General features: G+C 36.7%; 1 protein-coding gene across 1 annotated transcript; it reads left to right on the top strand.

Moving 5' to 3' along the window:
• The first annotated feature begins 30,009 nt into the window (after positions 1–30,009).
• On the top strand, positions 30,010–33,261 carry LOC149219769 (GDSL esterase/lipase At5g03610-like). The gene is made up of 6 exons (XM_089382673.1): positions 30,010–30,039; positions 30,187–30,252; positions 30,361–30,531; positions 32,207–32,478; positions 32,578–32,881; positions 32,969–33,261. The coding sequence occupies exons 2-6, from the start codon at positions 30,198–30,200 to the stop codon at positions 33,202–33,204; spliced, it is 1,038 nt and encodes a 345-aa protein (XP_089238799.1). The 5' UTR covers positions 30,010–30,039; positions 30,187–30,197; the 3' UTR covers positions 33,205–33,261.
• The last annotated feature ends 38,828 nt before the right edge of the window (positions 33,262–72,089 follow it).

Here is a 72,089-nt window from a genome sequence, read left to right as displayed (position 1 = left end):
TTGATTTTTCCTTTTCTTCCTTTCAATGTGACAATAAGTATTTATACATGCCGAAGCATCCAATACCATGGACCGAAAACCATCGCGTCCAAAACCATGTGCAAAAACCATGCACAAAACCATAGGTAGGTTTGCCCAACCTAATATAGGGTCCAAAAAAAAGTTCCTTGGGTGCTACATCAGACCCCGTAGAGTGGGGCTACCTGCCCCCCTAGAACCCCCCAGACAGTGGGTGTTGCTGCCCCCCTTCACCACCCTGCTACACAATCGGCGCAATGAAGGGGAGGAATCACCCCCTCTCTAACCCCCTCGGTTAACTACATAGGTTAGGCTTGGAAAGAATATTACACAACCCAACACTGGGATCTTATGCAACTTTTGAATGAGTGGCCACACTTCTTCGTCCTTCTTCTATTCATCCTTTGTTTCATTTATCCAATTTGGTTGGATAATAGGAATAGCATAAGACAATGCTTCCACATCCTCATCCTGTCTTGAGAGTGCATCTCCAACAACATTTTTCTTCCCTTTTTTGTAGATGATTTCAAAGTCATAACCCAACATATTTGTGACCCATTTTTTCTGTTCTTTTAAAGATAATCTTTGTTCTAAAAAGTATTTAAGGCTATCATGATCCATTTTTACCTTGAAGTGTCTTCCCATTAGGTAAGGTCGTCATTTCTTAAGTGCATGTAGTATTGCCAATATTTTCTTCTCATAAATAGATTTCTTGAGATGTAGTCGTAAAAATACCCAATCACCTACATCAAAACTTCTTTCACTACGATGTTGATCTACTGCTTGTTTCATTCGATTTTGGACCAAAGTGGTGTTATCCTTTAAAGTTGGAGAACTTGTTGTTGATGCTCAATGTGATCTTTCACTGCTTGAATCTTTTTCTTCTTGATATGTCCTTCTATCATGATAGTTTGAGGAGTGGTAATTTATTCCAATGCATTACAAGATATGGTCGGATTCATTTCTTGATGCTCGATGTGATGTTTCACTTCTTGAACATTTTTCTTCTTGATATGTCTTTCTATCTTGATAGTTTGAGGAGTGGTAATTCTTACCAATGCATTACAAGATATGGTCAGATTCATTTCTTCTTTCTCGATGTGATCTTTCACTTTTTGAACCTTTTTCTTCTTGATATGTCCTTCTATCTTAAGAGTTTGAGGATTGGTAATTCTTTCCAATGCTTTACAAGATATGGTTGGATTCATTTATTCTTTCTCTAGGGTTGGTTCTTGGTGTATATCCTCCTCTTTTGATGTTTCTTGATCCTTTCTTCCTCCTCTTCACAATCTATGTAAAATAATTTCTTCTCAGCACACATATGACCTTTAATGTATTTGTTATCACAATTGTAAAAAATCCCTTTTTCTATTTTTTCTTCGAATTGTTGTGGTGTCAACCTTGTAGGTTGTGGAAGGATAGGAGAAACGACACTTACATATTTATAGTTTTGAGGGTTAGACATCCTTGTTGCCATAATTTTTCTTTCCACTTTTCTTGCCCTCTCCAATGAATCAGGCTCTCGAAGATGAACCCCATGTTGAATGTTATCCTTTAAAGTCCCTATGGAGACATGAATCCTCTGCTTCTCTGGAATATCATTTTCCCTTATATTCAATTTTTGAAAGTCCTCAATGTGCTCTTCCATTGAACACTTTTGTTTGAGATTTATCAATTGGATAAAGAAGGTGTTGCTCTTTGTATCCTCATAATGTGCTATCATTTCCTCTGTGAAAATTGACCACGTAACAAGTGGTTTACAAGAACAAAGCCCTTTATACCATAAAAATTGATCTGGTTCTAAATATGAAGATGCAATACATACCTTTTGTAATAGTTTCACCTCATTTAGATCAAAATATTGCTCCATCTGTAATATCCAACTTACCGGATCCTTGCCATCAAACTTCTTCACATCACCTTTTCTTGATTTTAGGAGCTCGATCTTGAAATCATTGTAACTCTGTAATTTCATATCTCTAAGTTTTGAAATTGCATCCTAGAGTAGCCCTGTGTGTTCTCTTTCTAAGCCCACAACTCTAATCAAGATTGGATTCTGCAAGGAAGAGTTATATCAAATCTCCCACGATGACTTGATTATAAACTGGTTCAGCAGAACGCACTTGTAAGAAGTGCCACATGTCATTGTTTCAACCTTAGGATCTGCAAAATATACACAGAAAACTACCATCTATCCTATTTCTATAACTTGTTATGAAATTTCAATCTGATGCTCAGAGATAAAATTATGACTATTTTCCCAAGGTCCGCTATTTAGAATGTAATTCAGGAGTCTGCTAAAACCCTAACTTCGTCAGATTATATCTCTGAACATATAACAAGACAATATTTGCAATTTCGACCCGAGCTTCATCGCAATTGTAGTTCAAATGGGTTTTAATTTCAGAGTCTGAACCTTCGTAGAAAAAATATTATAGTGACAAATCCACGATGACCTGTTTGAGATGAAATTCTAGAGCTTGCAAAAACCCTAACTTCCTCAGATCATATCTCCGAAAATATAGCGAGACAAGATCTGAAATCAGACCTGAGGTTCAGACTGATTTCTTCTCAAATGGGTTTGTTTTGTACCATCTGAAACTTTGTAGCGAAAAAGTTATAACAAAAATTCCACAATGACCTGTTTGGAGTAGCGAAACCCTAGAATCCAAAGCTTTGATACCAAATGTTATGGAACCAAATCACAAAAAGATAGAAAAGATAGATCAACACCTTAGAAATAAGCCTCTTCGAGGAGGAAACCTCCTTTACATTAAAAAAATGAACAATTCTTTGATGATACAAATGACAAGACCTCCTTTCTATATATTGGAGTCTAAGGGGTCATAATATAATCAGAGCTGACATAACAATAATAATGTAAGGGCACAAGAATAACAATAGTGGGCTTCTATGGGGCACAATAATAACAATATGGGGACTGCATGGGCACAAAAATATAATAAGGGGGTTGTACTAATAACAATAAGGGGTTACACTAGTAGTATAGGGACCTAACAGAGTCTCAATTCAACTTTTATTGATTTAATTCATAAAACTACCAAATCTGCGGTTCCCCAGGGATTTAGACCCAACGCTTTATGCAATGTTATCTATAATATTATTTCTATTATTATAGTTAAGAGTCTAAAGCCTCTACTTCCAGTCGTTATATCCCTGAAACAATATGGCTTCATGGAAGGTCACCAAATCATGGATGGCGTCGTTACCTCTCAAGAGATGGTTCATTCCCTAGAGCATCTCAAATCCCCTGGTACGGTGATCAAATTGAAATTATCCAAAGCCTATGACCGCCTCGGATGGTCCTATTTGGTTAGTATCCTGGATTCATTTGGATTTGACTAGCGATGGTTTGATTCGATCTTATCCCTTGTTTTCTCCCCAATTTGCTCTATCATTCTTAATGGTTCTACCTCTCACACATTCAATCCCTCTCGAAGCCTCAACGAGGAAGATTTGATCTCCATTTTCCTCTTCATCCTGGCTACTGAAGGATTGGGTAGATTCTTAAAATTGGCAATTCATACCTCTCAAAGTAAGGGTCTTTGACCATGGGGCAATGACTTATCCATCACCCACTAGCAATTTGTAGATGACATCATGTTATTTTGTCAAGTCTCCTTGAGAGAAGCCTAGAAAATCAAAGAAATTATTCAAGAGTTTATGATGGCCTCGGATACCTTGATTAATAATGAGAAATCTAAGATCTTAATTTTTAATACCTTAAGGTCTATCAAACTTTCCTAGCTCGAACGTTGAGGTTTGGTATTGGGTCTTTACCTATGAAGTATCTGGGAATGCCTTTAGCATATAATTCTTTAAATACCTCTTGCTGGCAAGACCTCCTTCTCAAAATCCAAGTGAAGCTTAGTGGTTGGTTGTTCGTAGCTCTCAATCTAGATGGAAAATTGTCCTCTTAAAAGAAATCCTTCAGTATATCCCTATATACTAGCTCTCTGGTATGGCTGCTCCTAAAACATCTTATTCATTTATGGTCGATTTCTTTAGGAAATTCTTATGGAAAGGTGCTCAAAAAGTAAAGAAATGGGCTTTGGTATCCTAGAACACTCTCACTCTTCCTAAGATGGCTAGAGGCTTAGGGCTCAGGGACCCATTTATCCTTAACCAAGTGATGGGAGCCAAGATTTGGTGGACATAGATAAAAGGGGGACTGTAACAGCCGTGGTGAAAATTCCATGTAAAAATATATAATTACCACAGATGATGGGACACGTATTCCAAGTTGAATGTTGGGTGGGACATCCCAGTGTGGGTGTTCATTTGGTGTCATTTGGTTGTTTAAGGCTAATGAAATTGGCAAAGGCAATGGCTAAGGATTTGGAAAGGCATGTGGCATTTATTGGCATTTTATTTATGAAAATAAAGGAAATTAGGATAAAAGGAAGATGAAAGGTCATAGGTTGCATGCAAGGAGTAAAATGAAGGAATTTGGATAAAATAGAGGCCTCATTGATAAAAAGTTTTCTAAGGATCAATGGGCAAGCTTGATTAGTTCAATTATGGAGCTCTCTTATATTCTCTCTCTCTCTCTCGCTCTCTCACTCTTGGACACTTAGAGTTTTCTTGTAGAACTTTGGCTTTGGAGCAAGAAAGGCATAGAAGGAAAGCAGAAGCTAAGATCAAGCAGGGAAAAGCAGGATCAAGTAGCTACAATAGGTTTCATTGTAGGTATCAACTTGCATGTCTCTTTTCTTTGCTATGTTTGGCATGCATGGGATTGCATGTGACTCTTTTCAATCATGGCATGGGTTTTTCCAGGTGTGACAGTGTTTGTCAACTTAGTCTTGCCATTTCCGAATAGCTTTGATGAGATGGGTTCTCACACTTGGTTATTGTGGGATGTCAGGATTGGATTTGAAGTTGAGTGGGGTAGATCTATGAATTGATAGACACATGTCCTAGCCTTCCCTAAATGGAACTATGGATCATGGTAAATCCACTAGCCTAGTAAACCCTAAACTAGACTGTGGGTTGTGGTAAAGTTAGATTGTGTGCCTTGGCGGGCCTAGGAATCCTTGCTGGTGAATGATGGGATATATGGTAGAGTCAAGAGGTGGATTTTATCTCTTTTTGGTTTGGTAGTCCGGGGATGGGATATACGGTAAAGCCTAGAGAGTATGTCTTGGTGTATGGCCTAGTGATCCCTCAATCAGACATGTTGATGATATGTTTGTTGAAATGCCTCTCATGGCCAGTAGGGGTCTATTTAAGGTCTTGTTCAACTTATTGGTTTCACATCATTTTTCCCCTATACTTTTACTAATTTTAGGATATCAATCCATTATGGGCAATGAACTAGGCTCTGGGCCTAAGAAAATGGTTTAAATCCAAGGGTTCCTGGCACATAACTGGAAATTTTGGTCTCTGGTTGCTGGCAGGAAATCCTGTGAGAGCAACTTTGGGTTTCTGGTCACTCCCTTGCCTATAGCGTGAGAATGAATGAGGCCTAAAATTTCTATAACATTAGTGGGACCTAGGGACAAGTTGTCGTAGTGGCTGACATGTCTCCTGAGGATTATGAAGCTGATGTTGAATGATTGTGTGGGATGTTTTTGTTAGTTCCACTTCCTTAAGGTCACATAGGAGGTCAAATCCAAAGATAGTGGCCTCTCGTCTCATGTTTACCACAGTTGGCTAGTTACTTGGGTATATGTGGGAGGAAGGTGTTACAGTGTGGTACCAGAGCATGGTTCAACTCTCAGACTGGATGGGTAGTGTGTGTTGGTCATGCATGCATGTCAGTTGCATGTGTGTCTCTTACACTTGCATTTCATGTGCTTGTTGCATTTACTTGATGATGGTTTATGGTTGAAGTATGATTATCACGGAGAATTTTATATTCCTTTTTTGGAATGCATTTGTCATGATTATGTCACTGGTTGTATATGGTTATATGTCTCTTATATGTTGATTTTATGTTGCCTACTGACATCCTTGTATGTTAGGTTGCATTCTTGAATATTTTTATCACACGTATCATTCTTGTAGCTTGATTACAAGAATAGATCACTTATGCTCAACTACATGTGTTTATGTGTATGTTTACTAAATTATGCATTTCTTATGCATGTTTATGATTGCATGTGTAAATGCATACAATGGAGTAATGGTTGTTTTCATGCATGAGGTCATGGTTTGTGAATTTGATATGGTTATGCGTTGATGACTGGACTCTAGCTAGAATGATGTGTATATGGTTTGGTACTCGTGTTATATGTCCATATGTAGTTGTTATGCATGTATGGTATTGGTTATAGTATGCATGAATAGTAGGTCAAACATGACTTGTAAAGTCATGGTATACAAGTAAGGTCATCGTGGTCCTATTAGCTATTATGATGGTAATACGTTGGCTAAGATAGAGAAGGACATGCAAATCATTGTAATGAGGCTGTAGCATTGGACTTTGGGGTAAGAGCAGATCATCTTACAAGTATTGTATGTTTGGTATGCAAGTATGTAAGTCAAGGATTGTTATATGCATTCATTTTATATAGATTAGGTTTATGTTCATGTCTTTTGATGTTATGGTTACATTCATGATAGATGTTAGTTGATCAATGTAGTTATATGCACATGCATCAGATAGTTAAAAATGATAGTAACCTTTAGTTGTACGCATTGCTATTGTTTTCTATATTAGATAACCTGATGATTATGTTATATGTTGTTGATGAAGTCTCTTATAGGTTAACTTTTTATTGTTAAATGATAGTTAGCTTGATGATTAGGGTTATAGCATTTATATCTTGATGTTATATGTATCACACTGAGTTGGATTGGCCTATGCAGATGGTTATGGTTACGATATTCAGGTATGAGCTGACATATTTGTGATATGGTGTTGTACTAATTTGGATTGACTTTTCATATATGATTGATATGTATGAACGACCAATGTTTATGAGTTAGGATGTGAACATGTTAGTTAGTGATTGTTATGGATAACATGATCTTATTTATGTCTAAGATGATGTGTTGAGAAGTTATATCATGCTAACTAGCTTGATTGTGCAAACAAGATACCGTCCCCTGGGAACATTAATGTATGAGTCTACTTATGTCATATATTTTATGTTTGAGTGCTTGATTACGTCATCTAGTTGATTTAGCTAACATGGTATGTTTGCAAGTTGCTTGGATGTTTGATGAATTGCATAATATGAGTATGTATTCCAATGATCTTGTTTTAAGATGATTGTACTAATATATATGTCTTAGGACAATTGATATGTACTTGAGTGTAAGTAGGTGATATTTGTAGCATTATGTCTAATGACTATGAGTTGACTATGGATTATGACATGATTGTTAGTCTTTGTAAAGGTTGATTTCAAATTGATACATATCATTGTCTTTATGTTTCGAACATGTGGTTGACATGTGTGAGCAGTTGTAGGAAACACGCTTGGTATTAGTGTGACAAGGTAATAGTTGATGTGTTTATATAACTAAAATTTGGGTGATGTGACAACGTATAGTAAGACTCGATTACAACAAGGTAAGAATGGAAAGGAATTAGGCAAGAATTCCTTTGGCTATTTTTGGAAACCCTAATTCCAAACAAATGAGTGCTTTTCATACAAGGATTCTTCTTAACCATGATCTCATCTGACATTATGTGGATATGTGCTAGATTCATGAACATGTACTTGACAGGTATTTTAGCTATTATTTAGTTACAGGTGGATCTGTCAAAGGATTGGAGTCCCTTGAGAGATGATGTGGATGTGTTAAGTTGCAAGCAACGTGCTTCGCACAACAAGGTAAGGTAACTAGTATGTCGTTATGTTTATTTGTGCACTAATAGTTATGTGTTTATGGTAGTATGATGTAGGGGATTGCATGGAAGGATACTGCCATGAAATATTGAAAAAGGCTCGGGTTGAGATTTCCCTGGGAACCATGCAGATTGAGTCATAGTGTCTGCTGTTAGTCTTGTGATTTTGGTCTTTGTGATTTACTTACGCTTGATTTGCAGTTTTGTTATGTCTAGTGCATGATCATGCCATTTTTTTGTGGTGTCATATTTCATTGTTTTTTATGGTTTTCTTCTTGCTTGTTTCTTGTGCTTGCATTTTATGTCTTGAGTCTTGGGAATTGGTCAGGAAAGAGGAAAGTCGATGGAGCTCAGGGAGAACTATGTGGTACCCAACAGGTAATGTGAGATTCAGATGAAGCTCTGTACATGAGTAAGCCACGGGGGCTTCACTCGATGAACCTTTAACATATCACATGCGTTCGTGGCATATTAAATAATACCCTTAATTTGACTATATATTGGAAAATACCTCTAAAAACAAATAATTTAACCCCCTACCAATATGTACCCAATACACCTTCCCAATTGAAAAAACCCTACTTTCATTAAATATTGTAGGTATCCTTTTTTTCATTAATATATTTTACACCCCTTTATTTTTTTCATTAACTTCGGGCTCCATTTTTTTATACCTGCCAATATAAAAACCCTTTACCCCCTATATATCCCCCAATAGATTGTCATTTTTACCTCAATATATATCCCCTAATATGAACCAACGAGGTATGATATTGCTCCCCCAATGACGCCCCCATGGAGTAAGCGTAGCAGAAGGTAAGAATATGACAATCAATTAGTTTGGTTCGTTCCATTGGTGTAAATGGAAAGTGGCAGTATAGTCATGAGAAAGGTAATAGGAAAGGTGAAGTGAATGGATCTGAGACGTTCTCAATGTCATGCATGATGTGCATGGATGAAGGATTTTCTCATAACCTTAACCTTGATATATAGTAATTATGTTATGACTATGATTATTATTATGTTTATATGTGTATACATGTAGGTGTGTATTTATGTCATGTCTAATAGGGTCATCATGGATCATGATTATAAATCCTAACACTTATATGTATATATGTGTGTGTATGTATGTCCTTGTCTCATAAGACCATGATGTTTTTATCCTAACGTTTACATATATGTATGTATCTATGTATCCATGTAACTTTCTGAAAGGGTTATCAGGGATCATTCTTGTGAAGGAATGCTTTCTTACACAGGCGAATGACATGGAGAGGTTCCTGATCTCGCGAAGAATCAAGTGGAAGAATAGTCATGAAAAATGTATGAGGTCAGTATCATGTGAATATGAATTTATATGCATGTATTATGCCTATGTTTATGCTATGATAGGTAACACTGAAGGATACATCAATGGAATTAGAACATTGTGGTTCGTGGCATGCTAAGACAATCATGGATAAGACGCTAGAAGTGGGGTTTCTTGGTAGAGTGATTATTGTTTTGGATTTGTGGTACTACTGTTGTGCATATGTTGTATATGGTTACACGTTTCATTTTTTATGTGTGTGCATGTAGTATGGTTTATATTTAGTGTGCATACCTACTATTTATGCAATGTTATGTACAGGGTGTTAGTATAGAAGTTGTTGTATGAATGTTGCATATTTAGTGTTGGGTATAAATGGTACTATGTAAATTTTGGATATACGGTGTTGTTTATATATTGTACTGTGTGCATGATGGATATGTGGTGTTGTATGCATATGGTTCTCTATGCATGTGGGATATGTGGTGTTGTGTACACATGATTCTATGTATGTGTTGGGTACGCAGTGCTATGTACATGTGGCATTGCGTGCATGTTGTACATGTGGTGCTATGTACATATGGTGTGGTGTGCATGATTGTACAAGTGGTGTTGTGTGCATGTGGTGGTGTGTACATGTTGTACAAGTGGCGTTGTGTGTAGGTAGTCTTGTGTATATGTCCTACATGTGGCATTGTGTACATGTGGTCTCTTGTATGTGTAGTGCATGTGGTATTGTGTACACATTGTATAATGGTGTAGTGTACATCTGGTGTTGTGTACATACTGTTCAGGTGGTCATGTGATATACATGTGATGTTATGCACACGTTGTGCAGGTGGTGCTTGGTACATGTGGGATTGACTACATGTCGTACATGCTGTGTTGGGGTCATGCAGTAGTATGTATGTGCATTGTGTAGTCATGGCATCATGACATCTGTATTTATTATGTTGTACTCTATGTGGGCACATGTATTGTGTGGTGTTGTACATGGGGTATATACATATGAGTTGTGTGTATATCGGGTGTATTTGTATGCATTTTGTGGTGTATCACCTTGTGTGCGGATGTATTTCATGTGATGTACATTTTGTACATATACGTGTTGTGTCGTCTCGTAAACCGGATGTATGAGTATGTATTGTCTTATGTTATGCACTGGGTGTAGGTGTATGTATTGCGTTGTGCACTGGGCGTAGGTGTATGCCTTGTATTTCAGGTGTGGATCCATGTATTGCATGTTGTTTTATGTAGTGTGTGGATTGTACGGGTGTGATGTACACTACGTGTGTGTGCGCATGGTTGAGGAGAAGGCACTGAGTCATGTCGGGGGCGTCAATCGATCTGGTGTGTGTACAAAAATAATAAAGGAAAAACTAAGGATCGATTAAAGGACAAGTATCAGTATATTATTTCAATTTTACTATGGATGTGATTTATCATTCTGATATATGATGACTATATGTGATCTATGATTCTAATTTATGATAGTTACATGTGATTTATGATGTTGATCTATGATGGTTGTGTTTTGAGCTAACCAGATATGATATGTTTATACATGATGTTTTGATCAAACAGTTAGTTTGACTTGTTGTGACAGGAAGAAAACAAAATTTCAACTGTTCCTTATTGACAAGCTACCAATGAGGTATGATGTGAATTTATTTCGATTTATCTTAAATATAATGGAAGTTATGTGCTTGGAACAAGAATGCATGAACATTCCTAGTTGGGTGGTTTAAATCGATTGCAAGAATTGGTAGCAACAACAAAAGAAATTGAAACAGGTAGTAGTATGCTAGTAAAGCATTTAGGAGTAGGGCCATTGTGGGACACTGGTACCAAATTGTGTCCATTGATTTCCATGAGTATGATATGAATGGCATGATGGTTTTGAGGTAGGTATATGCCTTGATTTTTGTATCTTCCGATGTGAGGAAGTCTTCCAAAGGGATGGACTACCTGAGATAGTGGTGCCAGTAGAACTTGGAAGGTGAGTGACTACCTGGAAGGGGTGACCAGATTTCCAAAGGGACTATGTAGCAAAGAAGGGAAGGCCAAGATGGAAATTTTTTTGTCGTTAACATTACTAGATGGAATCAGATGCACGTTAGGAGTGCGCCCTAGAACAATTAGCTGGTAACTATTCATTGAGAGGAAAATTGGTGCAGGATTGTAGCGCTAGACATTGGATTTAGATTTACTCTGTAGTGGATTTTCGACTTCCTGGGAAGGATGGGAATCCTGGTAGTACTTTGAGGGTGGAGGTGTGAGCCTTTGGATTCCCTTGTTGTGGATGTAGGCATCATATTCTTTTATTTTCTGGTTGATAAAATGTGTTAATGTGTGTACTATTGTAAATATTGTATTGAGATGGATTTATAAAGTTTCGTAGACAGTATGATTATTTGTTGGTTGAAGCAAATATGAATGTATATATGTGTTTATTGTAAATATTGTAATGAGATATGTTATAAAGCTCCACTATGCGGTATGTTGTCATATGTCATGATGTTTTTCTTTTGAGCATGTATTTCATTGTAAATACTACAACGATCTATGTTATAGAACTCCATGGGCATTATGTTTTGTTTTTAGTGGTATTGTTGGATATAGGTGTTATTGAACACCGAGGACGGTGTTCACCCAAGGGGGAGGGTTCTGTAACAACCCTGGTGAAATTTCCATGTAAAAATATATAAATACCACCGATGATGGGACACATATTCCAAGCTGAATGTTGGGTGGGACATCTTGGTGTGGGTGTTCATATGGTTGTTTATGGCTAAGGAAATTGGAAAAGGTAATGGATAAGACTTTGGAAAGGCATGAGGCATTTGTTGGCATTTTTTTTTGAAAATAAAGGAAATTAGGAGAAAAGGAAGATGAAAGGTCACAGGTTGCATGTGAGGAGGAAAATGAAGGAAAATAATGGAAAATGAAGAAAATAGAGGCCTCATTGATAAAAAGGCTTTTGAGGATTAGTGGGGAAGTTTGATCAGTTCATTTTTGGAGTTGTCTTCTATTATCTCTCCCTCTCTCTCACCCTTGGACACTTAGTGTTTTCTTGGAGCACTTTGGCATTGGAGCAAGAAAGGTAGACAAGGTAAGTGGAAGAAAAGATCAAACAGGGAAAAGGAGGATGAAGTAGCTACAATAGGATTCATTGCAGGTATCAACTTGCATGTGTATCTTCCTTACTACATTTACCATGCATGGGATTTCATGCGGCTCTTTTCTATCATGGCATGGGTTCTGCCAGGTGTGATAGTGTTCTTTAACCTAGCCTTTCCATTTCCTGATAGCTTTGATGAGATGGGTTCTCACACTTGGATAAAAATTGAGAAACACACAACCTAGTGGTCCCTGAACTGAACTATCGATCGCAGTAAAGCCACTGGCCTAGTAACCCCTGAATTGTACTGTGGGTTGTGTTAAAGTAATATTGTGTGCGTCGATGGGCCCAAGAATCCTTGTCAGTGAATGGAGGGATATACAGTGAATCCAAGAGGTGGATTTTCTCTTCATTGGGCCTAGTAGTTGCAGGATATGATGTATGGTAAAGCCTGGAGAGCATGTGTCGGTGTAGGGCCTAGTGATCCCTGGATCAAAATGTGGATTGCAGTAAATCCTAAGAGACCAGGAGGCACTCAAATTACTCGCGATGTAGGTGGAGAAATCCAATTGAATCCGTGCTTGTTGTTGTTTTTGGTATGTTCTATGAGTTTAAATTTCATGCTTGGAATATGGCACAGGGGTGATTTGCTGAAGAGAGACTTGGCTCAGCCAATATATGGTCAGGTCGAATGTGGTAGTCCCATTTTCGGTTGATTTAATGCATTCATTAATGAGAAATTCATTCCCTTTATTTTCATGTGTAAATGTATTGATGTATATATGGATTTTATGACTTATATGTAGATGATATTTCTGTCCCTATGATGTCCGATATATGTATGTTTCATGACCACAACTATGTATGTCGCTTAACATGTTTTTACTTGTATATGAATGGATAATGTGTTAATGACCTAATAGATGATAATGTAGCAAATGACATGAGGGAAAAATGGTTCATAGTGATTCTCAGATAAATATGATATCCCTGCACTTAATTATGTTGTTTGCACCTGTAGGTTACCTATTAATGGTATGTTTGACGAAATGCCTGTCATGGCTAATAGTGGTTTGGTTAGGTTCTTGTTCAACTTATTATTTTTTCATCATTCCTTCCCTGTAATTTTATATATTTTAAGCTATCACTCCATTCTGGGTAGTAACCTAGGCTCTGGGCCTGAAAACGTGGCTTAAATCCCAAGGTCGCTGGCACATAACTAGAAATTTTGGTCTTTGGTCGCTAGCAGGCAAACCTATGACAACGACTTTGGGTTTCTGTTCACTCTCTTGCCTATATCATGAGAGTGACTAAGGCCGAAGATGTTTAGAACATCCGTTGGACCAAGGGACAGGCTGCCGGAGTGGCTAACATGTCTCTTAAGGATTCTGAAGCTGATGTTGGATGACGGTGTGTGATGTTTTCGTTGGTTACACTTCCTTAAGGTCATATAGGAGGTCGAATACAAACATAGTGGCCTCTCTTCTCATGCTTACCCCAGTTGGCTAGTTAGTTGGCTAGCTGTGGGAGGAGGGTGTTACAAGGACAAGATTTCTGGAAGAAAATTTGGACCCGAAAATATGGTATGCCAATTCAAATAAAAGATATCATTAGATATAGGGATACCCCCCATGGATCTTCAATCTAGAACTTGGCTGCAGGGAACAAGAACCTTATCACTCAACATTTTTTCTAGGAAATTTTAAATGGACATATGTAACTATATTCTAGTAGGACTCTTCGTAGCAGAGAGAAAAATTGTTCAGTCATTCGGATTTGGGAGACATCTTCATTTACACAACTAGTGGGAATTAATACACTGTCGAAAATATCTAGAAGGCCTCTCAACTAAGCTCTGGTTGAAGAAAGTGGAAAGAGTTAACGGATTGGCCAAACCCACCTCCCTCTCAGTAGTGGAAAAGTATGGACAAAGAACTTCAATAAAGGAAAATAACCTACCAGGAGGGCGAGGACATTTTCCAATGGGGTTACTCGATGGGAGGTTCATTTAATATTAAATAAGCATGCAAGCTCAGAGCAGAAGAACACAAAAATCATTAATGTCCCCTACAGAAGAAGATTTGGACAAGTAGATTATGGCCAAAAACAGATCACCTTATATGGTTTCCATGTCGAGGGAAAATACTTACCTAGGATCAACTCCAAAAGAGAGGATTCCAGGGTCCATAATTTTGATTCCTATGCAAACAACACAATGAGAACCTAGAACATTTGTTAAACACTTACCCTTTTGCCATCGAAAAATGGCGTCAACTAGGGGATCTGTTTGGCCACTTCAATGGTGATCCACAGAGCATCAACGAGTCCATACTCCTATGGCACAAACACATTTTTTAAAGGAAAATTTTAAATTGAGCATGGGAATTAGCTCTGGGCTTCCTAGTGTGGGCCATTTGGAAAGAAAGAAATAGTAGAATATTTAAATACAGGAAAACCCCTCAAGAAGTAATCTGGACAGGGATAAATCAGAGTATTCGAGAGACCATTATCTCAGAAAAAGGGCATCTAGATGATTGGAAGGCAGGCCCTCACGAAGCAAGAATTCTTAAAATGTTGAACTTATCTGCAAGTATGATATCCCCAATATCCTTGAAAGTCTTAACTTCCCCCACCACGTCACCCTTACATTTCATGATGCCCCCAAATGGCTTCATTTAATTAAGATTTGATGGTGCCTCAAAAGGTAACCCAGGGAATGTTGGGTATGGTGGCCTTTTTATGGATTATCAAAAGAGAACTAGACTTGTCTTCACTATAGATTGTGGTTATGCTAGTAACAATGAGGTAGTGTTTACTGCAATCAAACAGGGCCTTCAAATTACTATCAAAATTGATTATAAGTGGATAGTGATTGAAGGGGATTCACGATTAGTGGTGAAAATTATCAAGAATCTAAATTAGGGAACTCATTGGGAAAATCTCAGCTATAGTTGGTGTATTGTACATCTAGTGCACAAAGTCAAAGAGCTCATCCCATCGTTTGACTACCTCCTAACTTCCCATTTCTGAAGAGAAGGTAAAGAAGTTGATGATTTCTTAGAAAACTAGAGTTTATCACATCTAGGTAGACCTCTAGGTATGGCATGGCCTTCACATGCCTTGGAACACAAACTGATCTCCCTCCAAGATATTCTTAAGCAAGATAACAAATATTGTTGGCAACATGAGGAGAGTCGGCACCAACCTCCCCGATCGGGGTTTGAGCTGGACCCAAGGGGAACTCCCTGACCCATAGTATAATGCATATCTCCAAGATATCTACGACCACCCTCCACATGCATGCAACACTTGGAGAGGTGGCAGTGCACATGCGGACTTTTATTTCCAAACCTAAAGGTGGCAGAGCCATTACGACAGGTTTTAAGGTGATTTTTCCCTTCAGTGTGATAGGTAATTTTGTCTGCATTCTTCGTTTGTTGTGGATCTGTTTCAGTTCCTTTGTTTTGGGGAAATCATAGTCTCAGTCTACTTTTGGTCTTGGATGCGGCCACTAATATGTCCCCATTCTTAATTTTTCTCCCTCTGCATATATGGATCTTTGTATCTGACCACCAGTCTCTGGGATGCATGGTACTGTGATAGTTTGGCGAGATTGGAACCACAAGTTCCTGGAGAATGGCATAGTATGGCTTTTGTTATGTGTTGAGTCGTTAGTATTTTATGTCCCGGTGTTTGTGGTCTATTAGATTTGGTTGTCACGTATGGGCTCACGCAGGGTTTGGCTGGCGGGCTACTCTGTGTCTCGAGGTACTCCATGCTTAGATTATTGTGGAATTTTAAGGGTTATGGTTTCTGGAAAATTTTGTTTCTTTCTTGGATATTTTGAATTTGTATGGGTTCAGAAGAAAGCCAAGGTTGTTTGTAAAAACTGGCCTTACCTCAATCAGTATAGGGTTGTGGTTTGGGGAGCTCTGTTGGAAATTTTTATTGCCAATCCAACCCTACTAGATAGGGTATGTTGTAGTTGGTTCCATCATCTCGTTGTGGGTGGGTCTGGTCAAGGGGAATTTCTTGGCTCAAATCCTGTCAGTATAGGGCCAATTATGCGAAATTCAGTTTTGTTCTTGTAACCAAGGCATACTACATTTAGTTTTGGCACAAGGTTATATGTGGGTTGTAGTCAAGGGGCATCTCTTAGCTCAAATTCTCTTTATTTCCTTAGTGCACTGTTATGTTGGTCAAATCAATAAATCATGAGACACGCTTGGACAATTATGGGGTTTTTCCTGTGGATGGTGTTGTCAGTTAGTTTAGGCACTGGTGGAACAATGGTAGAAGTAGGCCTATAATGTTATTTTGGCTTTCAGTTGACAGCACGCTTGAGAACTGGTTGCTTATGTGGTTGGTTTCTTTTATACTTTATTTGACAGGTCTGCAGATCTAGAGAAACCCTTGGCAGCGTCATGCTTCTAAGCTTCAACTTTATTTGGGTCGACCTCCAGATCTCGACATAGGACATCATTTGCTTTGTTGGAGCCAAAATATGGTCTAGACCTCTGGTAAAGGAAAGAATGGTCATGGAGGTCGTGGCCATGAGAAATAGAGAAAAGTCTCCCCTTCTCAGACTAGTCAAGCATGTTCATCCAGGGGGACTGTGTGTGGGTGAAAATCAACCTCCTGTATTATTCAAGAAGCCACTGAGGCTTACCAATCAAGAAGTTTAAATCCGGTCAAGCAGCTTATCGTAGATTGGGAACAAGAGATACGACAAACCAAGGAGGGATTCAAAATTGATTTAGAAGATTGGAAAACTTTGATTCCTGACCCTGGCCACACTCATGGGAGATCTTCTGAAATATAAACAAACATTCCACATATTTCAGATGATGAAGAATATTCTATCCAAAGCCTTAGAGCAGTTTCCACCTGATATGAATTTGTCCTCCCATGGGCATTCAAATTATACCAAAGAGTTTCAAAAGATTCAGTTTCAGTTGCAGCAACAAAATGGTTAGCTCAGCTACATAGAGCAACATATCCCCTTTATTCCCCACACAGAGCGCTGAGGTTCCACTGTGAAGGACCCTACTCCAGTGGATTCAACTGATGATGACTAGTGCTAGTACATCCCTGCTTATAGTTTTGTCTGAAACAATTTCAAAATTTTAGGCATACTAGTAGTTATGTTTATAGGTATCTAGCAAATAGGAAGAATAAAGACTCTCATACATATATAGTGTGGCTCGTTAGACTTATTATTTTTTGTTTTTTGATGGCATATTTTGCGGTTAGGTGAGAAACAAACCTGATTTCCCTCAGAATAGGTTAAAACCACCTAACCTTCAGAGATATAAATGTAACGTGCTTTATGATAGAAAATTAATAAAAAATACCTCTAAATTTACAAAAAAAATTATTTAAATATATTTTGAACTTTTAATATATATATATATATATATCTATCTATATATATATATATATATATATATATATATATATATAATGAATTGGATATTCGACATTGATTTATTTTCCCTTCAAAAAAATTGAAAATGTGATCAAATCCTCTCTGAAACATATTTGCTCATTGCCACTCTTCTCCATCTGTAAAACCAATGCAACATTTCATTCTCACCATGCTCCATCCGGAAAACCAATGTAGGATGGATATTATAAATTTAAAGAGTGAACTCGTTTCACCAGTCAATCACCCATGCTAATTTTTCATAATAAGAATACATACGCATTCACTTAACATTTTGCATATTGTTGGCATTATTATACAGTTGTTGTCCTTGATGGAAACTCACTCAGATGAAAGATCACAGTACAACAGGTTAACAACAAAGAATTATAGATCAAGTTACACTTAATGAAGAAAGAAAGGTATATGCAGGTTCACCTTGACCAAGCTACGTATACATGTAGGTTCATTGACCACAAGTAGCGTATACGTACACACACACTTTCACAAAAGGAAAAGCATGTATACCTTGGAAAACTAAGTTTTTGGTTCGAGGTATTTGGTCCATGGTATTTTGATCTGTGGTATTGGTCCAAGGTATCTAGTCCGAGGTATTAGCCCTAGGTATTTGGTCCAGGGTATTGGTCCTAAGTGGTTTTGGTCCATGGTATTGAGAAAGGCCTAAAACTATAAAAGGAGGAGAAGATCATTAGGCCAAGTGTGCAAGTATCAAATATCTGATGAAATGTGAGATCTAGTATGCAAGTTATTGGCTTATGGTGTTGTGCTTGATCTGAGCCAAGCATGAACCTTAGCGGTCAATGAAGGATAATATCTAATGATGGATCGGGATCTTAAGGCTTGAAATGAATTATGATTATGTGGTTTGATCATGTATAGTCTAGATCTGAATACTGACACATGTGTTTTTCTGTAAATGTTATGATCTAGGTATAAGTGAAGTCTGGAATAGTTGCAGAATTATGAATTAATATTTGCATATGTAGACGCTGGTTGGATTTCAGAAAAGCGTGTATACACATAGGTTCGACACATGGAAGTAGTGTATACTTTATAAAGCATGTTTCAATTTTTTCTATTTGATGTTGCAGAATTTTGGATTTTGGTTTGGGTTCTGGTTATTGTATTCCAGTGACAGTATTCTGGATGATCAGATTGATTGTGGTTTAACAATGGGTTGTCAAAGTGATTGATTGATTCAGTTGTGGTTGATTTAGAAAGTGATGATTGAGTATTAGTGATTGGTTGATGTAGATGTTTTTGATGATTTAATTGCAGTTATGATGTAGTTGATGGATCCAGTCTAAAAATTTATGAAACACGGTCCTTGGAAGAAGAAATAAGGTTGTAGCCTTCTGTAGGTCACCGCCTATGTACTAGTAAACATATCGGCTAGTACAAGAGTTAAGAGGTTGTAGCTCTCTTCCAGTAGAAGCTAGAGAATGAGAGAAGGTTGTAACCTTCTGCAGGTAGAAGCTTGCATACTAGTATAATTCTGCACCAATACAAGATTGTAAATAAATTTTCTTATTATTAAAAGAAGAGAGAGATGACAGCAGCAGGTGGTTTTCATCCACATTGGGTTTCCACCTTATATCTTGGTGTTCATGTGTGTTGCTTATGTGTGATGCTTTATTCTGCTTTTACTACACTATCTAATAAATCTCTGATATACTGGTTAAAGTTCACTGCATGATAAATTGGGTAAATCAAAAGTTCTCTGCATATACGTTGGTTGCTTTAAGTACAGTTGTGTATACACGCTATTTCACTTAGCTAAAGTAGCATATACAAATTTGTTTGGGAAATTAAATTATTGATCTGATAATACTGATTCACCCCCCTCTCAGTATTATTTCCAACAATTGGTATCAGAGTAGGTCCTTAAAAAGAAGCTTGATCGCTTAAAGGGAAATCGATCATCATGAGTAATCAAGAAAGCATGGGATCCATCAGACTGCCAATCTTTGATTGGAGCAACTTTGTTTATTGGAAGATACGAACCACAACCTATCTACAATCACTTGGAACAGATGTCTGGGAAATCGTGGAAGAAGGATATACATTTCCATCAATAATTCCTACAGATATGATAGGTAAAAAGAAATATGAAACTAACGCCAGGGTTGTCAATACGTTATTGGGAAGTCTGTCACAATCAGAGTTTGTCAAAGTTATGCAGCTCAAATCAGCCAAAGAAATATGAGACAAAATTGTTCTAAGCTATGAAGGAGACTCTGAGGTAAAACGTGCTAAAATGCAAACTCTCAGAATTCAATATGAAACTCTTAAGATGCACAATGATGAAATTATAGCTAGTTACTTCTTACGTATATATGAGGTTTTTAATTGTATGAAGAATCTAGGTGAAGAGATAAAGGAAGTTACCTTAGTTGAGAAAGTTTTAAGATCCTTGTCTGCTAAATTTGAATCAAAAGTATCTGCCATAGAAGAAAAATAGGATCTACAGACTATCACTATGACACAGCTGCATGGAATCTTAACTACCTTTGAGATGAGAAAAGGAGGCCCATCAAATATGAGAGAAGTCGCATTTAAATCTTCGGCAAAAGGAAAGAAATAACTCAGTGAATTAGGACATATTTCAGAAGAAGAAGATGAAGTAAACTTTGTCAAGAAGCTTCAATAGGGTTTCGAAATATTTACAGGTAAACTACCCTTCAAATGTTTTGCCTGTGGTAGAGTCAATGATTATGCTACCAAATGTCCTCATAAAGATAAATAGGATAAAGGTAAGGAATCTGCAAAATGGAATAGAAAACAAAATGCAAGCAAAAATAGTTACTATACTCATGAAGATAGTGATGGTTTATCAAATAGTGATGAAGATGAAAATAATAATGACTATAGACTTCTAATGGCTTATGACAATGATGATTTTTGGGATGCTTTAGAAGAATATGACCTTCATGAAGAAATCTCTAAACTCAAAATCTGTTTAGAAGAAAAGAATATGATTATAGATACCTCAACATACCAACTTCCTGAAAAATAAAAACACAATGAAAAACTAGAATGTGAAATTGTGGGTCTAAGAAACGATCTTGAGAAAACAAAATCTCTCAATCTTAGACTTGCTAAGGGATCAGAAACCTTAAATGAAATTTTCAAAGTGCAGTGTTCTCCTCTGATAAAGACAGGTCTTGGATATACTGAAGAAGCATCTCAATCACAGAAGTCGTCAACCTCCACTAAAAGTTATCTTGATGCAGCAAAGAACAGTGAACAGTATGACAATCGTCAACAAAGGCATAAAGCAGATCACCAGGTAAATCAGGCTCAATTTACTTCAAGGATGAATAGAAGCCACAACCAACCTCAGGTAAATCATACTCAATTTGCTTCAAAGATGAATATCAATAGAAACTACAATCACCAAATCAATAGATTCGATAATCGCAGGAAATTCTTTAATGGTCAATGTTTCTCATGTCGTAATTTTGGATACAAAGCTACTCAATGTGTTTCTTACAAAACCATCATGACTAGAGAAGCACGAAATCAAAGGAATGTGACAGGGATCAAGAAAAGTTCCTATAATAACTTTTCTCTTCTTGAAAATGAAATAGAATGCTCAATCTGTAACAACTTTGGCCATGAAGAATCTGAATGCAGAAGAAAATTTTGGCAAACATCTCAAAAGGAGCAAACTCCATTAAATCCCAAGATATGGAGAAGGAAAGAACCTCAAACAAAAAAATGTGGTATAACCTTGTATGCAGAAGGACAAGAAAACCAGTGGTACATTGACAGTGGATGCTCAAAACACATGATAGGTGACAAAGAAAAACTTCACTCATATAATGCCTTAGAAAAGGAAAAGAATGTCTCATTTGGAAATGACACTACTACTGTCATAAAAGGTAAAGGCTCTGTTTTCTTGAAAGAAAAGGTTAAAGCTAGGAATGTTATGCATGTAGAAGGTCTAAGCCATAACTTGTTGAGTGTCAGTCAAATGTGTGATCAAGGAAATGAAGTGGTGTTTTGATCAAATGGATGTGTTGTTCGTGAGCTTGATATAGGAGAAACCATTATCAAAGGTACAAGAACTCCAAAAAACTTATACATACTAAAAGGAGGATGACAACAATGCTATCTAAGAAAAAATGGTGAAAACTGGCTATGGCATAGAAGATTGGGACATCTAAGCTTTTCTCAAATAAGAAAAGCATGCAGATTCCAAGCTGTTTGTGATCTTCCAAATATCAGCATTCCTGAAAAGACAATCTGCAAACCATGTCAATTCGGTAAGCAAACCAGAGCTCACTTCATTGAAAAGGAAGGGTCAGCTAGTAAGCCTCTTGAACTTGTTCATAATGATTTATGTGAACCATCAAGGAAAAAGTCACCTCGTGGAGAAGAATATTTTATTTTGTTCATTGATGACTTTTCCAGAATGTGTTGGATAGGTCTTCTAAAGCATAAATATGAAGCATTTGAAAAGTTCAAATCCTTCAAAGCTTTGGTTGAAAATGAATCAGATTGCAAAATCAAATGCCTCATATTTGATCAAGGAGGGGAATTTACCTCAGATGAATTCTTTGACTTTTGTGAAGAACATGGAATAAAAAGGAAGTTCTCCACTGCAAAGACTCCACAAAAATGAAGTGGTAGAAAGAATGAACAGAACTATTCAACAATTGGCTCGAGCTATGCTAGATGAATCTAGAACTCCTGCAACATTTTGGGGTGAAGCTGCATTTGCCACTGTAACTATTCTCGACCAAGAAAATGTTCGGGTAAAAAACACTCAAACTCCACATGAACTTTGGTATGGTAAGACTCCTACTGTAAAATACTTTAAAGTTTTTGGAAGCAAATGTTATATCAAAAGGACTGATGAAAAACTTGGTAAGTTTGAGCCTAGAGTAGATGAAGGTATTCTTCTTGGTTACTCTTCCCGAAGTAAAGGATATAAAAGTTATAATAAAAGACTTGGGAAAATTGTTGAAAGTATTGATATTATAGTTGATGAAGCATGCAAAAATCCAAAACAGATAAAAACCGAAGATTATCACAATGAAGAAGGTGGGGATTATTTTCCCACATCAAATAACAATGATTCTGAAGAAGAAACCAATGAAGCACTAGAAGAAGAGATAATGGTAGAAGAAAAGACTTCGTCCATGTATGTTCAGAAAAATCATCCAGAGACTCAAATTTTATGGGAAAAAGAGGCAGGTGTACAGACACGAAGAACTATTAGAGAAACCTCAAGCTATCTAGCATTACTATCCTCCACCGAACCTCAAAATGTAAATGAAGCATGCAAAGATGAATGTTGGGTCAAGGCCATGAATGAAGAACTTGAGCAAATTGAAAAGAATAATACATGGGAATTAGTTCCTAGACCTCATGATAAAAATACCACAGGAACTAAATGTATATTCAAAAACAAGCTGAATGAAAATGGAGAAGTTATTAGAAACAAGGCCAAACTTGTTTGTAAAGGGTATGCTCAACAAGAAGGTATAGATTTTGAAGAAACTTTTGCATCTGTTGCTAGACTTGAAGCCATAAGGATGTTTCTTTCTCTTTCTAGTTTTCAGAAATTCAAAGTTTACCAAATGGATGTAAAATATCCTTTCCTTAATGGAGATTTAGAAGAAGAAGTCTATATTGAACAACCAGAAGGATTCATTCTTGGAAATGATGCAAAACTTGTATGTAGAATCAGAAAGGCTCTCTATGGTCTAAAACAGGCTCCAAGGGCCTGGTATTACTGCCTTGACAAATATCTACACCAACAAAGTTTTTCAAAAGGGTCAGCAGATAGCAATCTATATACAAATATTGACACTGATAAATTGCTAATAATTGTTGTTTATGTTGATTATATCATTTTTGGTAGCAATGAAGAATCCATGAGTCAGAATTTTGCTTCAGTAATGCAGCAAGAATTTGAAATTTCCTTGCTTGGTCAACGTACCTATTTTCTTGGTCTACAAGTTCAACAAAATAATGAAGGTATTTTTCTTTCACAAACCAAATATCTCAAACAAATCTTGAAAAAGTACGGCATGGAAGATTCTAAACATGTATGTACCCCAATGGTAACAGGATGTAGTCTCAGCTCAAACGATGAATCAGCAGTAGTACATCAACCAACCTATAGTTCCATGATTGGCAGTCTGCTTTATCTAACAGGTACCCGACCTAACATCATGCATGCAGTAGGAATAATTGAAATATTCCAAGCAAATCCAAAGGAATCACACCTTTAGGCGGTCAAAAGTATTTTCAAATATCTTCAAGGAACAGAACTTTGGTTTATGGTATCCTAGAGATACAGATCTTACTCTTCATGCATATACAGATGCAGATTGGGCAGGAAGTGTTGATGATAGAAAAAGCACTAGTGGTGGTGCATTCTATATGGGTTCCAGGTTAGTGTCTTGGTTTAGCAAGAAACAAAGTTCCATTACATTGTCTACAACTCAAGCAGAATATGTGGTTGTTGCATCTTGCTGCACACATCTACTTTGGATGATGAAAAAATTGCAAGACATTCAGATCACATGCACTCCACCCATCTCCATTCTATGTGATAATACAAGTGCCATCAATATTTCAAAGAATCTAGTCATGCACTGCAAGACCAAGCACATACCCATCAAATACCATTTTCTACGTGAACAAGTGCTTGAACGAAAGGTCAAATTGGAATATCTTCCCTCCAAAGAATAGGTTGCTGATATATTCACTAAACCACTACCCAAAGAGACAATTGAATATCTCAGGCAAAAGCTGGGAATATTTGTTGCATCATCCTACTATTAAATCAAAATTTTGAGAGAAAGGTTGTTATACGCGTGTTTCCTAAAGTGAAGTCGCGTACACATGCAGGTTTCTATGGGTCAAGAAGCATATATGTTTTTTAGGCAAGAAAAACAGTGGGGCAGGCTCTGATATGGGTGCTCTGACTGATATTGATGATATGCTCTGTTCATTAATTTTATCTGACTAACAAAGATGCCTTGATCTTTGACCTATTAACAGTGCACAGGTAGCACCGGTTCAGGGGGAGCATTAGCCTTCACGCACATTCAACATTGTTGGCATTATGGTTTCTGAGTCTAGCTATGGCTCCATATATTTATACCATTGGCTGCTCCAATCATGTAAAAGTCTAGAATGTGATATGTCTTATCATACATTTGAACTGGGTCCTCTTGGACAAATGATTTAATTTATATCCCCACTTTGCATGGGATGGATGATGTAATGTTTCTTGCCTTTGTCATGTATAAACAATTGGTATATCCCCACTTGGTTGGGTGGATGCGTCAAATTTGGTATATCCCCATTTGGTTGGGATATGGATGTATGTATGAGTTATTGGTGATAGGAAGGTTATTGGTGATGTATGTATAGAGTCATGTTATTCTTTTAGAAAATCTTTTTGCAAACTTTTCTTGTGCTTAGGGGGAGCATGGACTCAATCATGGGAGCTCAATCAGTACACTTTAGCATATCGGAGAATTCAACATGTACTTAGGGGGAGCATGACCCTTTGCCCTTGATGTCAAAGGGGGAGAGTGACTTGGTGTTGTTGTTTCCATCTCGTAGATAAGGTGATTTACCACACCTATGATACGATTTTTTATGAGGTACAACGTCGGCAGCAACAACCAACTTGTCTTTATAGATACCAATGACACAAAACACTATAATTTCACATTCTTGATTGAAATCCTTTTTGGGGATCGGGCTCACCTCATCGCGGGAAAGAAAAGACACTTTTGATGAGAAATATTACCATTTCTGGAAAGTCCAACGGGGGAGAGTTTTGGCATTATGATACAGGTGTTGTCCTTGATGGCAACTCACTAAGATGAAAGATCATAGTACATCATGTTAACAATAAAGAATTACAGATCAGACTACATATAATGAAGAAAGAAAGGTATACGCAAGTTCACCTTGACCAAGCTGCATATACATGAAGGTTCACTAACCACAAGTAGCATATACGTACACACACACTTTCACAGAAGGAAAAGTGTGTATACCTTGGAAAACTAGGTTTTTGGTTTGAGGTATTTGGTCCATGGTATTTTGATCCGTGGTATTGGTCCAAGGTATCTGGTCCGAGGTATTGACCCTAGGTATTTGGTCCAAGGTATTGTTCCTAAGTGGTTTTGGTCCATGGTATTGAGAAAGGCCTAAAACTGTAAAAGGAGGAGAAGATCATTAGGCTGAGTGTGCAAGTACCGAATATTTGATGAAGTGTGAGATCTAGTATGCAGGTTATTGGCTTATGGTGTTGTGCTTGATCTAAACCAAGGATGAACCTTAGCGGTTGATGAAGGATAAGATCTAATGATGGATCGGGATCTGAAGGCTTGAAATGAATTATCATTATGTGGTTTGATCATGTATAGTCTAGATATGAATACTGACGCATGTGTTATTCTGTAAATGTTATGATCTTGGTATAACTGAAGTCTGGAATAGTTGCAGAATTATGAACTAATATTTGCATATGTATACACTGGTTGGATTTTAGAAAAGCATGTATACACTCAGGTTTGACACATGGAAGTAGTGTATACCTTATAAAGCATGTTTCAGTTGTTTCCATTTGCTGTTGTAGAATTATGGGTTCTGGTTTGGGTTCTAGTTATTGTATTTTGGTGACAGTATTCTAAATGATCAGATTGATTGTGGTTTAACAATGGGTTGTCAAAGTGATTGATTGATTCAGTTGCGGTTGATTCAGAAAGTGATGATTGAGTATCAGTGATTGGTTGATGCAGATGTATTTGATGATTGAATTGCAGTTATTATGTAGTTGATGGATCCAGTGTGAGAATTTATGAAACATGGTCCTTGGAGGAAGAAAGAAGGTCATAGCCTTCTATAGGTTGCCACCTACATACTAGTAAAGATATCGACTAGTACAAGAGTTAAGGGGTTGTAACTCCCTTCCAGTAGAAGCTAGAGAACAAGAGAAGGTTGTAACCTTCTGCAGGTAGAAGCCTGCGTACTGGTATAAGTCTGCACAAGTACAAGATTGTAAATAGATTTTATTATTATTAAAAGGAGACAGAGACGACAACAGCAAGTGGTTTTCACCCACATTGGGTTTCCGCCTTATATCTTGGTGTTCATGGGTGTTGCTTATGCGTGATGCTTTATTCTACTATTACTGCACTGTATTATAAATATTTGATATATTGGTTAAAGTTCAATGCATGATAAATTGGGTAAATCAAAAGTTCTCTGCATATGCTCTAGTTGCTTTAAGTACAGTCGCGTATACATGCTAGTTCACTTAGCTGAAGTACCGTATACAAATCTATTTGGGAAATTAAATTATTGATCTGATAATACTGATTCACCCCCCCTCTCAGGATTATTTCCAACAAATGCCTAGGCACATAAACATAAATAATTATGTGAAGATTGTTAGTATTAATTTAGGTTTATTTTAATTTTGGATTCAGTAAGTATTAAGAGATTATATTTTTTTTTATATATTTTAAAATAGATTTGCATGGTATGAAATTTGATCTCAACATTTGAGAGATCTAGAATTTACATAAATCTAAATTGGTTTAATTATTAATTAATTATAATTATAATTATTTATTTTATTTTATTTTAATATTTTGTAATTTTATGGAGTAAAAATGTTTTAATTAATAATTATAATTATTAATTTTATTTTATTTCATTTTTATTTTCGTGTAATTTGATTAAGTCAAAATATTTACATGATAAAACATGACATTACAATATCTTTTTCATACTAGGTTGGATAACACCTCTTTGTGCAATAAATTATAATTATGTCTATAAATATGTTTATTTTGGAATAGAGAATCTATAATTTTAATTTAATTATCTATAATTTCTAGGTGGATGGCATGGATTTAAATTTTATAGAATATTTTAGAATATTCTTAATCATATAGACATAAAAGATTGAGATTATCTCTAATGTAGCTATGTTTTTTTTTCCTTTTTAATTAATAAAAACAGTTATATGAACCAATGTCATCTAAAATGTGTTATGGTTTTTTAAGCATGTGGTATTGATAGTCCATGTTATTGGACCATAATATTGTAACAAAGCCTTTTTCAAATTAAAAATCTTGTAATAATAAAGTGGAGGTGAGTCTTTATAGTTAATAATTTTGTTACATGTTTTTTCTAAATGTATATATCTTTACCTTATATATTGATTATTTCCATCATTAATAATAATAATAATAATTTTAAATAAAGTTATAATTTAGTTAATTTTTATAATATTTTAAATTTTAACAATGTATGACTAAACAAGTGTTTTGAGGTTTATTATAGACCGATGCTTATGAATGTTCACCAACAATTCACTTTATGTGACTACACTCCATATCCATAAAAATATTAATAAATAGAAAAAATAATCAATTACCTATTTAATATTTTGAAAGTAAAATTTACAATAAACTTTGAATAATAATAAATGTAAATATCCATTGATATTAATAAATGTATTTATACATATAACTTAAATGAATTAGTTAAAAATAAACATGAATACCACTACTAAAATTAACTATAAATTTAATATAAAATAGTTAACATTAACAGTGAAATAATTAACCCATTAATATTAATAAATATACTTATACATATTTATAATAATAAATATAAATTTCCATTCATATTAATAAATGTATTTATACATATATTTTAAAATGAATTAATTAAAAATAAACATGAATAACACTATTAAAGTTAACTACACATTTAATATAAAGCAATTAACAGTAACATTAATTAGAAAAAATCTCTACATAAATAATTACATATTTAGGCTCATAAGATTTTGGATTGACGATGAATAAGTGCACTTAAAACATTCTTTGTGATAGATCAATGATTCAAATCCCTTGTAAGTACTTACCTAGCAAAAAACAAAAAAATAATTACATATTCACTGTACACAAAACGATAAACCATAAAACCAAATAATACATCGATAATTATTATTCACTTTACGCAAAACGTAGGCCATGTGCTGAAGATTTCCATGACATAATCAATATGTCTCAAATTCCTATTTATTATCATCTCTAAAGTCTTTGTCTCTATATCTATTCTTAATCATTTCTCATTCTCCTTCCTTCCTAGATTTCCTTAATTAAGGGTTGTCTTCTAGATATGTGATCTTCATCTATAAATTTCATAAACTTTTTGAAAATAGAGTTTTATTGAATATGTCATATATATGGTCCTCAACATTTAGCCTAATTGGAACTAACTTATCTTTATACTCTCTCTTTTTTTTCCTGATCTCTTTGTTTTTATGACATTGTTTGGATTTATAATTTATTTTTCAATTTTCCTTAACTAGTATTAGAGTGTCTTAATTTTCTTTTCTTTTCAAGTAAAATTTTAAAGTTTATAGCTCTTTTGTGACAATCATAATCTCATTTTATTCATTTTCTCTTTAATGTATTTAATATCTGATTTACCTTCAAAACTTTAAAATTTCCTATATTAATAATATTTTATTCTTGAATTAAATATATTTTTATTTATTTATTTTTATATTTCCTATAATTTAATTAATGTTTTTACAATTTAATGTCTGGAGTATTTAAATTTATTATTTATAACTCCATTAGACCTTTGATTTATCCTTTTCCTCTACATTTATCTAACAATTTTATATAAAATTATTCTATTAAAAAATTAGTGAATAAAAGGGAAAAAAAGTTATAAAGTGGGATTAAAAACCTGTACACAAACTCGTTGATTAAGGTCAGTAGGTTGTGGTGATATGAGCAGTGGAAATGTCTGAGCTAAAATATGTAAATGAAAATGCCTTACTGAAAATGATCGGATAACCGGATAAGAAGAAAGTAAAGACATAAGACACAAGGCAGAACACAACTGCAACATCGCTGGAGTGAAAACACACAACATTAATACAACATTGTAGAAATGAAGACATAAGACACTATAAACACATTAGATAGCATATGTGGGAGGTGCACATAAAACACCAGTAGCTACAAAAACCAGCATGTTATTGATCTATTAAACTGTCATGCTATTAGCTGGTCCACTGAGGCCATATGCTTTGTCTTCATTTTAAACGTGAATTTTGAAGAAATTTATATTGCCGTCCGTATCAATTTGGTCCACATTAACTGCATTTATTCGCCGGCCACAGCTATTTTGGGTTTGGTCCCCATCGAATTTCTTTTATTCAGGTGAATTCGGGTTGCTCTATAAATACAGGGGTGTTCCGATGACTCTATACGCATAGAAAGGCTGTAGTTGTGGGTTAGGTTGAGGTAATCGTTTATGGTTGACTCTGAAAGTTTATCACAATTAACAAAATGTTTGTTTGTTTAGTTGTGATTTAGTACTAGATTTTATTAGCGGCCACTCTATATTTGCTTTTGTCAAATTTTCTGAAATGCCAAGGTTTTTTATAACAGAGATTGCAAAAATGGAGACACAGCATTGGGTTGTTTTCTTTTCGACGTTCATTATCTTGTTCATCGGTCTGTTTTCTTCTGTGAACTCAGTTTATTTTCATCTGACAACAATGTTGTGGCAATCCTTAGGTTTTGAGTATGATGAACTGCAAAAATAATAAATGTTTGGTGCAGGGAATATTGAAAGTGCCAATGCAACCGTTATGTTCGTGTTTGGAGACTCTTATTCCGATACTGGAAATCATAATAAGTCTATGGCATCGTGGTTACCTCCATATGGGATAACGTATCCTGGAAAACCCTCAGGGCGTTACTCTAATGGAAGACTCCTAACTGACTTTGTAGGTATGTTTTCTATTTCTCTAATATATTGTTAGGCATTTATGGTTTGGATCCCTGGCAAACCCTCATGACGTTACATTAATGGCAGAGTCCTAACTGACTTTGTAGGTATGTTTTCTATTTCTATAAGATACTGTTCACGATTTATGGTTTGGGTGGTCGAATGAATTGTTATTTTCCCTCGTCATTTTCATTTAATTTATATCATTTCAGAATTTATAGGATTTATATTTGGGTGATCCAGTGAATTGTTATATTTGCTCATTTTTTTCATTTAATTTATATCATTTCCGAATTTATAAGACTTATATTTTGGTGAATTGTTTTTTCCCTCTTTATCATTTTTATTTAATTAATTTATAATTTAAATTTACGCAAATTATATGGTGTGATAAGATTAAAACAGTAGAGTCTGGTAAATCAGTAACCTAGAGTAAGACTAAAATAGTAGATTCTCTAATAAGCTATGTAATTTAGATTTACACAAATTATATGGTATAATAAGATTAAAACAATAGATTCTAGTAAATCAGTAACCTAGACTAAGACTAAAACAGTAGATTCTCTAATAAGCTATGTAATTTAGATTTACACAAATTATATAATGTGATAAGATTAAAACAACAGAATCTAGTAAATCATAAGACTAAAACAGTACATTCTCTAATAAACTAATAACATAGCATAAAGAATGTCTTAACATTATATTTATAATAAAAAATACTATAAATTAAATTAATTTATATTATATTAATTTGATAAATAATCAATAATAAAATCAAATAAATATATATTTTTAATTAAAATAATATTTATTTTGTTATTATTATTATATTTTTTTTCTCTATAATAAAATAAAACCTATTAATTATCATCAAAAATACTTGATATATGAATTGTTATAAATAAATACAGTTTAAGTTGTGATTTTTAAATCATACCAACTAAACCGATTTCTTGTGACTGATTTTCATTCTTTCCCAATGTCCTTTGGTTTTGGGTTACTCGCTATTTCGAAGTTTGAGGATAAAAGCTTTTAGCTAATCCAAAATGGTTTAAGCTTTACTTTAAAATGGAAAGATCATTTTAACATAGGTAATATTTGCCCAAATAACCAAAACACCCTAATTTGATCACGAGAAATGACATCCATTCAAAAAAAAACTTCAATTTTATTTGTATGGGAAACAAAACATTATACTTTGTCTGGAAAACAAAACATTATTGGTATAGTTAACCATTTTAATAATTTATAAATATTAAATTTTTTTAATTTGATTATTTAATCTTTATTAGTACTATATTGCTACACATCTATTTTATTACACATTCAGGTCATTACTCTCCTGTATAAAAATAGAGTCGTCTCCTTGAGCAGGAGGAATTGTCTTTACGATTAAAGTGGTTGGAATCTGAGCCAAAAAAAATTTAAAAAATCCTGTAGAGTCAGTGTTTGAGTCTTGTTTTTATGATGGAAATAGATCAAACACCATAAAAAATTTCTAAAACACCTAAAATTATAAAGTTTAACTGTTTTTATTTAGATTTACAAAAATCCCTGTTAATTTTTTTTAAATATAACTGAAATTTCCATAACCTTCTGAACAAAAATACATAATGGTTAGACTACTGCTATAAGAATGCCGTTTAACACAAATTCACTCACACAACTTTGCAGCGTCCTATTTCAATGTCAATTCTCCTGTACCCTACGAGCACCGGAATGATTCAGATCGCAACATAACAGCCGATGGCATTAATTTTGCGTATGGAGGGACGGGAGTGTTTAATACTTCTAATGGACTTCCCAATCTCACTGCCCAAATCAACCTGCTAGAGCAATTGGTTGTCGGAGGAGTGTACTCTGTGCAAGACCTAGAATCTTCTCTGGTTTTAGTTTCTGTTGCAGGGAATGATTACAGTTTCTATCTTCAGAATCATGGGTATGAGGTAACGGGCAGCAACCAATTATCATCACCAATTTGCATATAGAAATGTTTTAGTTTTGTCGACCCATCGAGTGAATTTCATGAATCCGGCTGGCTGCAGGGTGTCGATTCATTTGTCCCCAAATTGATCAAACAGCTTTCGGCGGATTTGGCGCTCTTGTACAAGATGGGTATCCGGAAGGTCGCAGTCACCGCTATGGAACCGTTGGGATGCTTGCCATATATTACAATCGAATATTCTTACAACTATTGCAATGAAACCGCAAACGGAGTGGCCTTGTTGCACAATGGACTGTTACAGGAAGTTGTTGACGGAATAAATAAAAATCTGGCTGGCGTTAAAATGGTCGTTCTGGACCAATATGGCGCTTTCATGTCGATTCTTTCGGATCCACAGCAACATGGTCATTCGCTATTTCTAGTATTTCCACGATTTGTTCTCTGTGATAATCTGGAAAAGTCCTTATGTTTGGGAAAACTTGTCTGTGCAGGTGGCTTCACCGAGCCAATTCTGAAACCATGTTGCACCGGCGATTTATCTAGTGATCATTGTGGAAGCGTGGACAATGAAGGGAACGCTTTGTATAGCCTCTGCACCGATCCAACCACCGCTTTCTTTTGGGATATCCTGCACCCCACGCAGGAAACATGGAATACAGTGATGACCAGCTATGCATCTTCTTTGAAGTCCCTGCTGTCATTTGTAGAAAATCGATCCTCGATCTAGAGGGTAGAATAACCAATTGGAACTCTTTTATCTGAAGTATAAGATAAAATAAACTACAATAAAGTTTATAATTACAAGTTTATCTCATTTCCTATCATGTAAAAAAAGTATTCTCAATTTTATTCTCTTTAATTTTTAATTTTAGAATTTTATATAATCCTAAAAACTGATATACAATAATTACCTGTGAATTTAATCGAGAAGCTTAAGATACCAATCCCTTTCCTTATCAGACTTAAAACGTGAGTTTCATTCCCATTCTCATGAACAATACCAAACACAAGTACCATATTTTTTTAGATAAGCTTTTATATACCATACAAGGTTCTAAATTATGTTTTGACAATCTAATAAAGATGGTATTGGTAGTTTAATCTATGTTACTCAACCTCTAAATTATATTTTAAAATAGATTATATATATAATTATTTTGTGTAGGTTAACACAAAATCATTTGTTCAGATAATTGGAATACTTATTTTTTAATTATTATTATTATTTTTATTTATAAAAATAAATATATAGATTAACACAAAATCAATGGTTGAGACGATTGAAATATTTATTTTTTAATTATTAATTTTATTTTTATTTATAAATATTTCTACTAAAATAAATATATATTATATAATAATTTTACTATTAAAATTATATACATGTATAAAATTATTTGATTTTTTTTTAAATAAGGTAATTTCAATGAAAATGTTGGAAGTCATTGCATCAAAGTTCATTGTATCACTTATAAGAATTGGACTTGGATTGTGAGAATCTCAATTATTCTTCTCAATCACTCAAAATAAATCCAATTAGCTTTTTTTAAGGTATTAAGGTACATGATGGTGGACTTTAATTCGCTTATGTGTGCACACATAAGAAATTATTTAATAGAGTCTCAACTCATCATATCACTTACAAAAATTGAACTTAGATTGTGAGAATTTGAATTATTTCTCCAAACCACCCAAAATAAATCCAATTCCTTTTTTTAGAAGATATGAGAATGAACTTTAATCCACTTATTAGTACACAAGTCACAAATTATTTAATAAAGTCTCTCATGTACCCATAACTATTAATTAAACTACCAATAACTATTATAGAAATTGAACGATGCAAATTATTTTATTTTTAAATGCAGAACTTTTAGGTTTTAATTCATATGTTATATTGAAATAATAATTAATTGGGGTAAATTCTAATATTTTTAGTTTTCATTTGAATTTTTTTTATTTGCTGGGTTTTAATTAAGGTAAAATTTCAAACTATCAAATAAAAATTAATTAGAATTATAGGTCTGATAATAAAATATACATAATATTAATTAATTCACCATTTTTTAATTAATTTTTTACTAAAGCTCATTTCAAAAATATTTAAAAAGAGTCACTCTCATTTTAGAATCCAACATGTGTGACTATTAAACTACAATTCTATTATTTGAATGAGAGAAAAACCTATTAGACAATGTCATGTTTCAAATTGAAGAATAATTTTTTTTTTTTTTTAAATTGCTAACTCTCTAACTTGAAGATATTTTATATCCTTGTTTGACAATGCCATGTTTCAAATGGAGGAATAAATATATATTTTTTTAAATCTCTAACTCTGTAACTTGAAGATATTTTATATTTTTCTAAGAAAGGTTGAGTTGGATGTGCACGAACCCCACATTCTAGAAGATCCCACGTTGATCGAAATCGACCTCATCCCAGCTGAAGCTGTACAGGTCTAATGGGCGTGGTGAAACATTTACGGAAAAGCCTAGAGGACATGCCCCCGCTTTTCGTAGGTTGTGTTGTCCAACATTCGGTTTTACAACCCGGACTGCTCAGTTGTGTTGTCCAACCTTTGGTTTTACAAACCTGACTTCAGCCTGCAACACCATCCATCTCTTTTTGGTGGAAGTACTAGAGATACATGGAAAGAGACGGGTTTTTCCAAATATTTTTGGAGGCCCAAACATAGTAAAATATTGACAAGTGGCAACTGCTCCATAATCTTCATTGCTAAGTAACATGGCCTCGTCATTTTGGTTACATTGGGGCAAAGTTATGATACCATCCTCTCGAGAACATCATGAGCACACAAAACATTATTGTTCTATGTATGTCATAAATGTTTAATTTTAATTCAACAAAGTATTTTAAAATTAGCACAATAATAAGTCTATATTAATCATATACACAATTACAATTTGTATTAATCCCGGACCAATTACAATGTGATTAATCTAGAGCAATAAATATCAATAATATGGATTTGATATTAATATGATTAATGATATTATAATAATAATTTTTATAATATAAATCATTATTATTATTATATTATAACTATCCTAACAAATATAATCATTTATAATAATTATTATCATAACAAATATAATCATTTATAATAATTATTATTATATTATAATAATATTATTGATATTATAAATAATATAATAAATTTAAAAGATTAAAAAAATTAAAGGTCTATTAATATTATAAATCAGATAAATTTTTAACTCTAGAAAATAATATTATAAATTAAAAGGATTAATATTATAAATTTAATATTATAAATTAAAAGGATTAATATTATAAATTTAAGGGATTAATAAACCCAAGAGATTACTATTATAAACTTAAGGTATTAATATTACAAACATAAAGGATTAATATTATAAACACAAGCTATTACTAATATTAAAAACTCAAGGGATTAACAATATTATAAACCCTAAAATTAATATATGAAACCTAAAATTAATATTATAAATGCTATGAATATATAAATTTAAAGGATTGATAATATTATAAAATCAAGAGATTAATAAACCGAAGTGGTTATTGTTAAAATAAGATAATTATTTCTGCATGAGGAGGAGTTCGCTAAACATAGAGAGTCACTTAATTGAGTGATTGAGTGGTTGAGTGTTTGAGTGTTGTGTCAAGTTGAGTTAAGAGATAGATGACTTTGAGTGTGTGATTGCATGTCAATATATTTTAGTCAAGTAGCTAGTTGGAAAAAGTTAAATACCTTTTATCAAGTTTATTGTAAGCTTCATGTTTTCTGTGATCAATAAAAAACAACAACTCGTATTTTATGTGTGAATTCATAACTTGTTTCCTCGGCCTTTCCAACAAATTGGTAAAAACCGGAGATTACAAAAAACGAAAAAGATCAGATTAGTAGCAATCCGTGTGAGAGGAGAAATATAATTTTTCCGGATTAACGGGCCTTGACTTAAACGCTTTTCCAACCACGCGGTTCAAGCTCGTTTCCGTGGCATTAACGAACTAACATCGGCGCTGGTCGTCGTGCAGTGCGTTAATCGCATGAGAAGTTCACGACAAACGCGTAAAAAAATTAAAAGTCAAGAGAGGTTTGGAAAATTACGTGAGTCATTTTTTGTTTGGAGCACGAAAAACTCACGTGGGAGTAATAAGGTTTACTGTTATATTTTTTTGATAAAACTTTATGGGGTTCACGTGAAGCTTTAATCTAAGGTTGTTTTTAAAAGGTTATATAAAGGTTTATTGCTTTTTATATATAAAGATGTTTTTTTTTTAAGTTATATATAAAAATTAATTGAGATTTTCAAAAAGGGTGTTTTTGCCAAAGGGTGTTTTTCGAGTTTTTTTTTCAATAAAAAAATTTAGGGCTTTTAATAAAAGGGTATTTTATTTGAAAAAGAGTTTTACAAAAGAGAAATTCATGGTTTTTCAAAAAGGGATTTTTGAAGAAAGATGGTTTTCTCAAATTTCGAGCTCAAGTTTCCACCGTTTATAGGGAAATATTATGATATGTGGGCCATTAAGATTGCGAACACGTTGCAGGCACATGATGTTGGGGATTACGTCCAGTTTGGGTTTTCAGAACCTAGGAATGAAGAAGAAGAACAAGCTCTCAGTAATATAGAGAGGGAACAATGGAAGAAAGATAAGAAGAAGAATGCACAAGCGTTGCATCTTATCTAGCATGGAGTTGACCGAGTAGTGTTCTAGAAGATTATGATCACGTCTTCAACAAAAGTAGCTTGGGATATTTCGGCAACAAACTATACAGGTATGACCAAAGTCAATATTGTTAAGTTGCAGAATACTGAGAGAAATTTTGGAAGTCTGCAGATGAAGGAAACAGAGGACATCGATTCTTTCATGAATCGGGTCATAATTGTCATAAATCAGTTAAATATTTATGGTGAAGAGAGTAAAGAGCAAACAGTGGTTGAGAAGATCCTCAGATATTTATCTACCAAATTTTATGTTGTCGTAGCATCCATTGAAGAAGCCAAGGATTTGGCATCATTGATAGTTCATGAGCTGATGGGATCACTTCTATCACATGAGGCAAGGATAGACAGAAATAAGGATTCCACTTTAGAGACTGCTTTCAAAAGTCACGTCTCTATTTCAAGAGACAGAGGTCGAGGTAGAAGTAGATCAAGAGGTAGAGGACAAAGTGGAAGATATGGTAGTGAGAGAGATGGTCGAGAAAAGCATGAACATGAAAGTGGAAGCAACTATAGAAGCTTCAACAATAATCAAAGAGTTGACAAATCAAAGGTGAGATGTTTTTATTGTGATAAATTTGGTCACTATGCTTGTGATTGCAGGAAGAAGATAGTTGATCAAGGGAACCAAAGAGCTAATGTCACTACAGAGAGTTCTAACTCCATGTTCTTAGCTTGCAATACCATGCATGAACCTTTTGCTAGTGTGTGGTTGTTAGACAATGGTTTCAGCAACCACATGATAGGCAACAAGGATTTTGTTGCAAATTTCTATCAATCTGTGAAAACAAAAGTAAACTTAGGGACTCACAAGACCGTGGAAGTAGATGGCAAAGGAGTGGTCAACATTCTGACCAAGCAGTGGGAGATGAAGACAATCTCAGACGTATATTATGTTCCTAGTCGCAAACATAATTTGTTAAGTGTTGCTCAATTGACACAGAAATAATACAAAATTATCTTTCAAGGTTGAATGTGTTATATATCACAAGCCCCTGAGCAAGCAGCTAATAGCAAAAGTGCAGATGACGAGGAACATACTCTTTCCTCTAATTTTGAATTACAGTGGTCATGTGAGTTCTTTTACAGTTTCATGTTCTGATGATTATTGGCTATGGCATTTTCGATTTGGACACTTGCACTTTTCTAATTTAAGATTGTTGCAACAGAAACAAATGGTCAAATGATTACCTCCCATCAAAGAGCCTGCTAATACTTGTGAATGTTGCATCTTGGGAAAACAACACCATGAAAGTTTTCCAAAAGGAGTTGCATACAGAGCAAAGAAACCTCTTGAGCTAGTGCATACATAGTTGTGTGGACCAATGAGGACATAGTCGATTTGTGGAAGTTGTTACTTCCTTACTTTCATTGATGAGTACAGTAGAAAGACTTGGGTTTACTTCTTGAAGCAGAAGTTTGAAACTTTTGTAAAGTTCAAAGAATTCAAAGCCTTAGCAGAGAACCAAAGTGATCGACAGATCAAGGTATTGATGTCAGATCGTGGTGGAGAATACGAATCAAAGGAATTCCATGATTTTTGCAAACAACATGGGATCAGAGGACACTTTACAACCAGGTACACACCGTAGCAGAATAGTGTAGCAGAGAGAAAGAACAGGACAATTATGAACATGGTAAGAAGCATGTTGAAAGGAAGAAACTTGTCTAATGAGTATTGGGCGGAAGTAGTTGAATGTGCTATTTGTGTGATCAACAGATCACCTACAAAGAGTGTGATGAATAGAGTACTAGAATAAGCATGGTCAGGTATGTCTTGCAGCGTATCTCATCTTAGAGTATTTGGATGTGTAGCTTATGCACATGTGCCTAAGGAGCGAAGAGGCAAATTGGATGACAAACGTGAAAAATGAATATTCACTGGTTATAGTGAGCAATCAAAAGCTTACAAATTGTATAACCCTATCACAAAGAAGACCATAATTAGCAGAGATGTTGTGCTCAAAGAACAAGAATCATGGAATGAAACTGTAGACAAAACAATTGATGCACAAGTGCCACTAATGGAAGAAGATGATGTAGCAGAAAAGGACCAGCGAGAATCACAGGTGAAGACAATAAACAAAGACACAAAAAAAAGGACTCCAAGATTTTCAAAGAAACATGGCTCTTCAAGCAGGTCAATAGATCAAGGTTCTACCAACAATCAATTAGGTGATGAATCAAGAAATGGTAAGAGAAATATGAGAAGTTTGAAAGATATTTATGATGATTTGGATGTTAGTTCACATTTTAAATTGTTGTCATTCCAAACTTCTTCGTTTGAGGAAGAAACCCGAGATGAAAATTGGGTGCAAGCCATGGGTGAAGAAATTGAAGCTATTGAAAAGAATGATACATGGGATTTGGTTTATTTACCAAAGGAAAAAAATCTCATTGGTGTGAAGTGGGTGTACAAGACAAAGTTGAAAGAGAAAGGTGAAATTGATAGATTTAAAGCACGACTTCTAGCAAAAGGATTCTTGCAACAACGAGGAATAGACTTTGGAGAAACGTTTGCTCCGGTAGCCAGATTGGATACCGTAAGAGCAGTTCTAGCAACAACAACTTAGAACAAGTAGAAAGTATATCATATGGATGTGAAATCAACCTTCTTGAATGGAATTCTAGAAGAAGAAATCTATGTGTAGTAGCCTCGAGGTTATGAAGTTGAAGGTAACAAAGATAAAGTTTTACAAGTTGAAGAAAGTGCTCTATGGACTCAAGAAAGCACTTAGAGCTTGGTATAGTAGAATTGACAGCTACATCATCAAGAATGGATTTTGCACAAGCAACATTGAACCTACCTTGTTCACAAAGGTAAATTAGCATGGACAGATTTTGATTGTTTTCTTATATGTTCATGATATGATTTTTACAGGTGATTTTGGGATAGACGAATTTAAAGCAGCCATGATGAAAGAATTTGAGATGACAGATTTTGGTCTCATGAAATATTTTCTTGGCATAGAAGTTGAGCAATCTGAAAAAGGAATTTTTATTTGTCAAAATAAATATTCCAAAGATTTGTTGAAAAGATTCAGGATGGAAAATTGGAAACCTGTCCCTACACTATTTGCAACAAGTACAAAAGTTAAGAAAGGATGATGAAGGATCATATGTTAATCCAACCCTATTCAAACCGCTAGTTGGCAACCTCATGTATCTCACAAATACAAGACTCGATATCATGCAAGGAGTGAGTTTGATTTCCAGATTTATGGAGACTCCAAAAGGCACACATTGAAGTGCAGGAAAAAGAATTATGAGATACATAGAAGGAACTAGAGGTTGTGGCATAATGTATGCAAGAATATAAAAGAAGGATCTGATTGGATACACAGATAGTGGTTTTGCAAGTAGTTTGGATGATAGGAATAGCACTTCTTGCTTTGTGTTGCACCTTGGTTTAGGTGTGATTTCATGGGCATCTAAGAAGCAACCCATTATGACACTTTCATCAGTAGAAGCAGAATGTGTAGCAGCAACATCAGGAGCATGTCAAGCAGTGTGGTTAAGAAGAGTATTTGATGGACTCAAGAAGAAACAACAAGGATTAACTGTAATATATTATGACAAAACCTCAGCGATTGCACTATCCAAGAATAGTATGTTTCATCAGAAGAGCAAGCATATTGATACTAGATATCACCTTATTAGATAACTTGTAAGAAATGGATAAGTTCACTTGAAGTGTTGTAAATCTAGTGATCAATTGGATGATATATTTACTAAGTCATTAACACAAGATGTGTTTGAGTTTGATATAAGAAACATAGGTCTTATAAGCCTAGCTGAGACATAGATGAGGAGGCATGTTTGAGTTGTCATGAGCCATGTTTTAGTTTAGCAGTCGTAATTAAGGGGGAGTGTTAAATAAGATAATTACTCCTACATGAGGAGTTGGCTAAACATAGGGAGTCAGTCAACTAAATGATTGAGTGGTTGAGTGTTTGATTGTTGAGTCAAGTCGAGTTAAGTGATAGGGAGTGTGATTGCATGTGGTTGCATGTCAAGATATTTTAGGCAGTAGCTAGTCGGAAAAGGTTAAATACCCTTCACTGGGTTCATTGTAAGCATCATGTTTTGTGTGATCAATAGAAGAGAATAAACTCGTGTTTTATGTGTGAATTCATGCTTTGTCTCCTCCGCCTTTCAACAAATTTTCTATTAGGATTATTATAATAAATCCAAGGAATTATAAATCCTAGGATTAATAATATAAACCCTATGATTATAAACATTAAGGTTATAAGTGCCAGTATTAATATTATAAAGCCAAGGGATTATTATTATAAATCCAAGATATTATAAACCCTAGGATTAATATTATTAACTCTATTATTATAAAACTTAAATTTAGAAATACTAATGTTAGCATAAATCAATCCAAGGGATTATAAATTCATGGGATTAATATTAAATTATAGGATTAATATTACAAACCATAGGATTAATATTAAACCCTAGGAATATAAACCCTAAGATTAATATTGTAAACCCTACGATTAATATTACAAACCCAAATATTAAGCCTTAATATTACAAATTATAAACCTAATATTAAATCTTAATATTTTGAAGCCGATATTGAAATCCCTAATATTATAAACCTAACATTGAACCCTAGTTTTGTAATGTAACATTGCGATAATGATTATTAGATTGATTGCGATATTGAGACAACAACTATGTTAATGTGATGTTCAATAGATTTTTGTACCATTTCAATGCCAGAATATTAAATGAGAGTATAAAACCCTAAAGTTTAGGTTTTATATTAATACTTTATGGATTAATATTATAAACCCAAGTGATTAATATTAAACCTTGAAATTAATGTTATAAACCCTTAGATTAATATTATAAACCCTAAAATTAATTTTTTTTTTCTAAATTTGTCTAAATCTATTAATATAACAAAATGGTACAAGGAGGCATTGGCCTTTGTAGTTTAGATATCAGAAACCAGTCCAAAATTAATTGACCGCAGTAGGGAAACCAGTGCAAAATTAAAATGTTTGCTGCCCACGCAGGGGTTACACCCTAAAATAGTTTATCAGACTTCACATTGAAATTTAACAACAAATGCATACAGTAATCAACAAAATAGACCGTTGACAACATTTTCACTAAGGAAACGACAAAATGAACCACTAAAATGGGAATCCGTGAGTTCATGACCTGGCAGGTGGGTAAACTTGGAACGACTATGTGTCGTTGGAGTGAGGAGGTTCTTCAACGATTAGACATTTGTACTCGTCCATCTCCTCCTTCGCAACCTGTTGAACTCTCGGCGCTTCCTCCATCTTCTTGGATCGGGTTGAGGTATTACCTCCATGCTCTTCGCCTTTGCATTCTGGAGCATCTTCCTGAGTTTTGCATTCCCCTGAGTTAGCGCCTGGGGCTTTCCTTTTGCCTGCAACTGTCTTCTTCGGGGTATGGCTTACAGGGGCATACGTGCTTTGAGGTATTTCCTCGAATGCTACAGAGATTGTGGCAATTATGCACGGCCTATCCAGAGTGCACCGAAACTGAAATTGGGTTGAATGGCTGGGAGATTGAGGAGCTTCAGCAACATGCCCCAAACCTATTGTCTGCATACGTCCTTGTCCGCTGCAGGTGGCAGGATATCTTCCTATGTATTGAGATGCAGAAGAGGGTGATGAAGCTGCAGAGGGGGTAGATTCCGTGTGGGACTGGTATGGAGGCCGAATTACTTTGCCTCTGTTGCCACCCCTCTAGTAGAACATTCGATGGTCCAACCTAGGCATGATAAACAGGCTAGAATGGGATAAACTTGGACGAGGAAGGGCGGTGACAGGGGTGGAATTTTTGGAGGGAGCCGAAGGAGCAGAGGTATTCAGCTCAGTGCCAAGGTTAGGGTCTGAGATAACAGAGCATGGGCTATGAATGAAAATGTGCGAGAAATGGGCAGTTTCTTCCAGCTCAGGTTGGCCTCTTCTCCCTGATGTCGTGCGCAGGCTCGGCTCTATGGCGTCAGGGAGACAAATAAGTTTCAGAGGAAATGGAGAATGGGGAAAGCGATCTAAGAGCGTCATTTTTATCAGCAGAGCCATTCTATCTCATCCCGCGCACTGCAATAAATCGCCATAAATGCCTGCAATAGAGTTCTGGAGGAAGGCATGGGTGACCAATTGGCTTTGCCACTTGCCATCTCGTTTTTGTTGTGCTATGACAGTGCATTTATAACCCTAAAATTAATATTATAAACACTAATATATTATTATATGTGTTATAGATTAATATAATAAACCCGAGGGATTAATAACCCAAGAAAATAATATTAAACGTTAGGATTAATTTATAAACCCTAATATTATAAATTATAAACTCAATATTAAAAAGTCGCAATATTATAAGCTTAACATTACACCCCAATTTTGTAATGTAACAATATGACGTTGACTAAATTGCAATGTAATGTAACATTTCAATAATGATTGTGAGATTGAATGTTGTATTAAGGCAATGTTTATTGCAACACAAAGTTGGTTAGATTTTTGTATCATTCCAACGTCATAGTATTAAATCTTAATATAAAATCTTAACATTATAAAACCCAATATAATAAATACTAAGATTAATGTTATAAATCATAATATTAAACTTCACTATTATCAATTATAAGCATAATATTAAAAGCTAATATTAAAAACATGAATATTATGAAACCTAATATTAAACCCCAATTTTGTAATGCCACAATGTGATGTTGAATAAATTGCAAAGAAATGTAATATTGTGAGAGTGATTTCCAAATTGAGAAAATGTTTTTCGTAATACGACATTGAATAAATTGCAATGTAATGTGACATCATGACAATGATTATTATATTGATTATTATTGATTGTTTCATTGAGACAATTTTTGTCACAATATGATGTTGTATAGATTTTTACACCATTCCAATGTCACAATATTAAACCCTAATACAAAACCTTAACATTATAAAACTCAATATAATAAACCCTAACATTATTATTATAACCCTAAGTTTAATATATTAAACACAAGGATTATAAACCCTAGGATTAATATTATAAACCCCAAGATTAATATTGTTAATCCTAGCCATCCACTATAAGTCCCCATGGTCAAACATGATCATTCACTATAGGTTACTTATAGGTAGCCCATGATTCCCGAGATAAGTATGGTTCACCATGGTAGTCATGTTCACTATTGTTGAGTACGATGCCCATGTTGACTATAGTTCACCATTTCAACAATAATGAACTATAGTTAACACGTGTTAATGTATAAATATTATAAACCCTAACATAGTCAACCACATTTATCCCCTGTGTTTATAATATTAACAAACCCAATTAGGTTTGTTAATCCCGTGAGTGTTCATATTAATCCTTTGTGTTTATTAGTCCCTTGGATTTATAATATTAATCCCTTGGTTTTATTAATAATCCCATGGGTTTATATTATTAATAGTCCCTTGGGTTTATTAATCCCTTTATTTTATAATATTAATCTCTTGGGTTTTTAATATTAATACCTTGGGTTTATAATATTAATCATCCATTAATTTTATTTTTCTCTTGACTTTATAATATTTATCCCAAGGGTTTATCATATTAATCCCTTGGATTTTTAAAAACCTTAGGATTATAATAATAATCCTCAAAAGTTTATAATATTATTTCTTTGGGTTTTTCATATTATATATTGAACACTGAGTGCAGTCCAAGGAATGGTGGAGCGTTGAGCTCGAAAGCATTGTCCCCTACAGCCTTAGTGATGGTGTAAGGCCCAAATCAGAGCGCGCAAAGCTTGCGGTGGGACCCATCGAGACGCTCCTTCTACAAATGTAACCAAACTTTCTCACCCACCTAAAACTTGTGTGGCACTCGATGTTGATCATGTCATTGCTAGTACTTGGCATTGGAGTTCTCCATGATTTCATGAGCCTGCTGGCAGATTTGTTGGATGAATAAATCTGGTTGCTTTATCAGCCTCGGATAATACATGTGTGGATTCTATCTATGTAGTCGCATGAGGCATGTCAAAATCAATTAGACACAATGGTTGAAATCGTAGACCCACTTGAAAGGGACTATGACCAGTCAAGCTATGGACAGCTATGTTATAACTGTGTTGCACATAGTGAAGACTCTCATCCAAAGTTTGTAGATGGTTGGAGTTGTACATGTGGAGTATGTGCATTATCATTTTGTTTACAACCTTTGTTTGACCGTCAGTCTGGGGATAGAATGAAATCGACTTGGTGAGCTTGGTGTCCAATAGTGTCCATAGGCTTGACTAGAATGTGCTTAGGAACATGTTGTCCTTATCTGATATAATGGTCTGCGGGACCCCAAAATTTATCCCCACTTGTTTTGTAGAAGAGTTTAGCAGTTTCCTCTGCTATGATACTCTTCTTGATGGCCACCAATATAGCCATCTTAGAAAATCTATCCACGACCATAAATATGTAGTCATTACCATGCTTGCTAGAAGGGAGGCCAAACATATAGTCAATGGAGATGGATTCCCAAGGCTGGATGGGAGTAGGAAGATGAGTGTACAGGCCTTACTTCTTGATGTTTGTCTTGGTGATGGCATAGGCAGTGCAAGATATGATATTTTTCCCAAAATCATGTTGGAGTTTTGGCCAATAAAAGTACTTTTGTAGTACAACCACAGTTTTCTCCACACTAAAGTGTTTTGTAACCCAACTCTAGTGTGCCTCCCAAATCAGCTTGGCATGCTCGCTTGAAAGAACAAAAAGATGGCTCACGTAGCATAATAATGTGTCATGTAGGTGTAAATAAGGAAATTTCTTTCCATCTAATAGAATATGGTGTGTGGAGTTGAGCGTTGGATCATTTTTGTATAGTTGCAGCCATCCAGAGGTCTCATGGCCACAAGAGTTGAGAACAGTAGTCAGTACTGCAACTAGGGGTTGGCTGAAGTAGTTTGAAACATGATTGGTGTTACCCTTTTTATATTTAATGTTCAAGTGGAATTGTTGTAGATATGTAGACCACTTCTGATGTATATCATTTTGCAACTTCCGTTTTGTTTGTATAAACTAAAGACAATGGTGATCGGTGTGGATGATCTTCTCCTTTCCTAGAATGCAATGCTTCCATTGTCAGCAAGCTTGCACAATGGAATACATATCTTTATCATAGGTGGGGTACTTCTGAATTGTATCAGAAAGTGTCTCACTATGATAGGCCACTGGATGCCCATGTTGGGTGAGGACTACACCAATAGCATATACAAAGCCATCTGTCTCAATTTGAAATGGTTGTTCCAAGTCTAGAAATGTGAGTATTGGTGTAAAGCAGAGGCAACACTTCAACTCAATGAACGCCTTTTGTTGGGACTTAGACTAGGAAATTTTTTCTTTCAATCTACCTTGGTAATATGACCCAAAGGCCAAGTGATATGGGAGAAACCCAAATGAACCTCCGATTAAAATTTACAAGGCCCAAAAAGCTGCGAAGCTCTGTTAGAGTGGTAAGGGCTTGCCAATTCCAAATGACTTGGATCTTAGTCAGATCCATATGCACACCTCGCTCATCTATGATGTAACCTAGATATTGGACCCGGCTCATGCCAAAGGTGCATTTGTCGAAGTTGGCACAAAATTTGTGTTGTTGTAGGGTTTGAAGGACCTGTTGAATGTGTTGTAAGTGTTCATCCCAACTCTTGTTGAAGCTGAGGATTTCATCCAGATAAACAACCACAAATGAGCCAGTGAAGGGTCACAAGATGTCATCCATTAGACTCATGAAAGTAGTAGCGGAATTCACCAACCCGAAGGGCATAACCAACCATTCAAAAATGCCTTCCTTGGATTTGAAGGTGGTTTTCCATACATCTTTGTGCTTAATTGGAACCTCACGATAGCCATAATTCAGATAGATCTTGATGAAATATTTCCCCCCCTTGAGTTGGTCCAAAAGTTCATCAATCCATGTGATTAGATACCTATTCCTGATAATGATTTTGTTTAGTGCCTGATAATCAATGCAAAGCCTCCAAGTCCCATCATTCTTTTGTACAAGTACAATCAATCTCCCACAAGGTGAGGAACTTTTTTGGATACATGTACCCTTTTTGCAACAACTCCTAGATTTTCACTTGATCTCTTAATTTTCCAGAAGGGAGTGACGATACATCAATCCATTGGGTAGATGTGCTTTGGAATTCAGATCGATCGAATGCTTGACCTAACAGTGAAAGGGTACCCTTATGGGTGAGGATAAGATGTCCATGTATTCTTCCACGACCGTATCCACCTACTTCCTCTGTGTGGAAGAACCCTTCCCGAGGGCCATGGATGTGGCCAAGATCTTCCCCTTACTTTGAGAGCTAATGAAAAAGAAAAAAAATCCCAGACTCGGAGATGATCTTACTGCATTTTTTAGCAGAGATCAAAGAGATGACAGTAGGCAAGACTACCTTTGGTATCTTGTATAACTTATTACCCAAAGAAACAATAACAGTACGAGGCCTTGACTCATATACAACATGACACTTCCACAAGTATGGTTGGGATAATAATACATCACTATAATAGCCTTGGTGAAAATTCCATGTAATAAAAGTAAATAAAGGAAAAAAATAACCATGGTTGATGCGACACTTACTCCAAGCTAAATGTCGGGAAATATCCTAGCGATGGGGATCAATTGTGATTAATTAATGGCTAAGGAAATTGGCAAAGGAAATGACTAAGGCTTTGGAAAGGAAAATGACGTTTTGGAACTTTTATTTATGAAACTAATGTAAATTAGGAGAAAAGGGAGGTGATAGGTCACATTGTTGGAAATAATACTGAGAGGGGGGGTGAATCAGTATTATCTAGCAATTTACCAAATCTTCCTTATTTGATCTTTTGAATTATTCTTGCATATCAGTACCATAAAACAATGAGCATGAATAAAGAAAATAGACAGTCACACCAAAGAACACAAGATGTAAGGTGGAAACCCAATGCGGGAGAAAACCACCTGCTGCAATATGTCTCTATCTTCTTTCAAGAAATTCTTCTTACAATGATTTTGTGCTGGTGCAGTCCTTTACCAGCACGCAGGCTGCAACCTGCAGAGAGCTACAACTCTCTCTCGTTTTCCAGTCTCTCCTGGAAGGGAGCTACAACCCCCTACTTCTTTTCATGAAGAATCAAATGATCAACAAGTATACAACAGATACAGTCCACTACAGATATCAGATCAGTAATTGCAGAAATAACCCAGAACACCTTACGAATAGTCAACAGATCATCTCAAGACAGGGACGCATATTTTATTTCTGTGGCCTGTGACTGGACGCAGTCTACCTTCCGCTGCTCTGCGTGCAGACGCACTGTTCCTCTATGCTTAGCTGCGACCGGCGCACCCAAAGACACTGTTGCGCCGCGTCATTTTCTTCAGAGACGCACCCAATAACACCGTCGCGCCGCGTCCTTTGCCTCAGAGACGCACCTGAGCCTTTACTGTACTGCGTCCCGGCGCACTTTCCCTTCACTGAATCTGCGTCCCTTCAGATATAGAAGATAAGAGGACTTCAGAACCAACCCAAACACTCAGATCCACAGATCTGATCATGCGCCATAGAGATCACAGTCCATTAGAAGATTCGCCTTCATAGATCTGGACTAGATCTCACCAAAAGATATTCAACCAAGATGATTCATAATCCAAATGAACTCCTTTGCTTTATATAGGCAAGCTTCTCCCCAAAACATGGAACAAAACCACGAGCCGACACCATAGAAACACAAAACCGTCGGCTAGATACCACACAAGAAACCCCCACGTGCTTTTCTCTGCCTTGAAATGTGTGCACTGGGCGGACGCACCTCCTGAACGGCTGGCCTGCGTCCCTGGACGCGGGTTCTGTATGGTATACCTGCGGGGACGCACTTGCTGAACATATTTCCTGCGTCCTTCTTGATTTATCTCCTGAATGGGTTTGCCATCAAGGACAACACCTGAATCATAATGCCAACAATCTCCCCCTTTGGACTTGATGGCAACCACATAATCTTCAGCTTCATTCTCCCCCTTTGACATCAAGGGCAAAGGGTATGCTCCCCCTATGCTCATGCATCTCCAGATCTGTAACCAGAAATCCATCATGAAGGAGATAGAGACATATTGCAGCTATTTCCAAGATCTCCTTTTCCATAATGCCAACAATGCATTATGTGCTCCCCCTGAGCCTATACCACCAATAGGAAGATGATCAACAGTAAGATGATGCATCAACAACCCCCAGCTTTTGCCTGAGGTATTCAAAAGTGTCCCTGGGCAACGGTTTGGTGAAAATATCAGCAACTTGTTCCTTAGAAGGAACATACTCCAACTTGACCTTCTGTTCAAGTACTTGTTCCCGGAGAAAATGGTACTTGATTGGTATGTGCTTGGTTTTTGAATGCATAACCGGATTCTTTGAGATGCTGATTGCACTTGTGTTGTCACATAAGATAGGGATTGGAGGAGTACAAGTGATTTGATAATCCTGCAAATTCTGCATCATCCAAAGGAGTTGGGTGCAACAAGATGCAGCAGCAACATATTCTGCTTCAGCTGTAGACAAGGCAATTGAACTTTGTTTCTTGCTGAACCAAGAGACCAGTCTGGGACCCATAAAGAACGCACCACCACTTGTGCTTTTCCTGTCATCCACGCTTCCGGCCCAATCTGCATCTGTATAGGCATGAAGAGTAAGATCTGTATCTCTAGGATACCATAAGCCATAATTTTGAGTCCCTTGAAGATATTTGAAAATTCTCTTCACTGCTTGAAGATGAGTCTCCTTCGGATTTGCCTGAAATCTTCCAACTATTCCAACTGCATGCATGATGTCTGGTCGGGTACCTGTCAAATATAGTAAACTTCCAATCATAGATCTGTAGGTTGGTTGATGTACTGCTGCAGAATCATCATTTGCACTGAGACTACATCCTGTGACCATGGGTGTACATACTGGTTTTGCATCTTCCATGCCATATTTCTTCAAAATCTGCTTGAGATACTTGGTTTGAGATAAAAGGATTCCTCCTTTCTTTTGTTGGATTTGCAAACCAAGGAAGTATGTCAGTTCTCCTAGCAATGACATTTCAAATTCTTTCTGCATGACTGAGGCAAAGCTTTGGCTCATAGCTTCTTCATTGCTGCCAAAAATAATGTCATCTACATACACAACAAGTATTAGCAATTTGTCATTTTCAATTTTTATATATAGATTGCTATCTGCTGAACCTTTTGAAAAACCTTGTTGATGAAGATATTTGTCCAACCGGTAGTACCAAGCCCTTGGGGCTTGTTTGAGACCATAGAGAGCCTTTTTCAATCGGCATACAAGATTTGGATCATTTCCAAGAATGAACCCATCTGGCTGTTCAATGTACACTTCTTCTTCCAAGTCTCCATTCAGAAAGGCTGATTTTACGTCCATTTGAAATACTTTGAAGTTCTGAGAACTTGAGAGAGAAAGGAACATTCGGATGGCCTCAAGTCTTGCAACAGGAGCAAAAGTTTCTTCAAAGTCTATTCCTTCTTGCTGTGCATACCCTTTACAAACAAGTCTGGCTTTGTTTCTAATTACTTCTCCATTTTCATTCAATTTATTTTTGAAGACCCATTTTGTTCCGATAACATTCTTATCCTTTGGTCTAGGAACCAGCTCCCAAGTGTTGTTCTTTTCGATTTGCTCGAGTTCTTCATCCATTGCTTTCACCCAACATTCATCTTTGCATGCCTCTTTCACATTTTGTGGTTCAGTAGAGGAGAGTAATGCCAAATAACTTGAAGCTTCTGCAACTGTTCTTCTAGTTTGTATACCTGCTTCTTTTTGTCCCATGATCTGAGATTCTGGATGGTTCTTTTGAACATATCTGGATGGAGTCTTTTCTTCTATTCTTGTTCGTTCTTCTGCTTCTTCGTGAGGTTCTTCTTGAGATTCTTCTTGCGGTTCTTCTTCTTCATCATTCTGTCTTTGAGGGTAGCTTTCATCTTCTTCGATGTCTTCACGATGTATTTGCCTAGGAATATATCCCTTTTCATCAACCACTACATCAATGCTGTCAACAATTCTGCCAAGTCTTTTATTGTAGCATTTGTATGCTTTGCTATGTGGAGAATAGCCAAGAAGAATACCTTCATCTGCTCTAGGATCAAGTTTGCCAAGCTGCTCCTCAGTATTCTTGATATAGCATTTGCTCCCAAAGATTTTGAAGTGCTTTACCGAAGGAGTTTTACCACTCCAGAGCTCATGAGGGGTTTGAGTGCTGTTCACCCGGACATTTGTCTTGTTGAGAATAATAACCGCAGTATGTGCAGCCTCACCCCAGAAGGTTGCGGGGGTTCCTGATTCATCAAGCATAGCACGAGCCATTTGTTGGATTGTTCTGTTCATTCTTTCAACAACTCCATTTTGCTGAGGCGTTCTAGCTGTAGATAATTCTCTCCTTATCCCATGTTCATCACAGAAATCGAAAAATTCATTTGAAGTAAATTCCCCACCTCTGTCAGATCTGAGGCACTTAATTTTGTGACCTGATTCATTTTCAGCCAAGGCTTTGAAGGTTTTGAATTTTTCGAATGCTTCATCTTTGTGCTTCATAAGTCCTAACCAAACAAACCTGGAGAAATCGTCAATAAATAATATCAAGTATTCCTCTCCTCTAGGTGTTCTTTTTCTGAATGGTCCACATACATCTGTATGTACTAGCTCAAGAGGCATGCTAGCTGATCCTTCTTTCTCTGGAAAGTTAATCCTGGTTTGTTTTCCAAACTGACATGATCTGCATATGGTGTTGTCAGGAATTTTGATATCTGGAAGATCGCGAACTGCCTGATATTTACATGCTTTCCTTATTTGTGAGAAGCTTAGATGTCCCAACCTTCGATGCCATAACCAGTGCTCTTCATCCTTGCTTAGATAGCATTGTTGTTGTCCTTCTTCAAATATGTACAGATTATTTGGAGTTCTTTTCCCTTTGAGAACTGTTTTCCCTATATCAAGATCACGAACAAGACATCCATTTGATCTGAATATAACCTCGGTTTTTTGATCACACATTTGGCTGACACTTAGTAGATTATGCTTCAATCCATCAACAAATAAAACATTTCCAGCCTTAACATCTTCTTTTAAAGGAGCAATACCTTTTCCTTTTATAGTTGCAGGAGTATCATTTCCAAAAGAGACTTTCTTTCCCTTTTCTAAATTAGAATAAGACTCAAGTTTTTCTTTATCACCTGTCATATGCTTCGAACATCCACTGTCAATGTACCATAGATTTTCTTGTCCTTCTGCATAAAATGCTATCCCACATCTTTCTGTTTGAGGTTCCTTTATTCTCCATGTTTTGGCGCCTGAGGCTTGTTCCTTTTTCTGCTCTTGTACCTTTCTTTCCGGAAACCTGCTTCTGCATTCAAAGTCTTTATGTCCAAAATTATTGCAAATAGAACATTCAACTTCATTTTCAAGAGCTGAAAAGTTGTTATAGGTCCTTTTTGTAATCCCTGTCATACTTCTTTGTTTTTGAGCTTCCCTAGTCATGATTGTTTTATACGCAACACATTGGGCTGCTTTGTGACCAAAGTTATGGCAAGAAAAGCATTGTCCATTGAAGAAGCTTCTGCGATTATTGGATCTACCATCCAACTGATTGTAATTTCTATTTTCATCTATTCTTGAACCAAATTGAGAAGATTTTACCTGTGGCTGGTTGTGGCTTTTGTTCACCCTTGAGCTGGATTGCCCTTGATAGTTTCTGTTTGACATTTGTCCCTGCTTTACCTGATGATCTTCCTTGTGCTCTTGCTCATTTCTTCTTGCTGCATCAAGATAACTTTTTGAAGTGGATGCTTGAGAAGTTTCTCCATTATAGCCCAAACCTGTCTTATTTAGTGGAGACCGCTGCACACTGATAATCTCATCCAAAGTTTCAGATCCTTTGACAAACTTGAGATTAATAGTTTTTGTTTTCTCAATTTCTTTTCTAAGACCAACAATTTCACCTTCTAATTTTTCAAGATGTTTTTCTTTTTCATCAATTTGGAATTGTAGAGTATCAATAATCATGTTCTTTTCTTCTATGCATCTCTTGAGTCTAGTAATTTCATCATAAAGGTTATCCACATCTACAGCATCCTCATAATCATCATCTTCAAATGCCATTAACAACCTATATTTATTACCTTGTTCATCTTCATCACTGTTTGATAAGCCATCACTATCTTCATGGGTGTAGTAGCTTTTCTTATTTGCACTCTGTTTCTTGTTCCATCTAACTGGTTCCTTTCCTTTATCCTTATAAGAGCATTTTGCAGCATAATGACCTACTCTTCCACAAGCAAAGCATTTGAAAGGTAGCTTACCTCTGAACCTTCCAGAACCCCTTTGAAGATTTCTGACAAAATTTGATTCTTCTTCCTCTTCTTCTGGAACATGACTTGCTTCATAGTGATCTTCTTTGCCTGATGCTTTAAAAGCAGCTTCCCTTCTGTCTGATGGACCTCCCTTTCTCATTTCATAAGCAGTTAGAATTCCATGCAGCTGAGACATAGTGAGAACACGGAGATTTTCCTTTTCTTCTACTGCAGATACTTTAGATTCAAACTTGGGGGATAATGATCTTAGAATCTTTTGAACTACTATAGTCTCTTTTATTTCTTCACCCAAATTTTTCATACAATTAACAATCTCATCTACCCGAAGAAAATAATTAGCCACACTTTCATCATTGTACATCTTGAGAGTCTCATATTGAATCCTAAGAGTTTGAAGTTTAGCTTCTTTTACCTGTTCATCTCCTTCATAGCTAGTGATCATTTTGTCCCATATCTCTTTTGCTGATTTGAAGTGCATGACCTTCATGAACTCTGTTTGGGATATACTTCCTAATAGAGTACTGACTGCTTTTGCATTTGTTTCATACTGCTTTTTCTCAGCTGGATCTGTAGGAGTAACTGAAGGAAAGGCATAGCCTGTTTCTACAATGTTCCAAACTTCTGTACCAAGAGATTGAAGATATGCAGTAATTCTTACCTTCCAATAATTGAAGTTTGTCCCATCGAAGACGGGTGGCCTGATTGATGCTTCTCTCTCGTAGTTGCTCATGATGAACGATCTACCTTCAAGCGATCAAGCTTTTCTGAAGGACCTGCTTTGATACCAATTGTTGGAAATAATACTGAGAGGGGGGGTGAATCAGTATTATCTAGCAATTTACCAAATCTTCCTTATTTGATCTTTTGAATTATTCTTGCATATCAGTACCATAAAACAATGAGCATGAATAAAGAAAATAGACAGTCACACCAAAGAACACAAGATGTAAGGTGGAAACCCAATGCGGGAGAAAACCACCTGCTGCAATATGTCTCTATCTTCTTTCAAGAAATTCTTTTTACAATGATTTTGTGCTGGTGCAGTCCTTTACCAGCACGCAGGCTGCAACCTGCAGAGAGCTACAACTCTCTCTCGTTTTCCAGTCTCTCCTGGAAGGGAGCTACAACCCCCTACTTCTTTTCATGAAGAATCAAATGATCAACAAGTATACAACAGATACAGTCCACTACAGATATCAGATCAGTAATTGCAGAAATAACCCAGAACACCTTACGAATAGTCAACAGATCATCTCAAGACAGGGACGCATATTTTATTTCTGTGGCCTGCGACTGGACGCAGTCTACCTTCCGCTGCTCTGCGTGCAGACGCACTGTTCCTCTATGCTTAGCTGCGACCGGCGCACCCAAAGACACTGTTGCGCCGCGTCGTTTTCTTCAGAGACGCACCCAATAACACCGTCGCGCCGCGTCCTTTGCCTCAGAGACGCACCTGAGCCTTTACTGTACTGCGTCCCGGCGCACTTTCCCTTCACTGAATCTGCGTCCCTTCAGATATAGAAGATAAGAGGACTTCAGAACCAACCCAAACACTCAGATCCACAGATCTGATCATGCGCCATAGAGATCACAGTCCATTAGAAGATTCGCCTTCATAGATCTGGACTAGATCTCACCAAAAGATATTCAACCAAGATGATTCATAATCCAAATGAACTCCTTTGCTTTATATAGGCAAGCTTCTCCCCAAAACATGGAACAAAACCACCAGCCGACACCATAGAAACACAAAACCGTCGGCTAGATACCACACAAGAAACCCCCACGTGCTTTTCTCTGCCTTGAAATGTGTGCACTGGGCGGACGCACCTCCTGAATGGCTGGCCTGCGTCCCTGGACGCGGGTTCTGTATGGTATACCTGCGGGGACGCACTTGCTGAACATATTTCCTGCGTCCTTCTTGATTTATCTCCTGAATGGGTTTGCCATCAAGGACAACACCTGAATCATAATGGCAACACACATGCTACAAGTGAGGAAAGAAAATGAAGGAAAATAATGGAAATCGAAGAAAATAGAGGCCTCATTCATAAAATGGCTTATGAGGATCCATTGGTAACCTTTTGTCAGTTCAGTGTTAGATCTCTCTCATTATTCTCTCTCTCTCATACTCTTGGACGCACAAAGTTTTCTTTGATCACTCTTGGAGGGTGTGGCATACTTGGATTTTTGGAGCAAGAAGGAAAAGGAAGAGCAGGAAAGCACAAGAGGACATTAGGATCAACAACTACAACAAAATTTTCTTGCAGGTGTTGAGTTGCATGTATGTTTTCCTCACAATTTTTTGCATGCATGGAATATGCGTGTGGATTATTGGTCATGATCTGTCACTGGTGTTGAGAATTTCCTGGATTGATGGTGGATTGCGTAGCCTTTCAATATCCTAGATAGCGTTGGAGACTGTGGGTTTATTTCCTTGTTTGTTTTTGGTTAATTCTCATCTTTCCTTAGCTTGGGCTGAGTTTCTAGTTCCTGGAGCCTTTGTTGGACAAATTCTCTGGAGCCCTGTAACTGCTTGGGTTGAGTTTCTAGTCCCATAGACTTGGTTGGAAAAATGCTCTGGAGCCCTCGGTGGATTGATTTACTAGTTGTGGATCCTTGGTTGGACAAATTATCTGGACCCTGGTGATAATTGTGGGTTGAGTTACTAGTCTCGGAGCCTTGGTTGGAAAAAACACTCTGGAGCCCTGGAAGTCTTGGATAGAGACCAATGTGATGATGGTTTTGTGATGTTCGACCATGAGGTGGAATCAATGTTTGATGGGTTGAGGTGGGTGACCTCTTGAAGCCCTGGCTGGTTTTGGATTGATGTGTTCTATGAGATCCCACATTCATGCATGGAATATGACACATGGGTGAATGGCTGAAGAGAGATTTGACTCAACCATTCTACAATCAGATGGAATGTGGAAGTCCCATCCAAGGTTTGGATTTTTCATCATCAATATGAGGTTATTTCTCCTTGTATTTCTATGACTATTATACTAGTCTATAAGTGGATCGTATGGCTATTATTTCATTGGTATTTTTCTTTCTATTATGCTGGTTATATATATATGTTTTATGACAGTAGTTAAGTATGGATCTCATCACGTTTTTACTTGTAAATGAATGAACAATGTATCTATGACCTAATGGATGAAATGGAAGTTTATGTGTTGAGGCATCAATTCTTCTTAGCAATTCTTAGCTAAGTTTGAGACCCTTATTCTTAGATATGTTATTTACACTTGTAGATTACATATTTGTGGTATGTTTGAAGAAATGTCTGTCATGGATAGTAGGGGTCCAGTCAATGTCTTATTCAAGTAATTACATTAGTACTGGTATTTCCATGTTATCTTACTGTTATGAAGGTGTCATTCAATTCTTGGCAATGACTCTCACTTTAGGCCTAAAAATGTGGCTTAAATCTTAGGGACACTGGCACAGAACTAAGAAAAATAATCCCTCGACGCTAGCTTCCAAGCCTATGAGAGCATTCAAAGGTCCCTAGAAGTTGGCATGCCCATAGCATGAGGGCATCCAGAGGTCAAGTCATAAAAAATATCAGTGGGACCAAGGGGATGGTTGGCATAAAGGTTGGATTGGTTCTTGAGGTTCCTAATGTTGAAGTTGAATGTTTGTATTGTGTATTTTCATTAGTTCCAATTCCTTAATGTAACTTAGGAGTTTCAATCATATCATAGTGGCCTCTAATCAAATGTATACCCCGGTTGGTCAGTTGCTTGGGTAGATGAGAGAGGAGGGTGTTACAAAGTGGTATCAGAGCATGGTTGTTAATTTTAGGTATGTTTTATGTTAGAGCAATTTATTTCAATTTTCACAATTAGCTCAATATCTTTTCTAGATTAGCAATCACATCAGCATTAAAGCAAATTGCAGATAGAACATAAATATAAATCGTAGAAGACAAGCCAACAAAAGAGGACACAAGATGTGGTGCTAGCCAGGGACAAACCCCAATGTGGGGAAACCCTTGATCAATTCTTCTTATATGTTCTTCAATAGTTCATCAGAGAGAGAGAGAGAGATAACATGTTTACAACAGAAGTCAACAGTTTGACTTATCTAGATAAGAGCATAGATCATCTCTAAGAAGATGATACATGAGATCAGTTGAAGACATGCTGATTAAACTAATTCTCCAAGGTGACTCCTTCACCTATCATTGTGCTACATTTCATCATCATGCTGCACCTCATCATGTTGCACCATGCTACACCCATCATCACTATGCTGCATCTCAACACGCTTCATTAATCATGACTGTACCCATCACTGTACTGCATTATGTGCCATTGTTGCACCATGTTGCCATCTTGACCTATGTGTTGGTTGTACCTTGCTTGCTTACTTGTTGTCCCTTGCTTGCTTGTTGTTGCATGCTAGTTGTCCCTTGCATGCTAGCTATAACATTGCATGCTTGGTGTATTTTCTGCTAAGTACCATACCACTGTCCAAATGTTAGTTAGCTATCCCTTGCATGCTTCCCTCCTTTGGAGACAGATGCTCCAGTTGTTTCGGCATTTCCTGATAGTTCCGACAGTTCAAGCTTTTTCCAGCTTTTCAGGTAGTTTCAGATTTTTCGGCAGTTCTAGATTTTCTGGTAGTTTTGGACTTTCCAACAGTTCCAGATTTATTGGCTTTATCGGCTTTTTCGGGTTTTCCAGTAGTTCCAACTTTTCTAGATTTTCCAGCAGTTTCGGCTTTTCATACTTTTCCGGTAGTTCCGACTTTTCCAGATTTTCCGGCTTTTCTGGCCATTTCAGTTTTTCCAGTTTTTTGGCTTTTTCGATAGTTCCAGCTTTTCTGGCTTTTCCAGCTTTTTCAGCAGTTCTGGCTTTTCCGACTTTTCCATATTTTCCGTCTTTTCGAGTAACATAGAGCTTATTCTCCCATGACTGCATTTAGATCTAGAGTATGTTATTTAGAGCAACGTATACCCTAGGGCACTCCCTCTATCTCTCATCTTCATCAAACCCAAAACAGGATGAAGTGAGATCACAAGAGTGAGTGTGTCTGTGACAAATGACTTCAAGTCCTCTTCCATTTATACTAAAACATAGAGGTTGAATAGACATGAATGTTGGGCTTCTGAGCCTACATATGTTGCTGGCCGACTTGACAATTTGTCCATGATCAAAATAAATTCATATCTTCATAAATACTTATCGGAATCTGATGATCTTTAGATCAATCCTACACCTCTCAATGAGAGGGATCCAAGAAAAATATCAGCTGCCATGAATAAGATGACCCACATGGAGTTTGGGCCTAGTTGCCAATTTTAACACTCCCTCTCAACTAGGGAGAACTCCATCTGTTGATCCATATGTCTGACTGTACTCTCTCTGCCATCAGTGCCTTGTACTGCTCTGCTCTGCTCTACTGAACCATGAAGAGGAAGAATTGATCGAGAATGTCTCATACCATTTCCTACTGACCCAAAGTTAGGTTCATCTGAAGAGAGTGTGTCACATCACTCCTACTGGCCCAAAGTCAGTTTTATTGATCCTAGATCAATATCACAAGAGAGTGTCTCAAACCACTCATACTGATCCCAGATCAATATCACAAGAGAGTGTCTCAAACCACTCATATTCATCCCAGATCAGTTTCATTGATACTAGATCAATGGAGGTCATCCTAGCATAGGGAGTACGGTAGATACAATGATGCGTCCATTGATAGAACTAGTATGGTCCCTATCCTTATTCCCCTACTCATTGATAAGATGATAGGTAGTTCCCATGAGTCCGAGACTACATGGGTAGGATGCCTTGACAAGAGAATGAATCATCCTATCCATAGGAGAACGAATCATCTTGTCAATGGATGCCATGGAAAACGAATCATCCTGGCCCACATGAGAACAAATCATCCTATTCTGCAGTTGCCATGGAGAACAAATCATCCTGACCCATAGGAGAACGAATCATCCTGTTCCACAGTCACCATGGAGAATGAATCATCCTGGCCCACAAGAGAACGAATCATCCTATTCCACAGTTGCCACGAAGAATGAATCATCCTGGCCCACAAGAGAATGAATCGTCCTGTTCCACAGTCGCCACGGAGAACAAAGCATCCTGGTCCACAGGAGAATGAATCATCCTTTTCCATAGCGCACCACCAGGGGAGGGTGAGTTGCCATGTGGTCGTATGTTGCTGCCGTTTGTACCGCAAGCCCTCTAGAGCTCTCGGAGCTCAATGCATGCAACATGTAGGACCCTTATATGAAGGTCTCTTAATGACTCCAAGTTGTTCGAGAAAGTTACAGATTTGACCTTTCCCCAGGGCTTTGACAAAAAATGTCTACAACCTGTACATCAGTCTCAATGTGATGGAGGCTCCTCGCTCATCGACTTACCATATCCCAGATAAGGCAGTATCTGATGTCTTTATGTTGGAGCAATCATCGAATACGAGATTCCTTAGTAATCGAATCCCACCTCTGGTTGTCACAGAGAATCACAGTGGTATTCATTATGTGTACAAATAGCTCACTTAAGAGCTTCTACAACCATGCAGCTTCACATGAGATCATACTCGTAGCTGTGTGTTCGGTCTCATTGGTGCTTATAGCAACTAATTTCTGCCTCCTACTCATGGATGATATTGAAGCAAAATCCAAAGAGAAACAACACTAAGAAGTGCTCTAGTGATCCTCCACACTGCCTACCCACTCAGCATTCAAATAATCATGCAGTTTCATATTTCCAGTAGTGTATCTCAATCCATGAGAGATTGTGCCCCAAAGATATCTCAGAAGATTCTTGGCACCAATCCAGTGAGGCTCAACCAAATATGAGCTCACCATGCTAGCTGCAAAACATATGTCCAAACGGAAGTTCACCAAGAACATCAATGTGAATGAGTTTATGAAACGCAGAGGCATTTCCCAAATCTGGTTCGACATCACTACCATATAACTTTTGAAAGTTAATACATTCGAGGTAGTCATAGGCTTGCAGTTTACATTCCACATTCGAAATCGAAATCCCTCTTACTTCTGCAAATGAGAGGGTTTGCACCTGTCATAAATAGGTCGTCCTCATAAGGTGCCGGTATGAGAGGTATATCATCCACAACCTTCAAGTAATGGTTTGGATTGGTTTCACGCCTAGTGAATCTTAGCTCCATCTGACAGTTATCAATCCTCTCATATTATGACTGGGGAGTTTTGCTTCAAGCCATAGAGGGCTTTCTTCCACCTATATACATGAGATTCCCAATCATGAATCTCAAACTCCTCGAGTTGTTCCAAACCTGTGGACCTGCTACATGAGGGTAATGGTCCCCTTGTAAGGTTTTCCTTTGGTACATCTCAAACATGTACTTTCATGCTCTTTTTGAATTCAGGCATCCCTGTCACCATCTGAAACACAAACCTTCGGTGCTATGTGTCAATAGACATGGTCCCCAGTGGACTTCCTGCAACTTGATACAACCCTAAACTCAAAAGCATCTTTGAAAATTCTATTTTCAAACACGCACCTTTCCATCGATGAGTGCCACCATGAAACCTTTGACTTCCATTGCTGAAATGGACACCAAGTTCTTCTTGCGATCAGGTACATAAAAGTGATTCTGTAAATGAATTGAGTTACCCTCATTCAATTGAGTGATAACATTCCCTACACCCTTTCCGAGATAGGTCGCATAGGCTCCAAGTATAATCCCATGATTGTTTCCATCTCTACCAAATTAGAGAGTGCACCCATCTATCCGATGAAGTGCCTTGAAGCACTACAATCAATAAGTGAGATTCCCAAAGAATCTGAAGGAGAGGGCCAATACAAGATAATGCTTCTTTATCTTATTAGAAACAACATTTGATTCTTCATAGCTGGGGTTCCTTGCTTTCTTTGAAGAGTCGACCATTTCCTTGATGACCTACATTACCTATCATTCCTTTGATCATTGAATATGTCCCTGGAATGATTGTTATCTTCATCAAGAGATGTGTCTCTGCCATTCAGACACTCCTTCACATAATGGCCAAACTTATTGCAACCAAGGCATCCGCCTTTCCTTCCACCCTTTGATCCAAACTTCCCAATGAAGTGATCTTTAGGTAGGCCATCAAAAACTTCTGCTACGCCATTCTGATAATATTCTCTACCTCGACTTCACCCTCGGAAGAGGGATGAGGAATCCACTGATCCTTTTTTCCTTTCTCAACTGTCTTTGGTGATTTTTATTTCACTCTTTCTTGGGCATTGTCTTCACCTCATCTCTAGCTCCATGTTAATTTTAGGTATGTTCTATGCTAGAGCAATTTATTTCAATTTTCACAGTTAGCTCAATATCTTTTCCAGTTTAGCAATCACATCATCATTAAAGTAAACTACAGATAGAACATAAATATAAATCACAGAATATAGGCCAAGACAAGAGGACACAAGATGTGGCGCTAGCCAGGGACAAACCCCAATGTGGGGAAACCCTTGATCAATTCTTATTATATGTTCTTCAATAGTTCAACAGAGAGAGAGAGAGATATAGCACGTTTACAATAGAAGTCAACACTTTGACTTATCTAGATAAGAGCATAGATCATCTCGAAGAAGATGATACACGAGATTAGTTGAAGTCATGCTGCTTCAACTAATTCTCTAAGGTGAATCCTTCACCTATCGTTGTGTTGCATTTCATCATCATGCTGCACCTCACTCCATTGTAGCATGTTGTACCCATCATCACTATGCTACATCTCATCACACTTCATTAATCATGACTGTACCCATCACTGTACTGCATTATGTGCAATTGTTGCACCATGTTGCCATCCTGACCTATGTGTTGCTTCTACCTTGCTTGTTTGTTGTCCTTAGCATGCTTGTTGTTGCATGCTAGCTGTCCCTTGCATGCTAGCTGTAACATTGCATGCTTGGTGTATTTTTTGCTAAGTCCCATACCATTGTCCCAATGTTACTTAGCTAACCATTGCATGCTTCCCTCCTTCGGAGACAAATGCTCCAACTGTTCCAGCAATTCTTGGCAGTTTCGGCAGTTCCGGCTTTCCGACAGTTCCATATTTTCCAATAGTTCCGGTTTTTTCGTGCGTTTCAGGTAGTTTCGGCTTTTTCGGCAGTTCCAACAGTTTTGGCTTTTCCGATAGTTTCGGATTTACCGGCTTTACTGGATTTTCCGGTTTTTCTGACAATTCTGACAGTTCTAGCTTTTCTGACAGTTCTCGCTTTTTCGGCAGTTCTAGCTTTTCCAGATTTTGTGGCAATTCTGGCTTTTCTGGCTTTTCTGGTAGTTCTGGCTTCTCCAGGAATTTCGGCTTTTCAGGCTTTTCCTGATTTTCTGGCTTTTCTGGTAGTTCCAACTTTTCTGGATTTTCCGGTAGTTCCGGCTTTTCTGGCTTTTCCAGCAATTCCAGCTTTTCCGGCCTTTTGAGCAACGTAGAGCTTATTCTCCCATGACTACATTTAGATCTTGGGCATGTTATCTAGGGCAACACATACCCTAGGGCACTCCCTCTAGCTCTCATCTTCATCAAACCCAAAACAGGATGAAGTGAGATCGCAAGAGTGTGTGTGTGTGTGACAAATGACTTGAAGTCCTCTTCTATTTATACTAAAATGTAGAGGTTGAATAGACATGAATGTTGGGCTTATGAGCCAAGATAAGTTGCTGGCCGACTTGAAAATTTGTCGATAATCAAAATAAATTCATATCTTCATAAATACTTATCGGAATCGGATGATCTTTAGATCAATCCTACACCTCTCGATGAGAGGGATCCAAGAAAAATATCAGCTGCCATAAATAAGATGACGCACATGGAGTTTGTCCCTAGTTGTCAATGTTAACAATGGTTCACCCCTCATAATAGATGGGTTGTGTGTTGGTCATGCATTCATGTCAGTTTCATGTGTGTCTCTTATGTTTTCATTCAATGTGCTTATTGCATTTGCATGATGTTGATAATGGTGTAGTAATGTGGTCATGTGGAAGTTGATGTTGTCATTGTGGACTACATCATCGTGAATGTATGATGGGTTAAATGTTGTTATAGGTCGCTTACATGTATCATTTTGCATGCTTGATTACATTTTGGTATGCTTGGTTATATTCTTGTATGCTTGGTTACATGTATCATTCTTGTAAGTTTGGTAACAAGTATTGTTTGTTTATGCTTGATTACATGTGTTTATGCATGTATATAGTTGGTTACACATTGCTTATGCATGTTAATGTTTGCAAGTGGTCAAGTGTAGAATGATGTAGTGGTTGTTTTCATGCATGAGGTCATGGTATGAGTTGTTGGTAATTTCATGCATTGATGACTTAACCCTAGCTAAAATTATGGTTACATGGTTATATGCTTATGTGTTATGTTTTTATATGATTTCATGTTTATGTTATACATGTATCACGTTGATTTATTGATCTTGCAAACAAGACATCCTCCCCGAGATATGCTAAAGTATGTTGGTTTATTGTGATTTGATTTAGCTAACATGATATACCTCGCAGGAAGAAATATCAAATGGCTAGAAATATGGTAAACTACAAAGACTTTCCCTATGAATCAACTGAACAATATGGTGTTGGGAACTCTTCCAATTTGGAAAATACATTGGGAACCTTAAAGGAAGAAATAAGGAGTTGTAAGATAGATAATGAGAGAATCATGTAGGCACAAGAGAAACAAGAAGAGGAAAATGCAGTGATACTTTAGGGTTTGTTAGATTTGCAGTGACAGGGACCACATAGAATCAACTATGAGCAGGAGGATGGAAATAGTGGGGAATATGGTAGTAGGTCACATGGTGGTCATGGGTCAGATAGAGATGACATAGTCAGAGATGGCATACTATTAGACACTCCAGATAGGAAAAAGGGTAGACACAAGTACTATTTTAGTTCTGATTTAGACAAGTGCTATGATCATCATCATTATAATCCTTATAGGAGGAGTGATATGAAATACTTGACATATGAGTTTAAGACAGCAAAGCCACCTATTTTTGATGGAGAGATGAAGAAACCATAGGATGTAAAGGCACGATCTCTTGGCATGAGGAAGTTCTTCATGTTACATGATTATTCAAAGAACATGAAAGCCATAGTAGCTACATCCAATCTGAAAGGTAAAGCAGACATTTGGTGGGAAGATGTGAAGAATGCCAGTTGTATTCACGAGGAAGACTTGACTTGGAGTGATTTTGAGTGGCTATTCAAGAAGAAGTATCTATCAGAGAGATACTTTGATGATAGGGAAAAATAATTCTATGAGCTAAATATGGTATCGATGACAAATGAGGAATACACTAGCAGGTTGTTGGAGTTACTGAGGTATGTGCCTTATCTCACGGAGGAGAAGGCCAAAATTAAGACGTTCATTAGCGGACTATCAGTTTCATTGAAATACAAGATTGAGTTCGATGAGCCTAAATAATTGGTGGAAACCGTTCGAAAGCTAAGGCATTGCTATGAGCAATCAAAGCTTAGATCTAAGACTAAGCCATATTGGAAAGGTGATGCAAGGAATAAAGGAAAATGGGACAAAAAATGAGGAAGACCTCAAAGTATATATAATAAAGAGAATGTTGCACCATCTAAGAATTTCAATGCATCAGATAGAGGACAGGGACATCAATCTGAGGAGTAGAATAAGGAGACCATGCAGTGTTGGACTTGTGGAGGGGATAATTGCAGTAGAGCTTGTCCATAGTATCAGGGAGTTATGCCTTAGATATACATTGCACAGGATGCACATACTATTGGGCATGCTGGTTAGAGCGTTTCTCTTATGTATGTAGCATCAGATAAGAAACTGACAAACCATCAAGAATCTATCATTGAGATGGATGAAGTTATTTCTATTTTCATTGACCTTCGAACTAATTATAGCTATGTTAGTCCTGACTTGGTGAATAAGTGTGGTTTGAGTAAGGAATTTCATGAAAAATCTTGGTTTCTACAAATTGATACAGGTACAAATAAGCGAGTTCATCACTGGGTAAGAGCTTGTGCATTTGATTTGAATGGTATGCCTACCATAACACATTTGAATGTATTGCTATTGGGATCATACATTATTCTCTTGGGCATGAATTGGTTGTAGCTTCAGAGAACCAAAGTGGATTGTTATGACAAAAATATTGAGTGCTTGGATGATAATGGGGAACCAAGAGTCTTACAGGGAAATAAAATAACCACACCAGTTAGGATGGTGACAGCTATGCAAGCAAAGCATAATCACAGGAAAGGGTGTGTGTTATTTGCAATGCACATTTCTAGTGACAAGGGTAAGGAAGTTGAGGATGGAGATGTGTTGATCAAGTACATAGTTCTAGATTAGTTCAAGGATGTATTTCCTCAGGACATTACAAAGTTTCCATCTCATAGGTAGCTATAATTTTGTATTGAGTTGGTGCGAGGGGCACCTTCGACATCAAAAGCACCTTACTGAATGAGCACACCTAATTTGTTAGAGTTTAAGCTATAGTTGAAGGAAATGTTAGACAAGGGATACATTAGGCCAAGTGTATCGCCATGGGGTGCACTAGCCTTGTTTGTGAAGAAGAAAGATGGTACTCCCATATTATGCATTGATTACAGGCAGTTGAAGAAAGTGACCATCTAGAACAGATATCCATTACCGAGGATTGATGACTTGTTCAATCAGTTGAAGGGAGCAATAATGTTCTCAAATATTGATTTGAGATTTAGATAGCTACAAGTGGCCATTGAAGAAGAGGAGATTTACAAGATAGGTTTCTGTACCAAGTGTAGGCATTATGAGTTTTTTGTAGTTCCATTCAGTTTGACTAATGCTCCAACTACATCTATGTGCTTGATGAATAATGTGTTGCATCTGTATTTGGATAAGTTTGTTATTGTGTTCATTGATGACATATTGGTATATTATAAAAATGAGGAAGAGAATGTCGAGCATTTAGTAGTAGTGTTGAGGTTGTTGAGAGAGAATCAATTTAAAGCTAAGCTCAACAAGTGTAGTTTCTTTCATACTGAGGTACACTACTTGGGGCATGTTGTCTCTATGGAGGGAATTACAGTAGATCCAGAAAAGATAAGGGTCGTCATGGAATGGGTAGCTCCCAGGAATGTAGATGAGGTGAGATATTTCGTGGGGTTAGCAACCTATTATAGGAGGTTCATCAGGAACTTCTCATAGATTGCTTATCCTATCACATCATTGCGGAGGAAATGTAAGAATTTCTACTGGATGGAAGAGTGTGAGGCTAGTTTTGAGAAACTTAAGAAGTTGTTCACACAGGAACTAGTGGTAAATTTTGCAGATCCGGACAAAGAGTCTATGGTATGCACAGATGCTTACAAGAAAGGACTTGGTAGAGTCCTTATGCAGGATGAACAGGTGGTATTTAATGAGCCATGAAAACTAAATGAGCACGAGAAAAACTACCCCACACATGATCTTGAGTTGGCATGGATTATACATGCATTGAATATGTGGAGACACTATCTTCTAGGAAGGAGGTTTACATTGATGATTGGTCATAGTAGCTTGCAGTATCTATTTGACCAACCAAATATGAATGGTAGGTAGGCTCGGTGGTTTGCTACAATAAGTGAGTTTTATTTTGAGATCAGGTACATCAAAGGCAAAGAGAATAGAGTAGCATATGCTCTTAGCACAAGGATGCATGTAAATCACTTAGTAGCTATGAGATTCTATGGTATAGAATTACAAGATAGGATATTGTAGGCATATCAACAAGATGTCAGATCTATGGAGATTATGCACAGGTTGCAACAGAGTACTAGTACATGTACAGGTATAGGTACATGTATAGGTAGTGGTATAGGTATAGGCATAGGTGCAGGTGCACAGGATGTGGAATATTTCCTTATCAAAGATGGATGGGTTAGATTCAGAGATAGGATATATGTGCTAGACATTAGTGAAATTAAGAAGGTGATCATTAATTAGTTTCATGTGAAACCATATTCGGTCACCTGGGTTATCAGAAGACATTGATAACAGTGAAGAGATTTTATTATTGGTCGAACCTAAAGAGGGATGTAGCAGGGTTTGTGGCTAGGTGTTGTGATTGTCAGGATGTGAAGGGAGAGTGTAAACACAGAAGTGGATTGCTACAGCCGATTGTGATTCCAGAGTGGAAATGGGAAGTCATTTCCATGGACTTCATCACAAGTTTGTCCAGGACATTGAGAAACCATGATTCCATCATGGCTCTTGTGGACAGGTTGAGAAAGGTTGCAGATTTCATTCCATTGAAGTCTACATTCTTAGCTAGAAATGTATCATAGGTATTCATCAGAGATGTGGTTAGATTGCATGGTGTTCCAAAGAAGATTGTGTCAGACAGGGATGTAAAGTTCACTTCCAAATTTTGGAAGGAGTTATTTGCAAGTTTGGGAACAGAGTTGGCCTTCAGTACAACTTATCATCCAGAGACAGATGGAAACATAGAGAGGGTCAATAGGGTATTTGAGGGCATGTTCAGGATCTATGTGATGGATTAGTAGCGAAAGTGGGAAGAGTATCTTCCACTGGTAGAATTTTCTTATAAGAATGGGTATCAAGAATTTTTGAAGATGAGTCTATTTGGGGCATTGTATAGGCAGAGTTGCAATACTCTCATCAGTTGGAGTGATCTAGTTAACAATGTGTTGATTGGACCCAACACATTGGTAGACATGGAATAGGAGATGCAGGTTATAAAGAAGAATATAAAGGCAACATAGCATAGGAAGAAGATTTATGCATATTGCAATAGGTTATTCAAGGAGTTCTGGGTTGGGGAATAGGTGTACTTGCGCATCAAACCAAAGAAGATCTCCTTGCGGATTGGATCATGTGCCAAGCTTGCACCACAGTTTTGTGGAGCCTTTAATCTTGTTGAGAGGATTGGGCCAATAGTGTGTCGACTTGAACTTCCTCTCACAGTGAAATTCCATGATGTTTTCCATGTGTCATTGCTTTAGAAACATGTTAAATATGTTGATCATTTGATTGACTGGTTTATATTGCAGGTGGAACTAGATGGATAATTCCAGCCGAAACCTCAATGTATATTGCATAAAAAAGGTGCTCATGCTGCAGAATTGAGAAATTGAGCAAGTTAAAGTGCAATGGAAGCACTCTAGGCCCTATGAATCTATATGGGAGATCTGTCGTATCGGATGTTGGCTATGTATCCATCCTTGTTTCTTGGTTGAGGGAAAGCAATTTTGGTATGGTGTTTTGGTATATGTTTTAGTACATGTTTTGGTGATGTTTGGTATATGTACATATGTATATGGATGTAAATACTACCATGAGCTATGTTATAAAGCTTTAATAAGAGATATGGGCATCATGTCTTTATGATGTTATACTTGTTATGTTGTCATGCTACCTTGCTTCTTAGCAGGCTGATCATTGAAAATACTGTAGTGAGCTAAGCTATAAATCTCCATCGATAGTATATTTTGCTTACAATAGTTTTGTGGTTATAGGTGTTGTTGAACATGGAGGATGGTGTTCCGTCAAAGGGGAGGGTTTTGTAAGAGCCCTGGTGAAAATTCCATGTAATAAAAGTTAATAAAGGCAAAATAATAACCACGGTTGATGGGACACTTATTCCAACATGAATGTTGGGAAAAATCCTAGTGATGGGGATCACTTGTGTTTAATTAATGGCTAATGAAACTGGAAAAGGAAATGACTAAGGATTTGGAAAGGAAAATGGCATTTTGGCACATTTATTTATTAAAATAATGTAAATCAGGAGAAAAGGGAGGTGAATGGTCACATTTTGCACGTGAGGAGGAAAATGAAGGAAAATAATAAAAAACGAAGAAAATAGAGGCCTCATTCATAAAATGGCTTAAGAGGAACAGTTGGTAACCCTTTTTAAGTTTAGTGTTGCAACTTTCTCATTATTTTCTCTCTCTCGTCTTGGACAATTAGAGTTTTCTTGGATCACTTTTCGAGGGTGTGGCATACTTGGATTTTTGGAGCATGAAGGCATAGGAAGAGTAGGAAAGGACAAGAGGACATTGGGATCAATACCTACAATGATATTTTCTTGTAGGTACCAAGTTGCATGTATGTTTTCCTCACTAGTTTTAGCATGCATGAAATATGATTTTGGATTATTGGTCATGATCTGTCACTGGCATGGAAGATTGTGTGGATTACCAGTGAATTTCCTAGGCTTTCCATTTCTTAGATAGCCATGGAAATTGTGGGTTTATTTCCTTATTTTGTTTTGGTTGGTTCTCATGTTTCCGTAGCTTGGGTTGAGTTACTAGTTCCTAGAGCCTTGGTTGGAAAAACGCTTTAGAGTCGTATAACAACTTGGGCTATGTTACTAGTCCCGTAGCCTTGGTTGGACAAATTATTTGGAGCCCTTGGTGGGTTGAGTTACTATTCCTAGAGTCTTGGTTAGACATACACTTTAGAGCCTGGCGGAAGTTGTGGGTTGAGTTACCAGTCATGGAGCCTTGGTTGGAAAAATGCTCTAGAGCCCTGGAAGGCTTGGATAAAGACCAATTTGATGATGATTTTGTGATGTCCAACTATGAGGTAGAATCACGGTTTGATGGGTTAAGTTGGATGGCCTCTGGAAGCCCTTTATGGTTTTGGATTGATGTGTTCTGTGAGATCCCACATTCATCCTTAAAATATGGCACAAGGGTGAATGGCTGAAGAGATATTTGGCTCAACCATTCTACGGTTTGGTGGAATGTGGAAGTCCCATCCCAGGTTTCGATTTTCCATCATCAATATAAGGTTATTTATCCTTGTATTTCTACGAGTATTATAATTATTTATGTGGATCATATAGTTGTGATTTCATTGGTATTTATATTTATATTATGTTGGTTATATATATGTTTTATGACAGTAGCTATGTATGCTTCTCATTGTGTTTTTAATTGTAAATGAATGAAAAATGTATATATGACCTAATCGATGAAATGGAAGTTGATGGGTTGAAACCTTAACGCTTCTTAGTGATTCTCATCTAAGTATGATACCCCTATGCTCAAATATATTATTTACACCTATGGATTACATATTCATGATATGTTTGATGAAATCCCTGTCATGGCTAGTAGGGGTCCAGTCCAGGTCTTATTCGAGTAATTGCATTAGTACCATTACTTCCCTATTATCTTACTATTCTGAAGGTGTCATTCAATTCTATACAGTGACTTGGGCCCTGAGGCTCAAAATGTGGCTTAAATCTCAAGGGCATTGGCACAGAACTAAGAAAAATAGTCCTTGGACATCAGCCTATAAGCCTGTAAGAGCATCCAAAGGTCCCTAGACACTGGCATGCCCATAGGATGAGATCGTATAGAGGTAAAGTGGTTCAAAATGTCAATGGGACCCAGGGGATGGTTGGCAAAAAGGTTGGATTGGTTCCTAAGGGACCTAATGTTGATGTTGAATGTATGTATGGTGTTATTATGTCAGTTCCACTTCCTTAACGTGAGTTAGGAGATCAAATCTTATCATAGTGGCCTATCATCACATGCTTACCCTTGTTGTCCAGTTGTTTGGGTAGATATGGGAGGAGGGTGTTACAATCACAAACTTCAAGAGGAGAAACACCACACAATACCTCATCTATTAAGGGCTTGATATTGTAGGGAAGGTGACATTGTTGGATGACATGGAGATCTCGTCCTTAGTGAAGCCATCCGATGGTGTAGGGATGCGAGTGTGGTATGGTCAGTAGGCCCAACCACTTTATGAGCCCTGGTGATATGAGGTTATTTTGGATCTTGTTGTTGAAAATAAATTATAGTGGCAAACCCTTCAACCACATCTCTGACTAAAAGAGACACTCCTCCTCCTATAGATCTGTTAGCACTCAAATCTGCCTCGGGCTGAGGAAGGAAAAACTCGAGGCAACATCATACCACGCTCAGCCTCGTAGCTAGCCCTACGAGGACAGGAGAGGGCTCTCTCCGGGTCTATCTCGGCAAAAGGTTTTCAAAGCAGCTGAGATGACCAATAAGGAAATACTGATTTTAGGCTAGTAAATTGAGTGCAGAGGTTTTAAGGTGATTTTTTGGGATTTTTGTTGAATCAAAGGAAAAAGGAAATTTTGGGTGCGGGGATGAGACACAGTTTCTGCAGAGGTCTGATTGTAGAAAGGTAGGCAATTGTTTTGATGCTTTTAAAGTGATGAGGTGAAAAGATCAGACAGGTGAGGAGCTATGGAGAGCAAGCAAGAGCAATGGTTCTCCTTAAACTGAAGAAAACATGGAAGATTAAACAAACTTAAAGGCAGAGCACAACAAATTTATGGATTCTACCTTAACACTTCATTTGTTCAATTGCAAAAGATGAGAGAGGGAAAATGATACACATAACAAACTTACAAGTACTGAAAGAAGCACACCATAAAGACATAAAGCCACAAGAATTCCAAATAGTGCTGCAAATCCCTGGTCTTCCCTTTGCCAAAATGCTGAAGTAAAATGTACAATAAAG

Source organism: Pinus tabuliformis, chromosome Q (genome assembly GCF_031772625.1).
Source record: "Pinus tabuliformis cultivar Carrire ecotype Pingquan chromosome Q, CPIR1, whole genome shotgun sequence".
Taxonomy (NCBI): Eukaryota; Viridiplantae; Streptophyta; class Pinopsida; order Pinales; family Pinaceae; genus Pinus; species Pinus tabuliformis.
This window is presented reverse-complemented; position numbering and strand designations above follow the sequence as displayed.

Coding starts and splice junctions, on each gene's coding strand:
- LOC149219769 (XM_089382673.1), top strand. CDS start 30,198: ATGGAGACACAGCATTGGGTTGTTTTCTTTTCGACGTTCATTATCTTG. Junction 30,253..30,360: donor GTTCATTATCTTGTTCATCG/GTCTGTTTTCTT, acceptor TGTTTGGTGCAG/GGAATATTGAAAGTGCCAAT. Junction 30,532..32,206: donor ACTCCTAACTGACTTTGTAG/GTATGTTTTCTA, acceptor ACAACTTTGCAG/CGTCCTATTTCAATGTCAAT.